Source organism: Bubalus kerabau, chromosome 4, assembly GCF_029407905.1.
Source record: "Bubalus kerabau isolate K-KA32 ecotype Philippines breed swamp buffalo chromosome 4, PCC_UOA_SB_1v2, whole genome shotgun sequence".
Taxonomy (NCBI): Eukaryota; Metazoa; Chordata; class Mammalia; order Artiodactyla; family Bovidae; genus Bubalus; species Bubalus kerabau.
The window spans coordinates 72620915-72693003 of record NC_073627.1 but is presented as its reverse complement, the minus strand read 5'-3'; the positions used below and the strand labels follow the sequence as shown (position 1 = coordinate 72693003).

Genomic DNA, 72089 nt, shown 5'->3' with positions numbered 1-72089 from the left:
TGTGATCCACACAGTCAAAGGCTTTAGCATAGTCAATAAAGCAGAAATAGATGTTTTATTACATCTATTTATCTGTTTATCACATTTCATTTTTCTACCAGTTTTGTAATGTAGACAAGACATTCTATTTGATGGATGGTTACATAATTTTCTGCAGCAGAACAGGCCTAAAAACAAGCTCAGTCACCTCCACGGCCCTATGCTCTTCTCTCCACCAAACAGGACGCTGTGCATGTTCCATCTCTTTTTAGGAATGAAACACATTCCCTGCCCCCAGTTCAATGCGCACTGCAGTTTCCTATTCAAGCAGCAAAGCATTGATGCTAACCCTGAGTTGAGAGAGTGCAGAACCTTTGTTCTCCTCCAAACTTGTGTAAGCACACTCCTCAGCAATCTAGAAACCGCTGAGTAGATGCTGTCTCTCCTGAGCAAAATCCAGAGGTAACAAGAAGGCCAGAAGACGTGCTGCTTTCTAAGAAGCTGTGGGGGAACATTTGCCTAATCTCCCTTGAAGTAATTTCCCTCCTCTATTTAGAAATGTCTGTGTTCACTATAATTAAAAAGAAGGCTAATACTAAAAAGAAAACAGTGGATCTTCTGGATATGTTTAGGTAGATATTGTTGCAGTGACTGTAAAAAAAGAGATGAGATAGCACATCGAACTGATATTCTGGCTTACTGAAAAATATTTATCACGTGAATTCAGATCAGTTCAGTTCAGTTCAGTCACTCAGTTGTGTCAGACTCTTTGCGACCCCATGGACTGCAGCACTCCAGGCTACCCTGTCCATCACCAACTCCCTGAGCTTGCTCAAACTCATGTCCATTGAGTCAGTGATGCCATCCAACCATCTCATCCTCTGTTATCCCCTTCTCCTCCTGCCTTCAATCTTTCCCAGTGTCAGGGTCTTTTCCAATGAGTCAGTTCTTCGCATCAGGTGGCCAAAATATTAGAACTTCGAAATTACCACTTTCAACAAAAAATAGACTTTGGAAACTTCCTCAGAAGTGTTTATTATAGCTCTTTAATGAGCCCAATTTAATCTTTGCTTGGTATATCCAAAGAAACCTGAGTATTTTGCTGCATACTGAAAATGCCTTCATTATACAATGTTAAGACCCAACTTCTGGCTCTCTGTATTATCTGTTTATTTGGGTTCTGGATTAACTTTAGTTTTTTTTTAACACTCGCATTTTTGTTTATGTATTCATTCCATATTTACTGCCCTATTTTCAAACAGTAGCATTTTATTACTCTGGAGAACAAATTACACCTTTTACATATAATTCTGCCTAGTTCAGGGTACATTTCAAGTAACAAGGCACACAGAGAATGCTGTCCCTGTGCAGACCACCAGCTCGGATAGTTCTCTTAAAATGCTTTCGGTGAGTACAGTTTCCAGTTTTTATCTTTGGAAAAATATGGTATTGAATATTAATAAAGATGTGAGTTCACAAAAGCTAACCCTAATCATTAGCATTCACGAGACCAAAGTTAAAATCAAGATAGAAGGAAAAATCATGACAAAAGTGACTGCTCTACCTTCTGATATTTTCAGGGAAAAAAAATCTTTCATTTTTATTTTTCAAGTATTTACTGTGTATGTTTAGTTGCTCAGTCATGTCCAACTCTTTGTGACCCCATGGACTGTAGCCTGTCAGGCTCCTCTGTCCATGGGGATTCTTCAGGTAAGAAAACTGGAGTGGGTTGCCATGTCCTCCTCCAGGGGATCTTCCCAACCCAAGGATTGAACCCAGGTCTCCTGCATTGTGGGTGGATTCTTTACCATCTGAGCCACCAGGGAAGCCCATAAGTATTTAATAGTCAGCATCAATTTAAAGTAACCTTGACTGAGATCTCAATTTAAATATTCACTTAATTGTTCTAACTGATAACAGTAAAGTTGCTAAATACATGGCTTGTAAGTTGTACTTGATCTGTAAATTGTATGAGCAGTAGGTCCATAATCGTCATTTACTTACCCTCTCCCTGACATTAGCCTGGGGTTTGGTGAGGCATACATGCTTAAAATGTTTCTTTAGTTTAATGATTAATGACATCTGATAACAGAACAATAAGAGAATCAGCCATAAAAGGACTGAGTTACATATCTAGGGGATTTAATTCTTATGAAGAGTTGCAAATAAATCTATTTAAAATTAAATCCATGTGTCTTTTCTTTCTTTTTTTTTATTTTTTAATTTTTTTTAATTTTATTTTATTTTTAAACTTTACATAATTGTATTAGTTTTGCCAAATATCAAAATGAATCCACCACAGGTATACATGTGTTCCCCATCCTGAACCCTCCTCCCTCCTCCCTCCCCATGCCATCCCTCTGGGTCATCCCAGTGCACCAGCCCCTAGCATCCAGTATCGTACATCGAACCTGGACTGGCAACTCGTTTCATACATGATATTTCACATGTTTCAATGCCATTCTCCCAAATCTTCCCACCCTCTCCCTCTCCCACAGAGTCCATAAGACTGATCTATACATCAGTGTCTCTTTTGCTGTCTTGTACACAGGGTTATTGTTACCATCTTTCTAAATTCCATATATATGCGTTAGTATACTGTATTGGTGTTTTTCTTTCTGGCTTACTTCACTCTGTATAATAGGCTCCAGTTTCATCCGCCTCATTAGAACTGATTCAAATGTATTCTTTTTAGTGGCTGAGTAATACTCCATTGTGTATATGTACCACAGCTTTCTTATCCATTCATCTGCTGATGGACATCTAGGTTGCTTCCATGTCCTGGCTATTATAAACAGTGCTGCGATGAACATTGGGGTACACATGTCTCTTTCCCTTCTGGTTTCCTCAGTGTATATGCCCAGCAGTGGGATTGCTGGATCATAAGGCAGTTCTATTTCCAGTTTTTTAAGGAATCTCCACACTGTTCTCCATAGTGGCTGTACTAGTTTGCATTCTCCCCTTTAAATAAGTTTATACAGAGTTTTCAGAGAGACAGAAAAGGGAAAAGAAAAACAGTAAAGAGTGCATAAGAGAACATGTGAAGCAATGATGAAGGGAACCACAATTGCTGTGATCAAATATAAAAGCTGGCACTAAGATTTCTGGCAGCCAAAACAAGAGGTTAAGTGCTTTGCTCTGATTATCAAAAGGGAAAAAATGTCAGTTTTCAGAGGAAAGCAAGATGTTCTTGCACTGTATGCATACTAAAAGCTGGCTATAGCTGGTATCAGTAACAGATACAGTAGAAGTGGGGAAAAAAACAAACTTCTTTAATAATTTTGTAAATGACTTTCCCACAATTTATTTTTGTGCTTTTGGGTGAAATGTTAATGATAATGGACAGCTGTGTTTTCCATCTGAAAGGAGCATCTGATGTAACTGAACGAAATAATTTTAAGTTATTTTAAGGGATTTTTGTTGTTGATTTTGCCATTGTAATGACTGGTTAAGTTCCCTGAAGAAGTCTCTTAACTACACTCTCGTTCGTGCTCAGTTGTGCCTGATTCTTTGCAACCCCACGGACTGTAGCTGTCAGGCTTCTCTGTCCATGGGATTTCCCAGGCAGGAATACTGGGGTGAGTTTCCATTCCCTCCTCCAGGGGCTTTTCCCAACCCAGGGATCAAACCTGTGTCTCCTGCCACTCCTACTCTGTCAGGCAGATTCTTTACCACCTGAGAAGCCCCTCTTAATGATATATACACCCAAATTTAGACAAACATTTTCTGCAGTGCTTAACTGTATAATACTTATATCTTGTTTTGAGATGTGAGAATAAATTAAAAAAATAAATGCACATTTTGATAAACACCGATTTTCCTGCCCACTCTTCAACAGAAATTTTTCTAGAGATACTGTAGGATTGCTTCAGCAAGAGCTACTCCACTGGGAATACCTCCCACCACACCATGAAAATCAGGGACGTCATTAAGCTGAAAAGAGGGAGAAAACGGCTGCCTGAAGGGTAGACTTAACAGAAGTGGAGCATGAATTTTTCAGTTATTTTTATTTCTGTCCAAGGTGTTATCCCTGTACAGAGCCATCATGGCTCAACTGAACATAACAAATTAAGCAATGGTGACAGCCATAGGTATAATATTGAATAAACACATTTCAACAGGAGGATAGGGCCGGTATTTTTATATTCTTTAATTAATGTTATATAAGGAAAAGCTCTATAGGATAACTTATGTACAAAATAAAAATAACTATCAATTGGGGTTTCTTTTAATAAGAAAAGTATATCCTCAAGTGTCTTTGCCTATGTTTGAATCAAGGAAGTCTTAAGTGCTGTTAAAAAAAAAAAAAAAAAAGGCCCAGCACTCTGCGTGTCCTTGGCTTAACACAGTAGTTCTTAATTTCTCATATGATAGTCCTCTAGGATGTGTAAGGTCTGCCTTTCACATGGTAGTTCAGAAAGTCAGCTTCTTTCTCTCATGATTTTGCCATCTCCTGGAACATTGCAGTCCTTTGCTCTTGGCTGGCAAAAAGAAAAACAGAGGATGGTTGAGGCAAATGCTCTTCTTAACCATGTCAGAAGTGTAACATGTAACGGGATTCACAGTTCACTGGCCAGATTTAGTTATGTGGCCACAATACAATTCCCCCAGAAGAGGAGCTGGGAAATGCAGATGGGCTGAGCAGTCACTTTGTAGACATAGCCCTACTCTGCTGAAGGAGAGTAGGGATTTGTAGTGGAAAGCTAACTGACTGACAGCTCAGAATTACCTGTTTCAGATTGACATTCTAAAGTCTTGGAGGAAGATCAGAGTGTATGAGAGGGAGGGCTCTGTCTCAGGATGCTACCATTGAAAAATACAAATCCTTTCTCTGAGATCAGGAAGTCAGTGGAAAGACAGTAAAGTTAGATATGTTAGATCCTGTAGCCCAGACACCTAAGTTACCTGTCCAGACATTGCTAAACATATACTTTATAAATTGATTTTACTTTGAAAGTGAAAGTGAAGTCACTCAGTCATGTCCGACTTTTTTCGACCCCATGGACTGTAGCCTATCAGGCTCCTCAGTTCATGGAAATTTTCAGGCAAGAGTACTGGAGCGGGTTGCCATTTCCTTCTCCACGGGATCTTCCTGACCCAGGGATCAAACCCAGGTCTCCCGCATTGTGGGCACTTTACCGTCTGAGCCACCAGGGAAGTCTAGCTATGTATAAAACCACATGTTGAATCAAGAAAGATTTATAGAATTTTCTTACAGAATTTCATAACCAGGAATCTCTCCATTTCTTTTTTTTTTTTTATTTTATTTTTAAACTTTACAATATTGTGTTAGTTTTGCCAAATATCGAAATGAATCAGCCACAGGTATACATGTGTTCCCCATCCTGAACCCTCCTCCCTCCTCCCTCCCCTTGATCTCCATGTAAATAAACAATATGTGACTAAGCCTCCAGAGTTACTTTCCCTGCTTCATTATGTAAATTGAATCATTTGCAGTGGATCAGGGTGTTCAGGCTTATTTTATATGACGTGTTTTCAGAGTGTTCAAATTGGGTTTACGTTCTTCAGTTTTCTGACTTAAAATACACTTTATTAAACTAGGAAGTTTTTTTTTCTTTCTTTTTTTTTTTTTTTTGAAAAGATACAGTCCAGTGTAACTTTCTTTACAGATAAACTAAAGTTTAGAAGAAGTGTATATTTGCCAGATATTAAACAACTAAGTAGTGCAGAGCTGACATTGATGTACACAGAATCATGCCTTCTCCTCTGGGGCTGCTTTATAATTGTTTTTCTTCCTCACTGATGAAAATATATGAATATTGACTTTGTTTTGCTTAATTAACTATCAGCTAAAAGAATAAATCTAGACACTGGCATGGTTTTTCTTCATTATGAGCACATTCTTTTGAAATGTAATCCATAAATGAATACCAGAATGAAACATTGAGATCAACATGCAATTGATTTTTCTCAGCCAACTGCTAAAAGGATTTTTAACTACCAGAGAAGAAATAATTAGAGCTATTCTTGTAGCATGGAATGGCTACAAGTAAATGTAATTTATTTCTGAAATATTTTGTATACATTTATGCAGAGTACATCATGAGAAATGCTGGCCTGGAAGAAGCACAAGCTGGAATCAAGATTGCCGGGAGAAATATCAATAACCTCAGATATGCAGATGACACAGCCCTTATGGCAGAAAGTGAAGAGGCTCTAAAAAGCCTCTTGATGAAAGTGAAAGTGGAGAGTGGAAAAGTTGGCTTAAAGCTCAACATTCAGAAAACTAAGATCATGGCATCTGGCCCCATCACTTCATGGCAAATAGATGGGGAAACAGTGGAAACAGTGACAGACTTTATTTTCTTGGGCTCCAAAATCACTGCAGATAGTGACTGCAGCCATGAAATTAAAAGACACTCCTTGGAAGAAAAGTTATGACCAACCTAGATAGCATATTTAAAAGCAGAGACATTACTTTGCCAACAAAGTTCTGTCTAGTCAAGGCTATGGTTTTTCCAGTGGTCATGTATGGATGTGAGAGTTGGACTGTGAAGAAGGCTGAGCACCGAAGAATTGATGCTTTTGAACTGTGGTGTTGGAGAAGACTCTTGAGAGTCCCTTGGACTGCAAGGAGATCCAACCAGTCCATTCTGAAGGAGATCAGCCCTGGGATTTCTTTGGAAGGAATGATGCTAAAGCTGAAACTCCAGTACTTTGGCCACCTCATGCGAAGACTTGATGCATTGGTAAAGACTGATGCTGGGAGGGATTAGGGGCAGGAGGAGAAGGGGATGACAGAGGATGAGATGGCTGGATGGCATCACCGACTTGATGGACATGAATTTGAGTGAACTCCGGGAGTTGGTGATGGACAGGGAGTCCTGGCGTGCTGCAATTCATGGGGTTGCAAAGAGTCAGACATGACTGAGCGACTGAACTGAACCGAGAAAGTCAAAACTGTGTTTAAACAAGAATGGCAAAGAACTTACCTCCAAAAGTGAAAACTCAGAGAATTTTGGGGTGAATACTTTACTATTTCTAGAACATCACACAGCAAATGGCAGTGGGAAAATTGTATTCATCTAGTTTATGCATATTTTCATTGAATACTCACTGCTAGAAAGATGTAAATGTATGTATGAACACACAATGACAACATAAGCAGCATGGTAGACTGTTTAATTTGTGAGTTTACAAGGAAACCTCAACAGGCTTAAGGTATTCAGCACGAAAATGAAAATCTTTTTAGAAATGGAGATTTTGAAGTTAGTGCTTACAATTTCTGTTCTAGGAGAAGTGTAAGAGATGTGTAAGAATTGTATAACTTCCTGAGTTTAACAGTTAGTTATATAAACAAGAGATCCACCCAGCTTGAGGGGAGCATTAGTTTCTTTAAGTAAATAGATAAAATTTTTAAATTCTGGCAAAAATTATAAAGTGGGAAAGGAATCAAAAAATGCAAATCTGTAGTAAAAATATGAAAAACAAAAAACTTGATTATATTAAAATTTTGTGTTCTGATTTGATTAAAAGGGAATTCTACCTTGGATCTACTACACTAGTTGGACAGGGGCATTTTATAGCTGTTGATCATCTTTCTACCTTTTGTAAATATTGAGAAATATAAAGATGGGATGTTATCAGGGACTAAGCAATGCTGTTTTATTATAGAAGTCATGCTTTATTCAAAAATATATGCTGTGGCAAGAGACTTCCCATATTTCTGTATTTTATAAATGTTAAGTTACCTATGTACTTACATTATGAATTGAAAATAAGAACAGAAAAATATTATACTTGAGGAGAATTCCTAGATATACCGAGACACACAGCAGTAATATTTGATCTGGGGACTTCTCTTTGTTGTCACAAACCAGAGGATTTATAAGTTTGAGTTTATGTGAATAATGGTACTTTAAAAATGAATATCATAATGATTTCTTCCTAATTGTGATCTTTGGTGATGTATTATATTCAGTCATGTCTTTTATTCTGTGTATCTCTTTACTAGGCAGAATTATCCATTTGCAACAGAAACCCAGTTATTTTGATTAGACTATGAATTCTTGCATTGAAAATCAGCGCTTGTGGACACATTGTAGGAAGGAGAAGACTTAAAGACTGAGAAATGTCTGTGCTGTTCCAGTAAAAGGATGTTAAGATAGTTTCATATTTATGCAATGTAGGTACTTAAACACCGCCAATTGATTGTAAACAAGAAGAATTTCAGTGGATGCTGATGTCCTTGACAATAGCTTTTGTCAAAAAAAAAGAAAACAAAGTTCTACAGCATGTAATTATTTCTTAAGAGTTAGCTCTGGGAAAGACACTAATTTAAAATTACAAGCACACCATGGACCTGTATTCTTATATTATTTTTTCTATTGTCAAGAGAAGTGTGGAATCTGTTTTATTAACGTACAAGTTCTTAAAATTAAATTTTTGAGAAATGTGTCCTCATTTAGTATTCCAGGTCAATTGATAAGGTCTCCCAATGCATGGGTTCTCCATGTTTGCAGGGATGGAAATCACTAGGGGGCAGAAGTAATTTCGATTAAATCATTAATTTGAAACTATACTGATCCATTTTGCTGAAAATGCATGATTTGAGCATACTTGCAAATTGTGCGTTCAGTACTAAAGAACTATAATAGAAAAGGAATTAACATTGGCTACTCTGAGAGACTGTTGTGACTAAAGATGAAAGCTCTAATCTTTGAAGTGAGTGCACTGGCAGTTAAAAAGTTTCTTTTGAAATGAACCCATCTTATTTCACCTAGTTGCTGTTTTGAATCCTAAGTCTCTCGTACCCTTTTTTTCCTATTAGAATAATGCTGGGATAGAAACAAATGTTGTTTAGCAGATACGAAAATTTGAATGGAAATCCAGCCTAGCCTCTGATATCATAGAGTTCATCTTATTTTTCCTACTTACTCTTTCTGGAATGCTGCCAGTTTGTTTACTATTTCCTGTTTCTGTGTCTGTCTACTTCTGTACTTCCTTATTGTCTACAAAAATCTCCATGTGTTTCACATTTAGAGGATTCACTTTATATTGAGTTTACCCTGGACTTTGATCCAGTTACACATGGCCAGACAACAGGACATGTGGGGCAAAATGTGGCCTCTTGATGAGGCAAGAATCTTGATCGAACCTCATAGTATATTCACAATTTGGAGACCATAGTTAAAAACTTTAAAGATTATTTTTTACCCAATTTATCCCTTTCAACCATTTTACAATAATCAGGCACATCTACTTACCATATCCCATTACATATCATGTCATTCTGAAGAGGAACAAAGGGTCATAAAGACCATTAATTCTGTTTTATTGTAGAGAGCATGAAAGATCAGAGCAATGGAAGACTTGTCCTGTGCTGCACTGTGAGATACTGTGTAGAGCTGGGGATGTAGATTGGATCTTCTTACTTTTGGCCAGCAACATGCCTAATTGCATATGGGCATTTAAACTTCTAGATTTAAAGACTTATAAAAAAATTAATGAACAGAAACCTCAATTAAATAGAGTTGGGAGACCAGAAGGGGGCTCTCTCCTGTCTTGGTACATAGCAGAGCCCAACAAGAAGAGAGACGTCTCTTTGCTGGCAAAGGCTCACTGAGAAGTCATGGGCTCTTTGTTAACTATAGCTCTCACCACTTCCTTTTCCTCTCTGTAAAAGTCTTGTCCTTCCCTTGCTGTATGGGGACTTGAATGTAGTTCACCATGGTTACAGACCCCATATTTCAATTCTCTGCTAATCCCTGATATACTCATCTTTCCTGGGGAAATATCTGGCAGTCTGTTTGTTTCAGGTAAACATTTTGGTGGCCCTTATGGTGTTGTAGCCACGCATTCTGGGAAACAAACTCACTCAGAAGGACAATGCAGATAGTGGAGTGCAGTTTATTACACTGGCGGGCCCGAGGCAGAGTCTCCTCTAAGCCAAGGACCCAGAAACCCTTATATACCCTAAATATATGTGCCCAAACACACCTCCCCAAATTCCCCGAAACTAGTCTGAACAAAGGAAAAGAAAGATACAATCAAAGTTAACCATTGATTCATATGCCTTAAGCCTAGGTAGTTAACAGAGGACAATTATCAATAGGCCTGTGGTCATACCCCAATAAGCATAATAGAATTTATAATTCTATTTGGTGCACAGATAATTAGGGTATTCTTTTAGGCTACGGAGAGTCTAGGTACGAGCCCTGGGGCTCTTCCATCTGGGGGGTCTGGTTTTCCAGTTGGTATGTCGTTTCCATAGATACTGGGCATATAGCTCAAAGTCCACAGTCCAGCCCAAGATGGAGTACTGCTTTCAAGATGGAGCCTGTTCTGTCTGTTTCCTCCTTTAATGGGATCCAGAGAAGACTCTGACAGTGAACCAACAGGTGTGGTACTCCAAGTTGAGCCCACGGTTGCTCACTGCTTTTCCTGCCATCCTGGAATTTGAAGATGTATCTTTCTCCTGGATCTGAGAGCTCACACCTTCTCTGCTTTTGATGCTGAAAGGTTGTTGCTGAACCACGAAAGACTCCGGGATTCTTGGCCTCCAGAGGAGAAGAATTCAGTCCGGGGCCAGAGACGAGGCTTGATTGCTCAGGGCTTTTGTGTAATAAAGTTTTATTAAAGTATAAAAGAGAGAGAGAAAGCTTCTGACATAGACATCACAAGGGGGCAGAAAGAGTACCCCCCTGCTAGTCATTAGCTGGATGTTATATAGCTAGTGGCAGTCTGCTAATTAAAGAAAGGAAATGTCTCAAAACTCAGAGAATGGCACCAGGCCCTTCATCCACAGCATGCATTTTGAGATAACATTGGCACCAGGTGAGTCATCCCAGGCCGTAAAACAATTGACATGAATCTTGAAGAAAGGCAGATTTCCATACAAATATAGAGTTCAATAACATAGATTAGGAGAACAGTGTATGAGTATAGCATACTGGTTTGTCAAGTCATGTCTAACTGACTTGAAGACAGAGTCTAGGGTAAATACATAGTACATTAACATAGCTTAAGACAAGCATTTCCATAAGAAAAATGCATTGGTTAGCTCACGGTTTGAGAAAAGTTAAGTTCAGGTGGAACCAGGTATCATTTTAAGAGAAACCTCTTTGTATAGAGAAGGGGAAAAAATATAATACTAGTTGTTTCCTCCTGCCGCTTAAGAGAGAGATAAAACATGTCTGACACTTGCAGCTTATTTCCTCCATTTGGGGACCCCTGGCCTTCCTGCCTGTTACTCTCTCAAAGCTCTCAGGCTTTATTCGGATTCCATTTAAAGGTTTGTCTGATGAAGACCCCTGTTCTGTATGCAAGCTCTCATTTGGCACTTAGGTCTGATTTTGAGATTAGACTGTTTCAACCGAAGCTGGCTGAAAATGCCTTGGACCCAGTTTTTTCAGGAAGAGTTTGCTTAAAATGAAACTGTACTAGCTTTTCAGCCTTTGGTTTTCCCTTTGGAAGAGCTGCCCTCTGAAGAATGGCTAAAAACAAGCATTTGACCTGACTCCTCCGGGATTAAGCCGGCTCCCTAGGCATGGCTCAGATTGGCTTGCTAAGTTATTTAAGTAGTTTGTGCTGTAAGCCGTTTGAAGATTGTTCACTACTCTAGAGCAGCAGTCTCTGATCTTTTTGGCACCAAGGATGGGTTTCGTGCAAGGTAATTTTTCCACAGACCAGGAAGAGGGGGATGGTTTCAAGATGATTCCAGTGTATTGCATTTTTTGTGCACTTTGTTTCTATTAGTACTATTACATCAGCTCTACCTCAGATCATTAGGCATTAGACTGTGGAGTTTTGGGACCCCTTTCTCTTGATGAAAGTGAAAGAGGAGAGTGAAAAAGTTGGCTTAAAGCTCAACATTCAGAAAACTAAGATCATGGTATCTGGTCCCATCACTTCATGGCAAATAGACGGAGAAACAGTGGAAACAGTGTCAGACTTTATTTTTTGGGGTTCCAAAATCACTGCAGATCAGCCATGAAATTAAAAGACGCTTACTCCTTGAAAGAAAAGTTATGACCAACCTAGATGACATATTAAAAAACAGAGACATTACTTTGCCAACAAACGTCTGTCTAGTCAAGGCTATGGTTTTTCCAATAGTCATGTATGGATGTGAGAGTTGGACTATAAAGAAAGTTGAGTGCCAAAGAATTGATGCTTTTGAACTATGCTGTTGGAGAAGACTCTTGAGAGTCCCTTGGACTGCAAGGCGATCCAACCAGTCCATCCTAAAGGAGATCAGTTCTGAATATTCACTGAAGGACTGATGTTGAAGCTGAAACTCCAATCTTTTGGCCACCTGATGTGAAGAACTGACTCATTTGAGAAGACCCTGATGCTAGGAAAGATTGAAGGTGGGAGGAGAAGGGTATGACAGAGGATGAGATGGCTGGATGGCATCACTGACTCAATGGACATGAGTTTGAGTCAACTCCAGGAGTTGGTGATGGACAGGGAGGCCTGGTGTGCTGCAGTCCATGGGGTCACAAAGAGTCAGATACGACTGAGCAACTGAACTGAACTGAACTTCCTCTACAGAAAAAAGCCTCTGGGAAAAGGGATCTCAGTTATCTGAGTATTATGAATGCCCCCACCTTTTACAGGGACAGATGCAATTATAAATGTTACTATCTGAAGATATCTAGAACTTATTCTTCATTCACCAGTGTGTGCAGACATAAAGTTAGGATAGATTTGAGCAGGTATAGAAGTATTGTTTAAATGAGTTCTTGGTATAATGAAGTTCAATAGGTTATTTGGTGTCTTGATTTAGTGAGCCAACATGCTAACTAAACACTTTGGGATTGGTTTTGACTACTTTCTCTTAGCTTGGCATCATTTATAACCTGATTATTTTGTTCAAACTAAGGTTGGACATGGAAAACTGCTTTTGTAGATGAAGAGAATCAAGAGAACATTTAAAGCTTTTATTATAGAATGTAAAGTGTTTAGTGTCTATAATCTTTGACATTGCTCACTCCTAAGGAAATTAAATTAATTTGGTTGATATTTAATAACAATTAGATGCTTATATTTTCTACCAGTTATAATATTTTAATCTGCATAAATACCTTTATGTTTAGTCTGTGCTACTGCCCATATCAGATTTTGTGTTCAAAGATAGCTCAGTGGTACACTCTTTGTAGACATGTATATAAAGAATCTCAATTAAAAAACACCCAACAAATCCACTTATCTAACATTTTCTTACTTTTCAATATTCTGCTACATGTTAAAAGTCTGATTTCCATGTTTATCTTGGCTCTGTAATTTATAGTGTTCATTAGCCAATATGATTAAATAGCATTCAGTGAGCTTTTAAATGTTTCTTAGTTTTAGCCTATTGTGGAAGGTCATCCTGTGTAAAGTCATTTGCAAATGATAGGTGACATCATTATTGTGTTTATTCTGCTGATACAAGCATCAAATTAAGCATTCCTATTGTGAGATGGCCTGTCAGAAGACAGGCTATCTCACTAAGTGCCAATGTTAATAATATTGCCTGAACAAAATGTTATAATGATATCATTTGAGAGAGCTGAATCTGAAATGAGAATATCACCATTTGAGAATATCACTGATGGTAATATTCTCATTTCAGACTTTTTCAAATTTCAGTTTAGAAAGTGATATTTCCCTTCATTTATTTTAACCTATTTGCATGTCATTAAATATTATTTGAAACTATGAATATATTTTTAGTTTGTTGACCTGAGTCTATACAAAGACAAATTATAATAGACTCCTATTGACCTAACAATAGACAAAATTAAGGCCTATCAGATAAAAGGGCTTCTCTTATACACTACAGACTGACTGAAGTCCATTTTTAAACTAATTATAACTTAAGTATGGAACATGACAAGATTAAGATACTACACAGATCATAATCTGTTTTAAGTGGTTTTGAATAGTAAATAGGACAGATTCAGAGGTGAAGAAATAAGTAATACTAGCTGTCTTGTGTGCATGCGTGATAAGTTGCTTCAGTTGTGTCTGACTCTTTGTGACCCCATGGAGAGTAGCCTGCCAGGCTCCTCTGTCCATGGAGTTCTCCAGGAAAGAGTACTGGAGTTGGTTGCCATTCCCTCCTCCAGGGGATCTTCCCAACCCAGAGAATGAACCTGTGTCTCCTGCTCTGCAGGCAGATTCTTTACCACTGGGCCACCGGGGAAGCCCATATTAGCTCTCTTAGTAAAAGCTAAATCTCAAATCAAAATATTTTATTTAAATATATATTGTTTGGAAAAAACTTCAAGTTATTTAATTTCTTATGGATATATAGTAGCCAGTTGGCAGAAAGAGGATCTGATGTACCCCTAGGACATGTGTGAAAATAAACTTTGTTATGATATTTCAACCAAATTCGTAACTAATCACTGATTTTTACATCCACAAACCCAGTTACAAATATCTATGTTTTGGTATTTTGATATATTATAATGATTTGTGCTTTAGGAGATAGAGAATGCAGTTTTGAAAATAATTTAAAAATAATGTATTTTTCAAATGATAATTTTTTAGAGTGCTGTGATATTCTTACTGAAATTAAACCTAAGAGTTGCAAGAACACTTCAGGATGATTTAATCAGGTCAGTTTCATCATGGCTAAGGTTTAAAAAAAAAACCCAAACCACATAACAACAACAATCACAAAATTTCCCAGCATTGTCTGAAGATTTAACAGATTTTTGATATTCATTCTAGATTTAGTAGTCCAGGGGAATAGGCTGACAACCTGTATTAAAAAATAAATACAGAAAGAAATGAAATTACCCCGAGTGTTTTTTTAAATTAATTTTTATTGGAGTATATAGTTGCTTTACAATGTACTAGTTTCTACCGAACAGGAAAATGAATCAGCCATACATATACATATATCCTCCCTTTTAGATTTCCCATTTAGGTCACCTTAATGCATTGAGTAGAGTTCCCTGTACTATACAATGCATTCTCATTAGTTATCTATTTTATACATAGTATCAATATTGTATATTTGTCAATCCCAGTCTCCCAATTCATCCTATCTCCCCTTTCCCCCTTGGTATCCATATATTTGTTCTGTACATCTGTCCTGATATTCTTACTGAAATTAAACCTAAGAGTTGCAAGAACACTTTCTGTCAATTTCTGTCCAAGTGTGGTTTGAAAACTAATGATATATTTTCTGTACTGCACTGTAAGAATATTGAAATGGCAAGAAAACTGTGTTACTCCTGAGGGACATTCTCTGACATTTTCTGACAGTAGCAGTTTTCCTGAAATTTATATTCCCTTAGCCTCTCATCATGTCCACATCATACTTTGTTTGTCTGTCCTTATAGATTAAGAGTTTAAGAATGTAGAACTCCCAGATCTAGCATGCTGATGCCCTATTCATTCCATCAGGCTAGAATAGCCTCGAATGCTTGCTTTATTTTCAAGGACAAATAGAAACTATCTGAAATAATCCATAAGAATTAACAGAGGTTTTTTATATCTTACAGTCCACAGCAAAAACTCTATATTACATGTGTGTTTCTCAAAGTCATTTCTCTTACATATCATAACTGGAAATTTTTATCTTACTCTTTTCCCTAAATACATTAGAATGTGTATTAACAAATTTTTCAATAATAAAAAAATGATATGTAGGGAATATCATGAATTTTAGTCATCTAGGTTATCCTGAAGTACTCCAAGAACATCATCATATTTAAAATTCTTAAAACATGTCCTTTGCATGTAGTAATAAAACTTGCCTATATTTAAGAATGTTGCTGTTTTAGTTGCTAAGTCGTGTCCAACTCTTTTGCAACCCCATGGACTATAGACCACCAGGCTCCTCTGTCCATGGGATTTCCCAGGCAAGAATACTAGAGCCGGTTGCCATTTCCTTCTCCAGAAAATCTTCCCAACCCAGGGATTGAACCTACGTCTCCTGCAGTGCAGGTAGATTCTTTACCTCTGGGCCATGAAGGAATCCATATTCAAGTATAACAATACTTAAACGGTGAATTGGAGAAGGAAATGGCAACCCATTCCAGTATTCTTGCCTGGAGAATCCCATGGGCAGAGGAGCCTACTGGACTACAGTCCATGGGGTCACAAAGAATCAGACACGACTGAGTGACTAGGCACAAATAGTGAATAAAATGTGCTATACAGTTTTCTAAGCTCTTTCCAAGTATTATCATACTGTTAATACCAGTAGGTAGGTACTATTATTATCCTGAGAGGAGGGCCTAAGAGGAGGGCCCAACAGTAGTGCTGAGGGAAAGTGTTTCAGAAAGTTTAAGTAATAGGAAACAGATCATGTAGCAAATTAGGGACAGAACAGAGTTTTAACTTGCTATTTGAACCCTTTTTTTGCATACCATTACTAATCTCCCAAATATCTGGGTTGTATACATATGACTTTCCAGAGTGAACTCTAGGTTTTTCAGCCTCCAAGCAGCCACATACAGCTGGCCATGTATAACTGTATCCTGACAATGAGACAGAAGAGGAAGCAACCTGTGATAGTTTTTGATTGACTTTCTTAAAAGATAGCTAGTATGTATGTTTGGTGTTTTACTCCTCATTTTTTCAAGGTGATGCTGAGAATAGAAATTAATAGCTGGAATTCCATATTGGATCATAATAAGTTCTAAACCATGAGCTTTACCTGGTAAGGCCAGTCTTAAAATACTTTGGGTACTTTATACTAACTCTCAATTGCTTAATCCCCAATATTTCATGAAAGAGAAATTTAACCTATGTCTTGTTTCTGTCCCTATTTTCATCTCTGTATTATTTATAGCTGAATGGAATCCTTACTGATAGATTCATTAAGTTATATTAAATAATATGAAATTAAAGTATTTGAGAACATTGGGTATATATGTTTATATTCACTATATTAAAATTAAAAGGAAGGCATTAAAAAGCATGTATTAGCTAATTTTAAATGATAGTAATAAAGCATTACATGTTAATATACTTAATGAAGAACAATTATATTTTCCAAACTAAAAATGTAAAGAGAAAAGTGACAGTTTTTAATGTCAGGTTTAATAAAAGAGATGTTGAATGGATTCTTATATCTGTTTGAATTTAATTTTTTGCCATGTGATTTACTGGTTAAAGTATATGAAGAAAATCTAGCCTCACAGAAATAAAAATGCATTTGGAAAAAAGAGGAGTATCAATATTTTTTTATAATTACGGATATTTTTGTCAAGTACTGTTTCAAAACTCAACAAATGATAGTTTCTTAAATGTTAGCTGCAGTCAATGAAACTGAAAGCATATCAATAATAATTTTATCCAGTTACATTTAAAACTTATTGGAATAGCTTACATTTTGGATGAATATTTTACCACTTTGGAAAATTACTAAGTAACGAAAAGCTTCCACATTTGATACATTTCAATAAAAAAAGAAAAAAATTTAAAAAAGTCACAGCCAATCTTATCAGGAAAGACATTGTTAGAAAATGTGGTGGTTCCAAATTTTCCAAAATTCTAATAATTGAAAGGTTAAATGTTATTAATAACAAAAATAACTGTCAGTTGCTGTTACAATAGGCTTTGTTCATTTTAAAAGAAAATACCCTCCAGATAACTAGAACTGAATAACTATTGTTAATTGGTTGTTCTGTCTAGTAAAAATTGAATTCTGTAAAAGTAGCTAGTTTAGTTCTTGTTTAAGACAACCTCCATATCTCTGTTCACCAAAATGCTTTATATGAGCTCCCCATTTTATCACTCATAATAATAAAAAGATGTGTACTGAAGTGTAACAGAGCACAGTGAACTCAGCCTTTAGCACAGCAGCTGTTGCTGAGCATCATTACTCTGCACCCTGTTACCAGGCAGTGGATCCTGTGAAGCAATTGGGCAGTGCAGCAGTGGGCCCTGCCCACAAGCAACCAACTGCTAAGAAACCACAGTTAGTGAGGGGATTCAGACAACAGTGGAGCGGTGGTCGTGAGGTGGAGAATGAGGTCAGAGGTGAATCCTGGCCTTCCCTTCCAGGCCCTTCAGGTCACCCAGCCTTGGGCCAGCAGATGAGCTGGGGCCCCAGAGAACAGGTTTAGGGCTGAGTCCTGCAGGGCTTCAGAGCCCTCACCACACTCACCCGCCAGCCTCAGCCCAGGCCTTCGGCAGCAGTGCCCCTCTCTCCCATTCTGCTCTCTGCAACCTAACAGCAGTGGCAGTGTGCTGGGCCGCAGTCTGTGGGACCTCGTCTCCCACTTTGGGTGGCCTGAGGAGCCTGAGAGCCAGCTGGGCTGGGCGCCTGGCTTCTTTAGAGATGACAGCTGGGTGGAGCCTGGGGACCCGGCCCTGAGGGAGCTGCCAACTGAGCTCTGTCTCCTCTTAGCCAGGACCAGGACCTTGCAGGGTGAAAGTTGGACCTTGGCACCTTGCCCTTTCTTGTCAAGTCAGAGAACAACATTCATTTGGTAGTGATTTACAGAAACATCGTCACCTGGCCATGACCTGACCTCAAGAACAAAGGATCTAACCAGGAGATTTGCAACAACTAACCTCATCCCTCCCTCACCTTTTTTGCTTTTCAAAGGGCTTTGATGAGAGCTTTCAGTAATTTTGGGGCTTCTTAGAGCGTGAGCCACTCATCAGTTTACATGGCCGTGCAATAAACCTGTCTTCCAAACTGCAGTGTTTTAGCATTGTTTGGCCTCACTGTGTGTCGGACACTTGGACTTCTGTTGTTCAGTAACACAGGGAGGAGCATGCAATAAAGTTAATTCTACTGTTTCATCCGGCAGAAAGTGGCTTTTTGAAAAGTTCTGAGTGAGTCACCCCATCATGTAGAGGTCCTGGCCAAAAGAGACATCAGCTGAGGGCAAAGAGAACAAGAAATGGAAACAAGGAATTTCTGTCATCCGAATACACATACATAGCATCTATTTTATATATCCTTGTATATATTATAAATTCAGCAGCATTATCATTTTTTCCTCCTTGCTTTTCTCTCTTACCTTGAGATATGGCAAATTGGTGTTGGTGAACTTTATAATTCGGTTCTTAGAACACAGACTATCAAGGCGAGATTATAAGTGACTTAGAAAAGGAATGAACAGTACTCAAAGATAGAGCCAACAGGCAGATGGGGTATTTGATATTTCTTTTTGAAGCCACCTTCCTTCCTTGTGGAACTGCCAGGTGGGTTCCCAACTGGAAGTGACCCCTGTCTACAGCTCTTCCACTTACTTTTTGGTTTTCCAGTTTGCTGACTACGGATTTTGGGGCCTCTCATCTCCATACTCCGGTGACCAATTCTGAGCTGTGTCATCAAGGGACGCGTGAAATGGAGAGCAGGAAGTGTAACTTCCAGTGGGAAACCGGTGGGCCAAGTTCTGAGGAGAGCTGCTGTTTCACTTCACCCTGAAGGTAGGCCTACCTCAAAAATAAAAAAAAGTTCAGGTATTCGACTTTTTGTCTCTGTCTCAAGAGTACCATTCATTTATTTTCTGGTTCACTCATATTTGTATCACCTCTTGGTTCTGTGTCTCAGGAGGACCCAGCTTTATGATTATGGTCTAGAGTCTTTTCAGACTCAAGCTTAGAGTCTCTTTCTCTAGCCCTTAGTGTGAACTTTGTAGTCAACCAATTCCCAGTGTTAAATCTTCCTTTTTAATGTAGTGGAGGAGTTTTTCCTAGTTTGCAGTGGAAGCCAGGCTGATGCAAATAAATTATTTTAACATCACTCCAAATTATAATTACTTCTTTGTGATGGTTTCCAGGAAACATAGTTTTATGTTGTTTATTACCCTGGTCAAATAATTACTGGAAATCTCAGTAGAATCAGTTCAGTTCAGTTCAGTTCCGTCGCTCAGTCGTGTTTGATTCTTTGCGACCCCGTGAATCAACCAGGCCAGGACTCCCTGTCCATCACCAACTCCCGAAGTTGACTCAAAATAATGTCCATCGAGTTGGTGATGCCATCCAGCCATCTCATCCTCTGTCGTCCCCTTCTCCTCCTGCCCCCAATCCCTCCCAGCATCAGGGTCTTTTCCAATGAGTCAACTCTTCACATGAGGTGGCCAAAGTATTGGAGTTTCAGCTTCAGCATCAGTCTTTCCAAAGAACACCCAGGACTGATCTCCTTTAGGATGGACTAGTTGGATGTCCTTGCAGTCTAAGGGACTCTCAAGAGTCTTCTCCAACACCACAGTTCAAAAGCATCAATTCTTTGGCGCTCAGCTTTCTTCAGAGTCCAACTCTAACATCCATACGTGATCACTGGAAAAACCATAGCCTTGACTAGATGGACCTTTGTTGGCAAAGTAATATCTCTGCTTTTGAATATGCTATCTAGGTTGGTCATAACTTTCCTTCCAAGGAGTAAGCGTCTTTTAATTTTATGGCTGCAGTCACCATCCTCAGTGATATTGGGGCCCCCCAAAATAAAGCCTGACACTGTCTCCACTGTTTCCCCATCTATTTGCCATGAAGTGTTGGGACCAGATGCCATGATCTTTGTTTTCTGAATGTTGAGCTTTGAGCCCACTTTTTCACTCTCCACCCTCACTTTCATCAAGAGGCTTTTTAGTTCCTCTTCACTTTCTGCCATAAGGGTGGTGTCATCTGCATATCTGAGGTTATTGATATTTCTCTCGGCAATCTTGATTCCAGCTTGTGCTTCTTCCAGCCCAGCGTTTCTCATGATGCTCTCTGCATATAAGTTAAACAAGCAGGGTGACAATATACAGCCTTGATGTACTCCTTTACCTATTTGGAACCAGTCTGCTGTTCCATGTCCAGTTCTAACTGTTGCTTCCTGACCTGAGTACAGGTTTCTCAAGAGGCAGGTCGGGTGGTCTGGTATTTCCATCTCTTGAAGAATTTTCCACAGTTTATTGTGATCCACACAGTCAAAGGTTTTGGCATACTCAAGAAAGCAGAAATAGATGTTTTTCTGGAACTCTCTTGCTTTTTCCGTGATCCAGCAGATGTTGGCAATTTGATCTCTGGTTCCTCTGCCTTTTCTAAAACATCTGGAACATGAACATCTGGAAGTTCATGGTTCAAGAATTGCTGAAGCCTGGCTTGGAGAATTTTGAGCATTACTTTATTAGCGTGTGAGATGAGTGCTATTGTGCGGTAGTTTGAGCATTCTTTGGCATTGCCTTTCTTTGGGACTGGAATGAAAACTGACCTCTCCCAGTCCTGTGGCCACTGCTGCGTTTTCCAAATTTGCTGGCAGATTGTGTGCAACACTTTCACAGCATCATCTTTCAGGATTTGAAATAGCTCAACTGGAATGCCATCTCCTCCACTAGCTTTGTTTGTTGTGATGCTTTCTAAGGCCCACTTGACTTCACATTCCAGGATGTCTGGCTCTAGGTGAGTGATCACAGCATCTTGGTTATCTGCATCTTAAAGTCTTTTTTATACAGTTCTTCTGTGTATTCTTGCCACCTCTTCTTAATATATTCTGCTTCTGTTAGGTCCATACCGATTCTGTCCTTTATCGAGCCCATCTTTGCATAAAATGTTCCCTTGGTATCTCGAATTTCCTTGAAGAGCTCTCTAGTTTTTCCCATTCTGTTGTTTTCCTCTGTTTCTTTGCATTGATTGCTGAGGAAGACTTTCTTATGTCTCCTTGCTATTCTTTGGAACTCTGTATTCAGATGCTTATATGTTTCCTTTGCTCCTTTGCTTTTCGCTTCTCTTCTTTTCACAGCTATTTGTAAGGCCTCCTCAGACAGTCATTTTGCTTTTTTAAATTGCTTTTCCTTGGGGATGGTCTTGATCTCTGTCTCCCGTCCAATCACGAACCTCCGTCCGTCGTTCATCAGGCACTCTGTCTATCAGATCTAGTCCCTTAAATCTATTTCTCACTTCCACTGTATAATCATAAGGGATTTGATTTAGGTCATACCTCAATGGTCTAGTGGTTTTACCTACTTTCTTGAATTGAAGTCTGAATTTGGCAATAAGGAGTTCATGATCTGAGCCACAGGCAGCTCCCGGTCTTGTTTTTGCTGACTGTATAGAGCTTCTGCATCTTTGGCTGCAAAGAATATAGTCAATGTGATTTTGGTGTTGATCATCTGGTGATGTCCATGTGTAGAGTCTTCTCTTGTGTTGTTGGAAGAGTGTGTTTGCCAAGAGAATGCCAGTGCATTCTCTTGGCAAAACTCTATGAGCCTTTGCCTTGCTTCATTCTGTACTCCTGGGCCAAATTTGCCTGGTACTCCCGGTGTTTCTTGACTTCCTACTTTTGCATTCCAGTCCTGTATAATGAAAAGGACATCTTTTTTGGGTGTTAGTTCTGAAAGGTCTTGTAGGTCTTCATAGATTCGTTCAACTCAGTAGGAATAATTCCTTTAAAAATGATGAAATTATTTCAACTTATCAGAAAATGTATACATCCTCCTATGTTTCCAGTAAAGGTTTACATTTTACCACATTGTTCGTTTCTCTACTCACTGATTTTTAATATATATGACAATTGTTATTTGTATTGACTTGTAAGAATCCTTTACTTATTGTTTAAAATATTTTGTACTTTGTAAACTTTCTTCTTAGCTTTTAGAATTTTTATAGTAGAATTTTATATGTAGAAATTCGTGTAAGCTACATTTAATGGCAGTTTTTATGTTTATTTTTCAGTTCCATAGTTTTTAATTCTGAATCTAATTGTTCTGGGTCCTGAGATAAAAAGTTAATATAAATAGTGACATTCACTTTGCTGTGCAGGTGAAACTAAAAGATTGTAAATCAACTATACTCAATAAGAATGTAAAAGTTAATGTAAGTGGTGACAAAGAAGAACACCGATTTATTCCCAGTTTCACTGGGAACTTCATTTTAAAGAATGTTCAATGATTAATTTTCAATGATATTTATTATTAGGTTAGGAAAGCTTGCTTTTATTCCTACCTGGCTATGAAGTACTTTTCATTGTCAAAAGAGTTTAAATGTTATTTAAGGCTTTTTCTGTATGTGCTGCGATGAGCATATGTTTTATGCTTTTAATATCCAGTAAGAAATTATATAAACTATGCTTGCCTTTAGAGAAATAAACCCTACTTTGTGAAAATGTTATTTTCTTCCTTCTGCTGAAGATGTTCTTTCCTCATTTTTGCTGAATTTGATATACTTGTTATTTGTGATTTTTGTTGGATCTCTGTACATGAAGTTGGTATTTCTTTCTTGTATTGCTTTTGTCCAGAGTTTTACTGGATGCATAATATTAGTTAAATACCTTATCCTTTGGTTTTATCCTGTAATGTAATTTCTGCTTGTGAATAACTGAGGTCTGTTCCTTAAGGTTTAACACTCAGCAGCTTACCTTTGAGGACTGCTGTCTGTGGGTAAAATGTAGGGAAAACAATCCATTTGTTATTAACTTCGTCGTGTTAATCAGATGTTTACTTTTTATAAATTGATACTATTCATTTATAGTTTCACTTAAAATGACACATCCCACGTAAGTGTCTTAGTAATTTTTTCATATGTTTAAATATCTGCTACGGTGGCAGAGGGTAAAGAATCTGCCTGTAATGCAGGAAATCCAGGTTCGATCCCTGAGTTAGGAAGATCCCCTGAAGTAAATGGCTACCCACTCCAGTATTCTTGCCTGGGAAATCCCATGGACAGAGCAGTGTGGCAGGCTACAGTCCATGGGGTCCCAAAGAGTCGGACATGAGTGAGCAACTGACACTGGCAACTCTCTTTCATTGTTTGAAATAGTGGAGGTGTTGGTGTCCAGCATTTGAAAGTGGACTGCCAGCTTTATGAATCTAATAGCAACAAGCATAATGGCAGTTCCCCAGCAGTGTAACAACGAGCCCAAAGAAGGGCACAGCCAAGAAAATGCCTCCTGGGACCCGAGTCATCAGCGTGTGTCTAGAAGGCTAGGCACATGTGCTAAGGTGTAACTACCCACTTAGAACAAGGAGAGTATGGTATGGGCAGACTTGAAACATTTCCAGGCCACGGTGGAATTTATTACAAAAGGGCGAAACTCTCATTCGCTACTGGGAGTCAAGCACATTTTGACCAAATACTAGATGGAGAAAAGGCCACTCTGAATATCAGTGAAGGCATAGAATGAAAATGAGTATTTCAGACCAAATGGAGAATCTTAAACTGCAGTAGAATAGCCAAAATTAAACATAAAATTAAATGCCCCTTTAAACTCAAAGGGAAGGGGTAGTGTTCTTGGAATCTTTGCAGTAGGTCCTGTGGGTCTAGTATGTGATCCCTGAGGAAAGGGTTAGCCTATCTGGTACGGGAAACTCAGGGATTTGGTGAACATTTAGACCTGGGACTCAAAACTGGGAGGCTACAATGCTTGGTAGCTGTGCCAGTATGGCTCAGACTTATAGTCTTGTTGGTTCTGAGTGTAACCAAATATGTATATAGCAGAAATTATGGGTGCTACTAAGGCGAAAGCTGTTAATGAGACAATTCTGACATGAACACAAATCAAATTTTCCCCGGGTTTCAAATCTTTCTCTAGTTCCTGCCATTGGTAGAAAGGAACAGGAGAGGATTGGCATATAAGACATGTAATCTGTAGGTAACCAGTCCTTGTGTGACAAGGCCAGAGTACAAGGAGGAAGGGCATGTGGGATAGAGGAACAGTAAATCAGACACACACACGAACACCATCCACAGACTGTCTCTGCTCCAGACACACACAGAGAATAATTCCATAAAAATTGACCACTTAAAATCGCTTAAAATAATGGAAAGTAGAAATAGGCTAGGGATTAGTAAATTTTGTTTACTGGTTGTTTATGGTCCCAAATGATTAGAAAAAGTTGGAATTTTCTGCCAATGATCTAGGACAAATGTTATAACATTGTTACTTCCAGGAGATTACAATCTAATACTTGGGAAAGATCATTAGGCTTGGGCAGTCTCTTGAAATAGGAGCTATTGGTTTTTCCTTCTTTGTTGTTTTTTCAGTAGGCACATTCTGTGTTTCTTCCTCAGGTAAAGTTAGAATATTCTGTGCTTTTATCCTAAGTGAAGCTGTAACATGTCTATTTTTTAGGTAGTTTTTGTGGAGTTTTCGCAGATTTTGGTGGAACAGAGGCTGTTGGTGGAACAGAGGCTGTTGGTGGAACAGCCTCTTCTTGTTTTTCTTTCTTTTTTGGTCTCATGAATAGCAAAAGCAAAAGCAACAGACAAGGTATTAGAAACAAAAGAAGAAACAGTAAATATAGTAGCAGGTTCCTCTTTTCCGCCCTTTCTTCTGTTTGGCGCTCAGGGGCTGGGCCACTGTCCACACTGCCTCCTGTGCCGTTTTCCTGGCAGACGGGAGGGCCCCACCCATAGTGGCAGTGGCAGTGCTGTCTGTTGTTGCAGACTCCCCTCAAAGAGCAGAGCTGAGGCGAGCAGTTACGTGGCACAGTGGAATAAGAGACACACCTCCTTCTGATGCAGATGTTTTCGGGACCACACTTTGTACCATCTTTCACTGCACCAATATCAGCTATTCTTATCCCGAGGTGGTAGTCTGTACCCCAGCAAGTGTTATTATCGAATTTAGTCCAATGCAGAGTAATATGATCACTCATTAGAGGAATTTCTTTGACGTTCTCACACTGTATCCTCCCACACAGGCTGTCTGCCATGTTGCATCTTACGTATGAGGTTTCTGTGATACCACAGTTACCAAAACGGTCACCTCGGGTATTCATTGCCATGTAGCAACTCGAGTTTGCATTTTTGGCCTCTTTGCCAAAGATTTGCCTACAATGTTCATCACGATCATTGCATCTCTTTTGATAGCAGTAACCACCGCCTGTGCAGGAGGCCCCATCCTGCACGTACACATCATCTGGACACTGATTGGATGTCCCATTGCACCACTCTGGAAGATCACATTCATTTTCTACTTTCCTGCACAAAGTGCCTGATTGGCTGAACATGCAGTTATGGCAACAAAGCCCAAAAGCACAGTTGACACCAGCTGTCATAGTGCAGTTTAACTGACAACAGGGATCAGTGTTACACATCTCCAAGGATCCACAGTCACACTCTTCTCCTTCGTCAACAAAATTGTTTCCACAGCGTGGCACCCTGATGACTGTCTGTGGCTTTGGTGTATTGTACAAACAGGATCTTCTACGACCAACGTTCCAATAATCAGCATAGCTGCAGTTGCTGAATTTAGTTGATGCCTCTACTTCTGTAAACATTACACACTTTGGTGCTCCACAATTACATGTTGCGGTATCATGATGTATACCCAAATTATGACCCAGGTCATGAGCCACAATATATGAGTAAAAAAAAATCCCTTGATCGTGGAAAGTCTCAACTGAACAGCTAAAACGAATTATACATGCTTGTGCATCATAAGCTAGGCCAAATGGTTTACCAAAATCCTTTTTTACAAAAAGATGTGCCACATCATGGGGCAAACGATTTTGTAAGCCACTTCGCTTCCATCTGCAAAAGTTCCTCAAGGTAATTAAAATGCTTTCTATTGTAATAAGGCTTCTTATAGTCCATATCTCTATTCCCTTGAAACGTAACTCAAGATCCAGTGGTTTAAACATTTCACTTACTCCATTTAAAACAAGGTATGCTTCTTTCTGCACAATCGAAAGATTACTGTCATGATGAAGATATCGACTGTAATCTATGACCACTGCCACTTCAAGAAAATAGTGGTGGGTCCACCAGCCTGTATAGTCACTTTGCATCAAAGTGGAATTAATGCTTTCTTGAATCTTCAATTGTCCTGCTATTTTTTCATCTGTTAACCCACATCGAAAGTATGAAAAATTTGTGTCCTGATTGTCTAGCTGATATATTAGATGCTCAAATGCAGTAGAAAACCTTTTGGGTTCAATTTCATAAACAATGTCATTTGTCTGTAGCATTCCTTGAAAGCCCCCGAAGCAGTTACTGAGGGAAACCAGAGACTCTGGGTCCCCCTCCACGTAACCACGGTAATAACAGTCATCCTGGACAAAAGGGTGGTCTTCCAGGAGAACGCCCTTGTCTGCGTAGGTGAACACTGGGAAGTTTTTGGACAAAAAATTCTTCTTGACCTTTATATGAACAACATGTCTCTGGCCCCCAAAATGCAGTTTGTAAGAGAACCAGCCTTGAAGCTTCATGCCTCTGCCAGTGGGTGTTACCCTCCGGGGAATCACCACTTCTGGGGGGCCAAGTCTTTGGGAGTGCCCAAGCTGGGGCCATCCAGGAAGGAAGAGGAATACTTTCAGCCAGACAAGCAGGAGAGTAACCTTCATATACACCAGGAACTCACCAACACCTATCGCGGAGCCATCGTATCTAGCCATTGGTAGAAAAAGAGGGCAGGACAGCATACATCAATGTTCAGTCTCCTCCGTCTAGCTGATGTATTCAACGTTAACCTTTAGTTTGTTGTCTGGCAAAGTCATGCAGTCAAAGCAGCAGCACTAAAAGAAAAACAAAAAAGTAGAACAGGGACTGGGTGGGAGTGATGAGCAAACCAAGATAGAGGAAAAAGGAAGGGTACAGGTTAGGACGAATGAGAGTTTGGCTTAAGACATGTCTGACGTGCTCTTAAGTAATGGTGAGGCAGAGTGAGACTGTGTGAGTACACACGAATGGTGACTGGCCTACGATGACACTTGTTGGATCTAGAGGAAGGGCACATGGTGATTCGTGATACAGTTCTTTATGTCTATTAATATGTGCAAACGTTTCCACAATGTATAACACAAAAGAGTCTTACTGGAAAGGTGAATGAGTATCATCTTCTGATAAAGGAGTCTTGTGTTACACATTTGGATGTTATGATAATAAACTATAGGTCTTCCTTTTACTTACAAGTGAGAATTCTTTCATCATAATACTCAGGAGAGATATAAATATTTTCACAGATATTATATTTTCTCATTGTCCATATAATGTATTTCCATGTAACAAGTCATTATTTGTCCTAAGTCCTCTGCATTTCTCTTCATCTAAGTCTATGAAATTGCAGGAGTCCAACATTGCTAACTTTCACAGCTTTGAGGATCTACTGTAATGCTACCTAATGCAATGATTGGTAGACCCAGGTGGTCGTGGGAGGGGGACTAAGTTGGGTTGTTGATGGATGTTACTCAAATGTATTTACATTCTATCATACTGTTAAGAAGAAGAGCATTTAAAAGCCTGTACCCTTATAAAATGGAAGGAAATCCGGGTAGCTGGGAGGGTAGCAATTGAAAATTGGAATGTACTGAATGCAAAATAACCTTCAGAAGTAAAAAGGAAATCAGTGGCTCCTTGAAGGAGGAAAGCTTGGAGTAAGGAAATATTGTCTTAGAGTGGCAAAGACATCAAAGTCTCCACATTATAGGACTTTAAGGTAATCAGTTCCCTAGTGCAACCTCACAATGTATTACTTCATAATAAAAACAGATAATACATATGCCATATGAAAATACCGTCTACAGTTATCTCCATCATACAAATGTGTTATCATCTATTTGTTAGCATGAAATCTGACAACATGCCTGGCTGGCAATACTGATGTTCTGCTTTCTTCTTTGACCAAAGCATTTAAAAAACATGTAATGTTCATACATGATGGTATACATTTAGAAAACATAAATGAACACACAGATGAAGATTATTAACTGGTCTAGAGCTCTAATTTGAACAGAGGTTTTAGGGAAACAGCACATTTGGAATTTTTAGAAGTGCTTTCAATACTTTATATTTAAAATGCTTGCTTTAACTTACCTAGTGAAATATCCACTGTCTTTATCAGATCATGAAAATAATTCTGTTGTGTACAGTCAGAAGCCTTGGCCTAGTTGAAAAAGACACAGAAAAGCTAGCTCTGAGGATGCTAATTCAGGTTGATCCAGTCTACTTCCCACACTAGGTATAAAAATGAAAGATGCGTGATTAAGGAAGGACCTGCCATCTACTAGATCCTGTAGTCATTTCTGCTTAATTAGAAAATATTTTGTGTCTATGTTCCTTGACTTCCTTTCTCTGGAATCGTTTTCCTGTCATTTATGGAATTTTCATTTCATAAAAGGAAGAAACAATGTCCTGTGAGCTCACACTTCTTCACAGAAAGCCTCTTATTCCTAGTTAGTTCTGCTAACCCTTTAAATCAAAAGGATAAGGTGACAATGTGTAGCCCAGCAGAGAAGATTTCCATTCTCAGAATCTCCATGTGCCATACAGACTAGACATTTGTTAGTAATTTGCTTTGATGATCAAACATACTTCCAGACCTCTAAACAGCTAGCCATCCCACTAAGCTGTGCTGTGCTTGGTCGTTTAGTTATGTCTGACTCTTTGTGACCCCATGGACTGTAGCTCACCTGGCCCTCTGTCCATGGAATTCTCCAGACAAGAATACTGGAGTGGGTTGCCAGGCTCTCCCTTCAGGGGATTTTTTCCAACCCAGGGATTGAACCCAGGTCTCCCGCATTGCAGGCAAATTCTTTACTGTCTGAACCACCAGGGAAGCCCCTCATTAAGCTACCATTTACATTACATTCTTACTCTTAAACCAGTTCTCAAATCAGTCCTACACAAACTTCAAAGAACTGGGCATCTGATTTACTAAGGTATTATCCACCAATAATTTCACTTACCTTCTGGGTACCAAGCGAGGGAACGTCTAGGCTAATTTCACAGCTCATTTTCAAAAATGTTTAGATGTTGACTTAAGGACATGGCCGGTATCTTAATATCACCTTGACTGCCCTAACTCCTCCGTAGTATGAAACTGTTAGCCACAACCTCACTCCTAATGAAAATTCACTCCTCGGATTTATAAAGGGTGAAGATAACTTTGCATCATTTCCCCCTTTTCAGGGCCCTTTATTTGACTCTTTACTACTGTAGTCTTGTTTTAGATCCCGTCAATTCAACCACTGTTGACTAAAATCCTGAACCCAAACTAGTGCAGATTTTTTTCACTTGCTTTCACACTCTTAACAACAACTGCAGAACTGCTCAGGAAGTAAATTACAGATTTTTTTTTTTGGTAATTAATGAGTAAAAGGCAGGCTAAAATTGGCACCAGGTACCTGGTGCGTGTGCTGTGTGTTAAGTCATGTCCAGCTCTTTGCCATTCTGTGGACGTAGCCCACCAGGCTTCTCTGTCCATGGGATTTCCCAGGCAAGAATGTTGGAGTGGGTTGCCATTGTCTACTCCAGGGGATCTTCCTGAACAGGGATTGAACCTGTATCCTCTTTCACCTCCTGCATTAGTAGGTGGATTCTTTACCACTGAGCCACCTGGGAAGCCTGAGATGCCTGATACTTTAGTCAAAATGATGAAATAATGAACTGATACTTTCTTCAACACTTTGTTTTTAATACATTCACCTTTTTTGCGAGCATATTGTAATATTGTTTAACTTGCTAGTTTTCTAAATTTTCTTTTCTGCTTGGATATAGTAATGTTGTTTCTTAACATGCTAGTTTTCTAAATTTTCTCTTCAGCACCTAGGACCCTCAGCTTAGCGATCTACTGTCTTTATTTCCACAAGTAGTTATTATTGAATTGAAAGGATGGTACTTTAAACCATAAAGCCACAAAATTTTTATTTTGTGTATGTTTAACGCAGAATTTGATACCTCTGTCCTTTATTGTTGCAGCGAGTTGGTGGGGGACTTAACTTTTTAGATTGAGTATTTTTTTTTTTTTTCACCATTTAAGTAACCTGAGATCCTGGGGTATTAGGGTACTTTTCTTGTACTAAAGAGGAGCATATTTGACAAAATATCAAGGCTCCATAATGAAGGAAGATCCTAAATGGAATCCTTAAATGGGATCTATTTTAGGACAGCAACCTCTAAATTGTGAGTAGAATCCTTGCAATTTTCACCTCTACATTCTACGTATGGGAATACATGGGATGAGAATAAGGACAATAGTCATTATATAGTCCTAGGCAGGGACTCTAGGGACACTGCTCACGAGGGAATATAACACTTTCACTAGTAATGTGGTACAGTGCCATATACTAGCACACACACTTCAACCTAGACTGACAAATGTTATCTCTAGATTCCTTTTTTCATTTTTTCCACAGCTTCGTCAAATTCAGTCATCTCGGTATCATAATTATCACAGCCTCCTCCCTTTCATTTACAGCCCAATTCAGTATTTTCCAAATTGCAAAAATGCATTTGTATACTATTTTTAAACTCTGAATCAAGTAGAATAGGGCAGAATAGGACATAATATAGGTCATAGATACCCCTCTAGTTTTGAAAAATTCACAAGGAATCATGTTGTGTTTGTATGGATGAGTGTTTGTGAATTCATGCGTGCACAAATGCTAGCACTTTTCCCTTCACAGTTAAATTCTTGAAAGACTTACCACAGGTAGAATTAAGGGTTACCATGGTATTTTCTAGTTACGACTTTGTGATAGTTTGTGCCACCAAGGTCTGTGAACAAAGATTTAAATGGAAACATCACATGACAAAGAACAATAAAAATCTCTCCCCTTTCATCTCTTCATTCTTTAAGCTCCAGATTGAAGTGCTTAGCAACAAGGCTCCTCGAGTTCTAAAGACCATGGCAATTGGATAAAGGTCTTCCACATTCTGGCTTTGCCTTCTCCATCATACTCTAATTACTCCTCAATATGAATAAACCTGAGTATAGTCCTTATTCCCATCCCATGTATTCCCTGCACGTAGTACAAGTGTTTAGTGTTTTTTATTCATACTTTAGTGCTTTGATTCATACTGTTTCACGCATCTCAGATTATTTCCTCAGCACAGAACCTCATAATGAAACAGTTGAATTGCTTCAAGTTCCAGAAATAAGTTTGATCTGGTTTAAACCATTGTTCAAGGATTGAGGCTTCAGTAACCATCTATGACTTTCACTCTAAGGTCAAGGATAACTTGGAGACACTTCACATGTGTGAATAAGTGTGCCTCATCCATTACAAGAACTGTTGTCAGTAAAGAAGTGGCACAAAGAGATTACAAAGAAGAGCGAGATTAAGCAAGTAGAGTGTGGGTGGTGATGCTAGCATCGTAGTGGCATAAGTTGTTCCTATTTTCTCTCTGCTTCATTTTACAGTTAATTTGACACCCTTGTATTAGCAAGACTGCTTGATACCAGAAGGGATTTGGGGAAACAGTCATCATTTGTGCATCAGAAAATAAACAAGAGCTTGTAAAGGCCTTGAATTCCTTGGAATTGGGTTAATAGTACCCACGGGGCTTCCCAGGAAGCTCGGTGGTAAAGAACCCGTCTGCCGATGCAGGAGATTTGGGTTGGATCCCAGGGTCAGAAGATACACTGGAGGGGGAAATGGCAACCCATGCCAGTATTCTTGCTGGAAAATCCTGTGGACAGAGGACAGTGGCGGGCTATTGTATATGGGTTCACAAAGAGTCAGACATGCTAAAGAACTGAGCACACACACATGGTCTTTTCTAGCCTTAGCCCTGCCATTGGAGAAGGCTCTAGTGACCCACTCCAGTGCTCTAGCCTGGACAAACCCATGGACGGAGGAGCCTGGAAGGCTGCAGTCCATGGGGTTGCTAAGAGTTGGACACGACTGAGAGACTTGACTTTCACTTTTCACTGTCATGCATTGGAGAAGGAAATGGCAGCCGACTCCAGTGGTCTTGCTTGGAGAATCCCAGGGACGGGAGAGCCTGGTGGGCTGCCATCTACGGGGTCGCACAGAGTCGGACACGACTGAAGTGACTTAGCATAGCATAGCATGTATGTGAACGCTAAGTTGCTTTAGGGTCTGACTCTCTGTGACCCTGTGAACTGTAGCCGGCCATCGAGTCCCTCTGTCCATGGATTCTTCAGGCAAGAATATTGAAGTGGTTGCCATACCCTCCTCCAGAGGATCTTCCCGTGTCTCTTATGTCTCCTGAATTGGTAGGTGGGTTCTTTACTGCTAGCACCACCTGGGTAGCCCAAAGCTAGAGGTATAACAGAAGTGCAGCAGAGTTATTTACAATCATAAAAGATGATGCTATTAAAGTGCTGCACTCAATATGTCAGCAACTCAGCAGTGGCCACAGGACGGGAAAAAGTCAGTTTTCATTTCAGTCTTAAAGAAGGGCAATGCCTAAGAATGTTCAAACTACGGTACAGTTGCCCTCATTTCACATCCGAGGCAAGGTAATTCTCAAACTCCTGCTGAGTCCTGCAGGGCTTCAGAGCCCTCACCACTCTCACCCCCTAGCCTCAGCCCAGGCCTTCGGCAGCGGTGCCCCTCTCTCCCATTCTGCTCTCTGCAACCTAACAGCAGTGGCAGTGTGCTGGGCCGCAGTCTGTGGGACCTCGTCTCCCACTTTGGGTGGCCTGAGGAGCCTGAGAGCCAGCTGGGCTGGGCGCCTGGCTTCTTTAGAGATGACAGCTGGGTGGAGCCTGGGGACCCGGCCCTGAGGGAGCTGCCAACTGAGCTCTGTCTCCTCTTAGCCAGGACCAGGACCTTGCAGGGTGAAAGTTGGACCTTGGCACCTTGCCCTTTCTTGTCAAGTCAGAGAACAACATTCATTTGGTAGTGATTTACAGAAACATCGTCACCTGGCCATGACCTGACCTCAAGAACAAAGGATCTAAACCAGGAGATTTGCAACAACTAACCTCATCCCTCCCTCACCTTTTTTGCTTTTCAAAGGGCTTTGATGAGAGCTTTCAGTAATTTTGGGGCTTCTTAGAGCGTGAGCCACTCATCTGTTTACATGGCTGTGCAATAAACCTTTCTGTCTTCCAAACTGCAGTGTTTTAGCATTGTTTGGCCTCACTGTGTGTCGGACACTTGGACTTCTGTTGTTCAGTAACACAGGGAGGAGCATGCAATAAAGTTAATTCTACTGTTTCATCCGGCAGAAAGTGGCTTTTTGAAAAGTTCTGAGCGAGTCACCCCATCATGTAGAGGTCCTGGCCAAAAGAGATATCAGCTGAGGGCAAAGAGAACAAGAAATGGAAACAAGGAATTTCTGTCATCCGAATACACATACATAGCATCTATTTTATATATCCTTGTATATATTATAAATTCAGCAGCATTATCATTTTTTCCTCCTTGCTTTTCTCTCTTACCTTGAGATATGGCAAATTGGTGTTGGTGAACTTTATAATTTGGTTCTTAGAACACAGACTATCAAGGCGAGATTATAAGTGACTTAGAAAAGGAATGAACAGTACTCAAAGATAGAGCCAACAGGCAGATGGGGTATTTGATATTTCTTTTTGAAGCCACCTTCTTTCCTCGTGGAACTGCCAGGTGGGTTCCCAACTGGAAGTGACCCCTGTCTACAGCTCTTCCACTTACTTTTTGGTTTTCCAGTTTGCTGACTACAGATTTTGGGGCCTCTCATCTCCATACGCCGGTGACCAATTCTGAGCTGTGTCATCAAGGGACGCGTGAAATGGAGAGCAGGAAGTGTAACTTCCAGTGGGAAACCGGTGGGCCAAGTTCTGAGGAGAGCTGCTGTTTCACTTCACTCTGAAGGTAGGCCTACCTCAAAAGTAAAAAAAAGTTCAGGTATTCGACTTTTTGTCTCTGTCTCAAGAGTACCATTCATTTCTTTTCTGGTTCACTCATATTTGTATCACCTCTTGGTTCTGTGTCTCAGGAGGACCCAGCTTTATGATTATGGTCTAGAGTCCTTTCAGACTCAAGCTTAGAGTCTCTTTCTCTAGCCCTTAGAGTGAACTTTGTAGTCAACCAATTCCCAGTGTTAAATCTTCCTTTTTAATGTAGTGGAGGAGTTTTCCTAGTTTGCAGTGGAAGCCAGGCTGATGCAAATAAATTATTTTAACATCACTCCAAATTATAATTACTTCTTTGTGATGGTTTCCAGGAAACATAATTTTATGTTGTTTATTACCCTGGTCAAATAATTACTGGAAATCTCAGTAGGAATCAGTTCAGTTCAGTTCAGTTCAGTTCCGTCGCTCAGTCGTGTCTGATTCTTTGCGACCCCGTGAATCAACCAGGCCAGGACTCCCTGTCCATCACCAACTCCCGAAGTTGACTCAAAATCATGTCCATTGAGTTGGTGATGCCATCCAGCCATCTCATCCTCTGTCGTCCCCTTCTCCTCCTGCCCCCAATCCCTCCCAGCATCAGGGTCTTTTCCAATGAGTCAACTCTTCACATGAGGTGGCCAAAGTATTGGAGTTTCAGCTTCAGCATCGGTCCTTCCAAAGAACACCCAGGACTGATCTCCTTTAGGATGGACTGGTTGGATGTCCTTGCAGTCTAAGGGACTCTCAAGAGTCTTCTCCAACACCACAGTTCAAAAGCATCAATTCTTTGGCGCTCAGCTTTCTTCACAGTCCAACTCTAACATCAATACGTGATCACTGGAAAAACCATAGCCTTGACTAGATGGACGTTTGTTGGCAAAGCAATATCTCTGCTTTTCAATATGCTGTCTAGGTTGGTCATAACTTTCCTTCCAAGGAGTAAGTGTCTTTAAATTTTATGGCTGCAGTCACTGTCTGCAGAGATTTTGGAGCCCCCTAAAATAAAGCCTGATGCTGTCTCCACAGTTTCCCCATCTATTTGCCATGAAGTGACGGGACCAGATGCCATGATCTTCATTTTCTGAATGTTGAGCTTTAAGCCCAGTTTTTCACTCTCCTCTTTCACTTTCATAAAGAGGCTTTTTAGTGCCTATTCACTTTCTGCCATAAGGGTGGTATCATCTGCATATCTGAGGTTATTGATATTTCTCCTGGAAATCTTGATTCCAGCTTGTGCTTTTTCCAGCCCAGCATTTCTCATGATGCTCTCTGCATATAAGTTAAACAAGCAGGGTGACAATATATAGCCTTGATGTAGTCCTTTTCCTATTCGGAACCAGTCTGCTGTTCCATGTCCAGTTCTAACTGTTGCTTCCTGACCTGCGTAAAGGTTTCTCAAGAGGCAGGTCGGGTGGTCTGGTATTTCCATCTCTTGAAGAATTTTCCACAGTTTATTGTGATCCACACAGTCAAAGGCTTTGGCATACTCAAGAAAGCAGAAATAGATGTTTTTCTGGAACTCACTTGCTTTTTCCGTGATCCAGCAGATGTTGGCAATTTGATCTCTGGTTCCTCTGCCTTTTCTAAAACATCTGGAAAATGAACATCTCGAAGTTCACGGTTCATGTATTGCTGAAGCCTGGCTTGGAGAATTTTGAGTATTACTTTACTAGAGTGTGAGATGAGTGCTATTGTGCGGTAGTTTGAGCATTCTTTGGCATTGCCTTTCTTTGGGACTGGAATGAAAACTGACCTCTCCCAGTCCTGTGGCCACTGCTGCGTTTTCCAAATTTGCTGGCAGATTGTGTGCAACACTTTCACGGCATCATCTTTCAGGATTTGAAATAGCTCAACTGGAATGCCATCTCCTCCACTAGCTTTGCTTGTTGTGATGCTTTCTAAGGCCCACTTGACTTCACATTCCAGGATCTCTGGCTCTAGGTGAGTGATCACAGCATCTTGATTATCTGCATCTTAAAGTCTTTTTTGTACAGTTCTTCTGTGTATTCTTGCCACCTCTTCTTAATATATTTTGCTTCTGTTAGGTCCATACCGCTTCTGTCCTTTATCGAGCCCATCTTTGCATGAAATGTTCCCTTGGTATCTCGAATTTCCTTGAAGAGCTCTCTAGTTTTTCCCATTCTGTTGTTTTCCTCTGTTTCTTTACATTGATTGCTGAGGAAGGCTTTCTTATGTTTCCTTGCTATTCTTTGGAACTCTGTATTCAGATGCTTATATGTTTCCTTTGCTCCTTTGCTTTTTGCTTCTCTTCTTTTCACAGCTATTTGTAAGGCCTCCTCAGACAGTCATTTTGCTTTTTTAAATTGCTTTTCCATGGGGATGGTCTTGATCTCTGTCTCCCATCCAATCATGAACCTCCATCCGTCATTCATCAGGCACTCTGTCTATCAGATCTAGTCCCTTAAATCTATTTCTCACTTCCACTGTATAATCATAAGGGATTTGATTTAGGTCATACCTCAATGGTCTAGTGGTTTTCCCTACTTTCTTGAATTGAAGTCTGAATTTGGCAATAAGGAGTTCATGATCTGAGCCACAGGCAGCTCCCGGTCTTGTTTTTGCTGACTGTATAGAGCTTCTGCATCTTTGGCTGCAAAGAATATAGTCAATGTGATTTTGGTGTTGATCATCTGGTGATGTCCATGTGTAGAGTCTTCTCTTGTGTTGTTGGAAGAGTGTGTTTGCCAAGAGAATGCCAGTGCATTCTCTTGGCAAAACTCTATGAGCCTTTGCCTTGCTTCATTCCCTACTCCAGGGCCAAATTTGCCTGGTACTCCCGGTGTTTCTTGACTTCCTACTTTTGCATTCCAGTCCCGTATAATGAAAAGGACATCTTTTTTGGGTGTTAGTTCTGAAAGGTCTTGTAGGTCTTCATAGATTCATTCAACTCAGTAGGAATAATTCCTTTAAAAATGATGAAATTATTTCAACTTATCAGAAAATGTATACATCCTCCTATGTTTCCAGTAAAGGTTTACATTTTACCACATTGTTCGTTTCTCTACTCACTGATTTTTAATATATATGACAATTGTTATTTGTATTGACTTGTAAGAATCCTTTACTTATTGTTTAAAATATTTTGTACTTTGTAAACTTTCTTCTTAGCTTTTAGAATTTTTATAGTAGAATTTTATATGTAGAAATTCGTGTAAGCTACATTTAATGGCAGTTTTTATGTTTATTTTTCAGTTCCATAGTTTTTAATTCTGAATCTAATTGTTCTGGGTCCTGAGATAAAAAGTTAATATAAATAGTGACATTCACTTTGCTGTGCAGGTGAAACTAATAGATTGTAAATCAACTATACTCAATAAGAATGTAAAAGTTAATGTAAGTGGTGACAAAGAAGAACACTGATTTATTCCCAGTTTCACTGGGAGCTTCATTTTAAAGAATGCTCAATGATTAGTTTTCTTTTTCTTTTAAACAGTATCTCTGTTTCTTTATTGTATTCATAGAATGTTATTTATATTTGTGGGGCATATTCTAAATGCAGTTATGTATCATCTAAATCAGGTCCAGGATTACATACATAGTAATCTAGATTTATACAGTTTTGGTTGGTTTTCTTTGAAAAAGCTGATTCTCTTTTTGAATTTTAGAAATGATTTAATGACTTTAGCGTGGGTTTCTTTTTTTTTCAAACAAATTTATCAGTTGTATTAAGGGAAATTCACTAATGTGGTCCTTGTGGCAGCACCAACAAAAGGTGTTTATTATGAACTAGTGTCTTTGGTAGGCTTTCTGGGCTCAGCAGATGTTACCTCACACAAAACAAGTCTACTGTGGTTTTATCCACTAGGATTTGTTTTCATTCTTATGCTAGTTTAATTTTTTTTTTTAGACAAAGCAATTGATTTTCCATGCAAATTTCCTGACTGTTTCCCCTTCCTTCCATTTCTCAATGTCCACAATTGACTCACATTATTTTCATTTGCCTCTGCTAGTTTTGATTGATATATTTAATTATTTTTTAATTTTTTTAAATTTTATTTTATTTTTAAATTTTACAATATTGTATTAGCTCTGCCAAACATCGAAATGAATCCGCCACAGGTACACCCGTGCCCTGCATCCTGAACCCCCCTCCCCCCCCCCCACACTCTCCCCCTGGGTCGTCCCAGTGCACCAGCCCCAAGCATCCAGTATCGTGCATCGAACCTGGACTGGCAACTCGTTTCATACATGATATTATATATGTTTCAATGCCATTCTCCCAAATCTCCCCACCCTCTCCCTCTCCCACAGAGTCCATAAGACTGTTCTATACATCAGTGTCTCTTTTGCTGTCTCGTACACAGGGTTATTGTTACCATCTTTCTAAATTCCATATATATGCGTTAGTACACTGTATTGGTGTTTTTCTTTCTGGCTTACTTCACTCTGTATAACAGGCTCCAGTTTCATCCACCTCATTAGAACTGATTCAAATGTTTTCTTTTTAATGGCTGAGTAATGCTCCATTGTGTATATGTACCACAGCTTTCTTATCCATTCATCTGCTGATGGACATCTAGGTTGCTTCCACGTCCTGGCTATTATAAACAGTGCTGCGATGAACATTGGGGTACACGTGTCTCTTTCCCTTCTGGTTTCCTCAGTGTGTATGCCCAGCAGTGGGATTGCTGGATCATAAGGCAGGTCTATTTCCAGTTTTTTAAGGAATCTCCACACTGTTCTCTGTAGTGACTGTACTAGTTTGCATTCCCACCAACAGTGTAAGAGGGTTCCCTTTTCTCCACACCCTCTCCAGCATTTATTGCTTGTAGACTTTTGGATTGCAGCCATTCTGACTGGTGTGAAATGGTACCTCATAGTGGTTTTGATTTGCATTTCTCTGATAATGAGTGATGTTGAGCATCTTTTCATGTGTTTGTTAGCCATCTGTGTGTCTTCTTTGGAGAAATGTCTATTTAGTTCTTTGGCCCATTTTTTGATTGGGTCATTTATTTTTTTGGAGTTGAGCTGTAGGAGTTGCTTGTATATTTTTGAGATTAGTTGTTTGTCAGTTGCTTCATTTGCTATTATTTTCTCCCATTCTGAAGGCTGCCCTTTCACCTTGCTAATAGTTTCCTTTGTTGTGCAGAAGCTTTTAAGTTTAATTAGGTCCCATTTGTTTATTTTGGCTTTTATTTCCAATATTCTGGGAGGTGGGTCATAGATCGTGCTGTGATGTACGTTGGAGAGTGTTTTGCCTATGTTCTCCTCTAAGAGTTTTATAGTTTCTGGTCTTACGTTGAGATCGTTAATCCATTTTGAGTTTATTTCTGTGTATGGTGTCAGAAAGTGTTCTAGTTTCATTCTTTTACAAGTGGTTGACCAGTTTTCTCAGCACCACTTGTTAAAGAGATTGTCTTTAATCCATTGTATATTCTTGCCTCCTTTGTCAAAGATAAGGTGTCCATATGTGCGTGGATTTATCTCTGGGCTTTCTATTTTGTTCCATTGATCTATATTTCTGTCTTTGTGCCAGTACCATACTGTCTTGATAACTGTGGCTTTGTAATAGAGCCTGAAGTCAGGTAGGTTGATTCCTCCAGTTCCATTCTTCTCTCTCAAGATAGCTTTGGCTATTCGAGGTTTTTTGTATTTCCATACAAATTGTGAAATTATTTGTTCTAGCTCTGTGAAGAATGCTGTTGGTAGCTTGATAGGGATTGCATTGAATCTATAGATTGCTTTGGGTAGTATACTCATTTTCACTATATTGATTCTTCCAATCCATGAACATGGTATATTTCTCCATCTGTTAGTGTCCTCTTTGATTTCTTTCACCAGTGTTTTATAGTTTTCTATATATAGGTCTTTAGTTTCTTTAGGTAGATATATTCCTAAGTGTTTTATTCTTTCCGTTGCAATGGTGAATGGAATTGTTTCCTTAATTTCTCTTTCTGTTTTCTCATTATTAGTGTATAGGAATGCAAGGGATTTCTGGGTGTTGATTTTATATCCTGCAACTTTACTATAGTCATTGATTAGTTCTAGTAATTTTCTGGTGGAGTCTTTAGGGTTTTCTATGTAGAGGATCATGTCATCTGCAAATAGTGAGAGTTTTACTTCTTCTTTTCCAATTTGGATTCCTTTTATTTCTTTTTCTGCTCTGATTGCTGCGGCCAAAACTTCCAAAACTATGTTGAATAGTAATGGTGAAAGTGGGTACCCTTGTCTTGTTCCTGACTTTAGAGGAAATGCTTTCAATTTTTCACCATTGAGGATAATGTTTGCTGTGGGTTTGTCATATATAGCTTTTATTATGCTGAGGTATGTTCCTTCTATTCCTGCTTTCTGGAGAGTTTTTATCATAAATGGATGTTGAATTTTGTCAAAGGCTTTCTCTGCATCTATTGAGATAATCATATGGTTTTTACTTTTCAATTTGTTAATGTGGTGTATTACATTGATTGATTTGCAGATATTGAAGAATCCTTGCATCCCTGGGATAAAGCCCACTTGATCCTGGTATATAATCTTTTTAATGTGTTGTTGGATTCTGATTGCTAGAATTTTGTTAAGGATTTTTGCATCTATGTTCATCAGTGATATTGGCCTGCAGTTTTATTTTTTTGTGGGATCTTTGTCATGTTTTGGTATTAGGGTGCTGGTGGCCTCATAGAATCAGTTTGGAAGTTTACCATCCTCTGCAATTTTCTGGAAGAGTTTGAGCAGGATAGGTGTTAGCCCTTCTCTAAATTTTTGGTAGAATTCAGCTGTGAAGCTGTCTGGACCTGGGCTTTTGTTTGCTGGGAGATTTTTGATTACAGTTTCAATATCCGTGCTTGTGATGGGTCTGTTAAGATTTTCTATTTCTTCTGGGTCGAGTTTTGGAAAGTTGTACTTTTCTAAGAATTTGTCCATTTCTTCCATGTTGTCCATTTTATTGGCATATAATTGTTGATAGTAGTCTCTTATGATCCTTTGTATTTCTGTGTTTTCTGTTGTAATCTCTCCATTTTCATGTCTAATTTTATTGATTTGATTTTTCTCCCTTTGTTTCTTGATGAGTCTGGCTAATGGTTTGTCAATTTTTTTTTTATCTTTTCAAAGAACCAGCTTTTGGCTTTGTTGATTTTTGCTATGGTCTCTTTTGTTTCTTTTGCATTTATTTCTGCCCTAATTTTTAAGATTTCTTTCCTTCTACTAACCCTGGGGTTCTTCATTTCTTCCTTTTCTAGTTGCTTTAGGTGTAGGGTTAGGTTATTTATTTGACTTTTTTCTTGTTTCTTGAGGTATGCCTGTATTGCTATGAACTTTCCCCTTAGGACTGCTTTTAAAGTGTCACATAGGTTTTGGGTTGTTGTGTATTCATTTTCATTCGTTTCTATGCAAATTTTGATTTCTTTTTTGATTTCTTCTGTGATTTGTTGGTTATTCAGCAGCATGTTGTTCAGCCTCCATATGTTGGAATTTTTAATAGTTTTTCTCCTGTAATTGAGATCTAATCTTACTGCATTGTGGTCAGAAAAGATGCTTGGAATGATTTCTATTGTTTTGAATTTACCAAGGCTAGCTTTATGGCCCAGGACATGATCTATCCTGGAGAAGTTTCCATGTGCGCTTGAGAAAAAGGTGAAATTCATTGTTTTGGGATGAAATGTCCTATAGATATCAATTAGGTCTAACTGGTCTATTGTATCATTTAAAGTTTGTGTTTCCTTGTTAATTTTCTGTTTAGTTGATCTATCCATAGGTGTGAGTGGGGTATTAAAGTGTCCCACTATTATTGTGTTATTGTTAATTTCTCCTTTCATACTTGTTAGCGTTTGTCTTACATATTGCGGTGCTCCCATGTTGGGTGCATATATATTTATAATTGTTATATCTTCTTCTTGGATTGATCCTTTGATCATTATGTAGTGACCATCTTTGTCTCTTTTCACAGCCTTTGTTTTAAAGTCTATTTTATCTGATATAAGTATTGCTACTCCTGCTTTCTTTTGGTCCCTATTTGCATGGAAAATCTTTTTCCAGTCCTTCACTTTCAGTCTGTATGTGTCCCCTGTTTTGAGGTGGGTCTCTTGCAGATAACATATGTAGGGGTCTTATTTTTGTATCCATTCAGCCAGTCTTTGTCTTTTGGTTGGGTCATTCAACCCATTTACGTTTAAGGTAATTACTGATAAGTATGATCCCGTTGCCATTTACTTTATTGTTTTGGGTTCGATTTTATACACTGTTTTTGTGTTTCCTGTCTAGAGAATATCCTTTAGTATTTGTTGGAGAGCTGGTTTGGTGGTGCTGAATTCTCTCAGCTTTTGCTTGTCTGAAAAGCTTTTGATTTCTCCTTCATATTTGAATGAGATCCTTGCTGGGTACAGTAATCTGGGCTGTAGGTTATTTTCTTTCATTACTTTAAGTATGTCTTGCCATTCCCTCCCGGCTTGAAGAGTTTCTATTGAAAGATCAGCTGTTATCCTTATGGGAATTCCCTTGTGTGTTATTTGTTGTTTTTCCCTTGTTGCTTTTAATATTTGTTCTTTGTGTTTGATCTTTGTTAATTTGATTAATATGTGTCTTGGGGTGTTTTGCCTTGGGTTTATCCTGTTTGGGACTCTCTGGGTTTCTTGGACTTGGGTGATTATTTTCTTCCCCATTTTAGGGAAGTTTTCAACTATTATCTCTTCAAGTATTTTCTCATGGTCTTTTTTTTTGTCTTCTTCTTCTGGGACCCCTATGATTCGAATGTTGTAGCGTTTAATATTGTCCTGGAGGTCTCTGAGATTTTCCTCATTTCTTTTAATTCGTTTTTCTTTTATCCTCTCTGATTCATTTATTTCTACCATTCTATCTTCTAATTCACTACTCCTATCTTCTGCCTCTGTTATTCTACTATTTGTTGCCTCCAGAGTGTTTTTGATTTCATTTATTGCATTATTCATTATATATTGACTCTCTTTTATTTCTTCTAGGTCCTTGTTAAACCTTTCTTGCATCTTCTCAATCTTTGTCTCCAGGCTATTTATCTGTGATTCCATTTTGATTTCAAGATTTTGGATCAATTTCACTATCATTATTCGGAATTCTTTATCAGGTAGATTCCCTATCTCTTCCTCTTTGGTTTGGTTTGGTGGGCATTTATCCTGTTCCTTTATCTGCTGGGTATTCCTCTGTCTCTTCATCTTGTTTAAATTGCTGAGTTTGGGGTGTCCTTTCTGTATTCTGGCAGTTTGTGGAGTTCTCTTTATTGTGGCATTTCCTCGCTCTGTGTGGGTTTGTACAGGTGGCTTGTCAAGGTGTCTTGGTTAGGGAAGCTTGTGTCGGTGTTCTGGTGGGTGGAGCTGTATTTCTTCTCTCTGGAGTGCAATGAAATGTCCAGTAATGAGTTATGGGATGTCTGTAGTTTTGGGGTGACTTTGGGCTGCCTGTATCTTGGAGCTCAGGGCTGTGTTCCTTGTTGCTGGAGAATTTGCTTGGTATGTCTTTCCCTGGAACTTGTTGGCCCTTGTGTGGTGCTTGGTTTCAGTGCAGGTATGGAGGCATTTGATGAGCTCCTGTCAATTAATGTTCCTTGGAGTCAGGAGCTCCCTGGAGTCAGGGTTTGGACTTAAGCCTTCTGCTTCCAGTTATCGGTCTTATTTTTACAGTAGTTTCAAAGCTTCTCCTTCTATACAGCACCATTGATAAAACATCTACGTTAAAGATGAAAAGTTTCTCTACTGTGAGGGTCACCCAGAGAGGTTCACAACGTTACATGGAGAAGAGAAGAGGGAGGAGGGAGTTAGAGGTGACCCGAATGAGATGAGGTGGGATCAATAGAGGAGAGAGTGGGCTAGCCAGTAATTTCTTCCTTATGTGCACTCCACAACTGGACCACTCAGAATTGTTCACGGAGTTATACAGAGAAGAGAAGAAGGAGGAAGGAGACAGAGGTGGCCAGGAGGATAAAAGGGGGGAATGAAAAGGAGGGAGACAGATCCAGCCAGTAATCAGTTCCCTAAGTGTTCTCCACCGTCTGGAACACACAGAAATTCACAGAGTTGGGTAGAGTAGAGGGGGGTTAGGGAGGAGACACAGGCGACCTGGTGGAGAAAAAGGAGAGTCCAAAGGGTGAGAGCAGTCAAGCCAGTAATCTCGCTCCCTAGTGAAAAATGGGTACTGAAGATTGGGTTCTTAAAGGTACAAAATTGGTAACAAATACATAAAAGCAAAAATTAAAAATCTAGAGTAGAGTGTGGAATTTCAAAAATATGATGTTAAAAAAAAGAAGAAGGAAAAGAGAGAAAAAATGAACAAACAAAAACAAACAAGGTCACGAAAATTATAAAGAAAATATAGGTACAAAATTGATAACTAATACCAAAAAGCAAAAGTTAAAAATCTAGAGTAGAGTTTAGAATTTCAAAAATACAATGTTAAAAAAAGAAGAAAATGAAAGAGAGAGAAAAAAGAACAACAAAAAAAGAAAAATAAACAAGAACAAACAAAGTCATATAAATTATAAAGAAAATACAGGTACAAAATTGATAACAAATACCAAAAAGCATAAATTAGAAATCTAGAGCAGAGTTTGGAATTTCAGATATACAATGTTATTTAAAAGAAGAAGAGAAAGAAAGAGAAAAAGAAAAAGAAAAATTAAAAAAGGGTCACAGAATTATAAACAAAAAACTATAGGTACAAAATTGATAACAAATACCAAAAAGCTAAAATTAAAAATCTAGAGTAGAGTTTGGAATTTCAAAACTACAATGTTAAAGAAAAGAAGGAAAAAAAAAAAACAAGGTCAAAAAAATTATAAAATATATATATATATATATGAAGTTTGCTTTAAAAAAAAAGAATAGGGTCTTCTCTTTCTTTTTCTTTTTTTTTTTTTTTTTGCAAAGTAATCGGTTATAAAAGTGAAAATTAAAGGGATAATAGAGGACTTAACATTTTTTTAAATTAAAAAAAATAAAAATAAAAAAAGAAAGAATGATCGTAAAAATAGTAAAAATATATCTAGGACTTTCTCTGGTTTTGTTGTGAGTGTTGTGGGTTCAGTTCATTTTTGGCTAGTTCCTTGGTCCGACTTATATTTCTCAAGATCTATAGACCCCTTCCTATGTAGTTGGTAGTAACCACAGGGTTTTAATCTATTGCCTGTAGTGTCCAAGGCGGTTCCCTCTGTTATAGCTTCTTCTGTTTGCTGGTCTCTTCAGTGTCTGGTTTCCGCCCCGATGGAGGACACTTTTTTTTTTTAGGCTCACTTGTTCAGTCGCGCTGAGGGGAGGTAGGGAGGGATGCTGCAAACAAATAACACTGGCGTGTGCTCGCAGTGCCTCAGCCACACTGGGTCTGCCCCCCGTTCATGGCACGTGTAGCCTCCCTGCTCACGCTGCTCAGGCTCTAGGTTGCTCCGCCGGGAACCATCCAAGGCCGGCCCTGGGCTGCCTGCACTTCCCAGGTCCAAGCCGCTCAGGTCCAGGCACTCCGGTAGTCCTCAGAGGCGCAGACTCTTGGTTGGGCCTGCGTTTTGTGCCCTTCCCAGATCCGAGCAGCTCAGGTGATGAGGTGTTTGGCGCGTGCGATTGCTGCGACTTATCGCCTCCCCTCCGCTCAGTTATCTAGGTATGCAACCGGCACATCTTCTCAGGCAGATGTTGACTGTCCAGACCCCCAAGAAGTTTTAGTTAGCAAAGAAGCCTGCTTACAGTTTTATAGATAACGTCTCTCTGGGGCTGCGATTGTCCCCTTCTGGCTCTGGCTGCCTGTCACCGGAGGGGGATGGTCTGCCGCCCGCTATCTCTGTTCAGTCCTTTGTTCCGTGCGCGGGTATGGCGGTGTCTTAGGTTAGGGCTGGCTTTTCGCGTGGTAGATATCCCACAGTCTAGTTTGCTAGCCCATATTATTTTGCTCAGATAGCGCTCGGGGTATTAAGGCCAGATCCTTGCGATGCAGCCCGCGCCGCGCCTCCCTGCCCAGCCCCCGCTTGCTAATGGCTGATGCAGGCATCTGCGCTGCTTCTCCGCTGGGTGAGTTACCGTAGGTCTCGCAATGTGCGGGTTTTAATTGTTTATTTATTTTTCCTCCCTGTTATGTTGCCCTCTGTGCTTCCAAGGCTCGGCACAGATTCGGCACTGAGAAGGTTTCCTGGTGTTTGGAAACTTCTCTCTTTTTAAGACTCCCTTCCTGGGACAGAACTCTGTCGCTCCCTCTTTTGTCTCTTTTTTTGTCTTTTATATTTTCTTCCTACCTCCTTTCGAAGACTTGGGTTGCTTTTCTGGGTGCCTGATGTCCTCTGCCAGCATTCAGAAGTTGTTTTGTGGAATTTACTCAGCATTTAAATGTTCTTTTGATGAATTTGTAGGGGAGAAGTGTTCTCCCCGTCTTACTCCTCCGCCATCTTAGCTCCTCCAATGATTATTTTTCAATGATATTTATTATTAGGTTAGGAAAGCTTGCTTTTATTCCTACCTGGCTATGAAGTACTTTTCATTGTCAAAAGAGTTTAAATGTTATTTAAGGCTTTTTCTGTATGTGCTGCGATGAGCATATGTTTTATGCTTTTAATATCCAGTAAGAAATTATATAAACTACGCTTGCCTTTAAAGAAATAAACCCTACTTTGTGAAAATGTTATTTTCTTCCTTCTGCTGAAGATGTTCTTTCCTCATTTTTGCTGAATTTGATATACTTGTTATTTGTGATTTTTGTTGGCTCTCTGTACATGAAGTCGGTATTTCTTTCTTGTATTGTTTTTGTCCAGAGTTTTACTGGATGCATAATATTAGTTAAATACCTTATCCTTTAGTTTTATCCTGTAAAGTAATTTCTGCTTGTGAATAACTGAGGTCTGTTCCTTAAGGTTTAACACTCAGCAGCTTACCTTTGAGGACTGCTGTCTGTGGGTAAAATGTAGGGAAAACAATCCATTTGTTATTAACTTCGTCGTGTTAATCAGATGCTTACTTTTTATAAATTGATACTATTCATTTAAAGTTTTACTTAAAATGACATATCCCACGTAAGTTTCTTAGTAATTTTTTCATATGTTTAAATATCTGCTACGGTGGCTCAGAGGGCAAAGAATCTGCCTGCAATGCAGGAAATCCAGGTTCGATCCCTGGGTCAGGAAGATCCCCTGAAGTAAATGGCTACCCACTCCAGTATTCTTGCCTGGGAAATCCCATGGACAGAGCAGTGTGGCAGGCTACAGTCCATGGGGTCCCAAAGAGTCGGACATGAGTGAGCAACTGACACCGGCAACTCTCTTTCATTGTTTGAAATAGTGGAGGTGTTGGTGTCCAGCATTTGAAAGTGGACTGCCAGCTTTATGAATCTAATAGCAACAAGCATAATGGCAGTTCCCCAGCAGTGTAACAACGAGCCCAAAGAAGGGCACAGCCAAGAAAATGCCTCCTGGGACCCGAGTCATCAGCGTGTGTCTAGAAGGCTAGGCACATGTGCTAAGGTGTAACTACCCACTTAGAACAAGGAGAGTATGGTATGGGCAGACTTGAAACATTTCCAGGCCACAGGGAAATTTATTACAAAAGGGCGAAACTCTCATTGGCTACTGGGAGTCAAGCACATTTTGACCAAATACTAGCTGGAGAAAAGGCCACTCTGAATATCAGTGAAGGCATAGAATAAAAATGAGTATTTCAGACCAAACGGAGAATCTTAAACTGTAGTAGAATAGCCAAAATTAAACATAAAATTAAATGCCCCTTTAAACTCAAAGGGAAGGGGTAGTGTTCTTGGAATCTTTGCAGTAGGTCCTGTGGGTCTAGTATGTGATCCCTGAGGAAAGGGTTAGCCCACCTGGTACAGGAAACTCAGGGATTTGGTGAACATTTAGACCTGGGACTCAAAACTGGGAGGCTACAATGCTTGGTAGCCATGCCAGTATGGCTGAGACTTATAGTCTTGTTGGTTCTGAGTGTAACCAAATATGTATATAGCAGAAATTATGGGTGCTACTAAGGCGAAAGCTGTTAATGAGACAATTCTGACATGAACACAAATCAAATTTTCCCCGGGTTTCAAATCTTTCTCTAGTTCCTGCCATTGGCAGAAAGGAACAGGAGAGGATTGGCATATAAGACATGTAATCTGTAGGTTACCAGTCCTTGTGGACAAGGCCAGAGTACAAGGAGGAAGGGCATGTGGGATAGAGAAACAGTAAATCAGACACACACACGAACACCATCCACAGACTGTCTCTGCTCCAGACACACACAGAGAATAATTCCATAAAAATTGACCACTTAAAATCGCTTAAAATAATGGAAAGTAGAAATAGGCTAGGGATTAGTAAATTTTGTTTACTGGTTGTTTATGGTCCCAAATGATTAGAAAAAGTTGGAATTTTCTGCCAATGATCTAGGACAAATGTTATAACATTGTTACTTCCAGGAGATTACAGTCTAATACTTGGGAAAGATCATTAGGCTTGGGCAGTCTCTTGAAATAGGAGCTATTGGTTTTTCCTTCTTTGTTGTTTTTTTCAGTAGGCACATTTTGTGTTTCTTCCTCAGGTGAAGTTAGAATATTCTGTGCTTACATCCTAAGTGAAGCCGTAACATGTCTAGTTTTTAGGTAGTTTTTGCGAAGTTTTCGCAGATTGTGGTGGAACAGAGGCTGTTGGTGGAACAGCCTCTTCTTTTTCATCTTTCTTTTTTGGTCTCATGAATAGGAAAAGCAAAAGAAACAGACACAGTAGTAGAAACAAAAAAGGAATCAGGAAATATGGTAGCAGGTTCCTCTTTTCCACCCTTTGTTCAGTTTGGGGCTCAGGGGCTGGGCCACTGTCCACACTGCCTCCTGTGCCGGTTTCCTGGCAGACGGGAGGGCCCCACCCATAGTGGCAGTGGCAGTGCTGTCTGTTGTTGCAGACTCCCCTCAAAGAGCAGAGCTGAGGCGAGCAGTTACGTGGCACAGTGGAATAAGAGACACACCTCCTTCTGATGCAGATGTTTTCGGGACCACACTTTGTACCATCTTTCACTGCACCAATATCAGCTATTCTTATCCCGAGGTGGTAGTCTGTACCCCAGCAAGTGTTATTATCGAATTTAGTCCAATGCAGAGTAATATGATCACTCATTAGAGGAATTTCTTTGACGTTCTCACACTGTATCCTCCCACACAGGCTGTCTGCCATGTTGCATCTTACGTATGAGGTTTCTGTGATACCACAGTTACCAAAACGGTCACCTCGGGTATTCACTGCCCTGTAGCAACTCATGTTTGCATTCTTGGCCTCTTTGCCAAAGATTTGCCTACACTGTTCATTCTGCTCATTGCATCTCTTTTGATAGCAGTAACCACCGCCTGTGCAGGAGGTCCCATCCTGCATGTACACGTCTTCTGGACACTGATAGGATGTCCCATTGCACCACTCTGGAAGATCACATTCATTTTCTACTTTCCTACACACGGTGCCTGATTGGCTGAACATGCAGTTATGGCAACAAAGCCCAAAAGCACAGTTGACACCAGCTGTCACAGTGCAGTTTAACTGACAACAGGGATCAGTGTTACACATCTCCAAGGATCCACAGTCACACTCTTCTCCTTCTTCAACCACACTGTTTCCACAGCGTGTCTCCCTGTTGACTGTATGTGGATTTGGTGAAGTGTACAAACAGCATCTTCTATGACCAAGGTTGCAATAATCAGCATAGCTGCAGTTGCTGAATTTAGTTGTTAATGCTACAGATGGCAACAATATGCACTTTGATGCTCCACATTTACATATTTTGGGATTATCATGATCCATACCCAAATTATGACCCATCTCATGAGTCACAACATATGATAAAAGAAAAATTCGTTGATCGTGGAAAGTCTCAATTCCACAACTAAATTGACTTAAACACACTGTCCCAATAAAGGCTAAGCCAAGAGTTTCACCATAATTCTTTTTTACAAAAATATGTACCACATCGTGGGGCACACGATTATGGAAGCCCTTTTGCTTCCATTTGCAAAAGTTGTCCAAGGTCTTTCCAACGCCTCCTATTGCAATAAGGCTCTCTTCAGTCCATATCTCTATTCCCTTGAAACATACCTCAAGATCCAGTGCTTTCATAAGGTCACTTACTCCATTTAAAACAAGGAACACTTCTTTCTGCACAAGCGAAGAATTACTTTGATGATGAAGATATCGACTGTGATCTACGACCACTGCCACTTCAAGAAAATAGTGGTGGGTCCACCAGCCTGTATAGGCACTTTGCATCAAAGTGGAATTAATGCTTTCTTGAATCTTCAATTGTCCTGCTATTTTTTCATCTGTTAACCCACATCGAAAGTATGAAAAATTTGTGTCCTGATTGTCTAGCTGATATATTAGATGCTCAAATGCAGTAGAAAACCTTTTGGGTTCAATTTCATAAACAATGTCATTTGTCTGTAGCATTCCTTGAAAGCCCCCGAAGCAGTTACTGAGGGAAACCAGAGACTCTGGGTCCCCCTCCACGTAACCACGGTAATAACAGTCATCCTGGACAAAAGGGTGGTCTTCCAGGAGAACGCCCTTGTCTGCGTAGGTGAACACTGGGAAGTTTTTGGACAAAAAATTCTTCTTGACCTTTATATGAACAACATGTCTCTGGCCCCCAAAATGCAGTTTGTAAGAGAACCAGCCTTGAAGCTTCATGCCTCTGCCAGTGGGTGTTACCCTCCGGGGAATCACCACTTCTGGGGGGCCAAGTCTTTGGGAGTGCCCAAGCTGGGGCCATCCAGGAAGGAAGAGGAATACTTTCAGCCAGACAAGCAGGAGAGTAACCTTCATATACACCAGGAACTCACCAACACCTATCGCGGAGCCATCGTATCTAGCCATTGGTAGAAAAAGAGGGCAGGACAGCATACATCAATGTTCAGTCTCCTCCGTCTGAGCTGATGTATTCAACGTTAACCTTTAGTTTGTTGTCTGGCAAAGTCATGCAGTCAAAGCAGCAGCACTAAAAGAAAAACAAAAAAGTAGAACAGGGACTGGGTGGGAGTGATGAGCAAACCAAGAAAGAGGAAAAAGGAAGGGTACAGGTTAGGACGAATGAGAGTTTGGCTTAAGACATGTCTGACGTGCTCTTAAGTAATGGTGAGGCAGAGTGAGACTGTGTGAGTACACACGAATGGTGACTGGCCTACGATGACACTTGTTGGATCTAGAGGAAGGGCACATGGTGATTCGTGATACAGTTCTTTATGTCTATTAATATGTGCAAACGTTTCCACAATGTATAACACAAAAGTGTCTTACTGGAAAGGTGAATGAATATCATCTTCTGATAAAGGAGTCTTGTGTTACACATTTGGATGTTATGATAATAAACTATAGGTCTTCCTTTTACTTACAAGTGAGAATTCTTTCATCATAATACTCAGGAGAGATATAAATATTTTCACAGATATTATATTTTCTCATTGTCCATATAATGTATTTCCATGTAACAAGTCATTATTTGTCCTAAGTCCTCTGCATTTCTCTTCATCTAAATCTATGAAATTGCAGGAGTCCAACATTGCTAACTTCCACAGCTTTGAGGATCTACTGTAATGCTACCTAATGCAATGATTGGTAGACCCAGGTGGTCGTGGGAGGGGGACTAAGTTGGGTTGTTGATGGATGTTACTCAAATGTATTTACATTCTATCATACTGTTAAGAAGAAGAGCATTTAAAAGCCTGTACCCTTATAAAATGGAAGGAAATCCGGGTAGCTGGGAGGGTAGCAATTGAAAATTGGAATGTACTGAATGCAAAATAACCTTCAGAAGTAAAAAGGAAACCAGTGGCTCCTTGAAGGAGGAAAGCTTGGAGTAAGGAAATATTGTCTTAGAGTGGCAAAGACATCAAAGTCTCCACATTATAGGACTTTAAGGTAATCAGTTCCCGAGTGCAACCTCACAATGTATTACTTCATAATAAAAACAGATAATACATATGCCATATGAAAATACCGTCTACAGTTATCTCCATCATACAAATGTGTTATCATCTATTTGTTAGCATAAAATCTGACAACATGCCTGGCTGGCAATACTGATGTTCTGCTTTCTTCTTTGACCAAAGCATTTAAAAAACAAGTAATGTTCATACATGATGGTATACACTTAGAAAACATAAATGAACACACAGATGAAGATTATTAACTGGTCTAGAGCTCTAATTTGAACAGAGGTTTTAGGGGAAACAGCACATTTGGAATTTTTAAAAGTGCTTTCAATACTTTATGTTTAAAATGCTTGCTTTATTCCTCTGGAATCATTCTCATGTCATTTATGGAATTTTCATTTCATAAAAAGAAGAAACAATGTCCTGTGAGCTCACACTTCTTCACAGAAAGCTTCTTATTCCTAGTTAATTCTGCTAACCCTTTAAATCAAAAGGATAAGGTGACAATGTGTAGCCCAGCAGAGAAGATTTCCATTCTCAGAATCTCCATGTGCCATACAGACTAGACATTTGTTAGTAATTTCCTTGGATGATCAAACATACTTCCAGACCTCTAAACAGCTAGCCATCCCACTAAGCTGTGCTGTGCTTGGTCGTTTAGTTATGTCTGACTCTTTGTGACCCCATGGACTGTAGCCCACTTGGCCCTCTGTCCATGGACTTCTCCAGACAAGAATACTGGAGTGGGTTGCCAGGCTCTCCCTTCAGGGGATTTTTTCCAACCCAGGGATTGAACCCAGGTCTCCCGCATTGCAGTCAAATTCTTTACTGTCTGAACTACCAGGGAAGCCCCTCATTAAGCTACCATTTACAGTACATTCTTACTCTTAAACCAGCTCTCAAATCAGTCCTACATAAGCCTCAAAGAACTGGGCATCTGATTTACTAATGTATTCTCCACCAATAATTTGACTTATCTTCTTGGTACCAAGTGAGTGCATGTCTAGGTTAATTTCACAGCTCATTTTCAAAAATGTTTAGACATTGACTTAAGGACATGGTCTGTATCTTAATATCACCTTGACTGCCCTAACCCTACACATTATGAAACTGTTAGCGACAACCTCACTCCTAATAAAAATTCACCCCTCAGATTTATAAATGATGAAGATAACTTTTCATCATATCTCCCCTTTTCAGTGCCCTTTATTTTATGTTTTACTACTGTAGTCTCTGATATTCAATATGCTATCTAGGTTGGTCATAACTTTTCTTCCAAGGAGTAAGCGTCTTTTAATTTCATGGCTGCAGTCACCATCTGCAGTGATTTTGGAGCCCCCCAATATAAAGTCTGACACTGTTTCCACTGTTTCCCTATAATTTCCCATGAATTGAAGGGACCAGATGCCATGAACTTCGTTTTCTGAATGTTGAGCTTTAAGCCCACATTTTCACTCTCCTCTTTCACTTTCATCAAGAGGATTTATAGTTCCTCTTCACTTTCTACAATAAGGGTGATGTCATCTGCATATCTGAGGTTATTGATATTTCTTCCGGCAATCCTGATTCCAGCTTGTGTTTCTTCTAGTCCAGTGTTTCTCATGATGTACTCTGCATACAAGTTAAATAAGCAGGGTGACAATATACAGTCTTGACATACACCTTTCAGACTTGATTTTTTTGGGCTCCAAAATCACTGCAGAAGGTGACTGCAGCCATGAAATTAAAAGACACATACTCTCTGAAAGAAAAGTTATGACCAACCTAGATAGCATATTGAAAAGCAGAGATATTACTTTGCCAACAAAGGTCCATCTAGTCAGGGCTCTGGTTTTTCCAGTGGTCAGGTATGGTTGAGATAGTTGGAATATGAAGAAAGCTGAGTGCCAAAGAATTGATGCTTTTGAACTGTGGTGTTGGAGAAGACTCTTGAGAGTCCCTTGGACTGCAAGGAGATCCAACCAGTCCATTCTAAAAGAGAGCAGCCCTGAGTGTTCTTTGGAAGGAATGATGCTAAAGCTGAAACTCCAGTACTTTGGCCACCTCATGTGAAGAGTTTACTCATTGGAAAAGACTCTGATGCTGGGAGGGATAGGGGGCAGGAGGAGAAGGGGACGACAGAGGATGAGATGGCTGGATGGCATCACCGACTTGATGGACATGAGTTTAAGTGAACTCTGGGGGATGGTGATGGACAGGGAGGCCTGGCGTGCTGCGATTCATGGGGTTGCAAGGAGTTGGACACAACTGAGGGACTGAGCTGAACTTAACTGTAGTCTTGTTTTAGATCCCATCAATACAACCACTGTTGACTAAAATCCTCAACCCAAACTAGTGCAGATTTTTTCACTTGCTTTCACACTCTTAACAACAACTGCAGAACTGCTCAGGAAGTAAATTACAGAGTATGTTTCCAGTAATTAATGAGTAAAAGGCAGGCTAAAATTGGCACCAGGTACCTGGTGCGTGTGCTGAGTCCTGTCCAACTCTTTGCCATTCTGTGGACTGTAGCCCACCAGGCTTCTCTGCCCATGGGATTTCCCAGGCAAGACTATTGGAGTGGGTTGCCATTGTCTACTCCAGGGGATCTTCCTGAACAGGGATTGAACCTGTATCCTCTTTCATCTCCTGCATTAGTAGGCGGATTCTTTACCACTGAGCCACCTGGGAAGCCTGAGATGCCTGATACTTTAGTCAAAATGATGAAATAATGAACTGATACTTTCTTCAACACTTTGTTTTTAATACATTCACCTTTTTTGCCTGCATATAGTAATATTGTTAACTTGCTAGTTTTCTAAATTTTCTTTTCTGCTTGGATATAGTAATGTTGTTTCTTAACATGCTAGTTTTCTAAATTTTCTCTTCAGCACCTAGGACCCTCAGCTTAGCGATCTACTGTCTTTATTTCCACAAGTAGTTATTATTGAATTGAAAGGATGGTACTTTAAACCATAAAGCCACAAAATTTTTATTTTGTGTATGTTTAATGCAGAATTTGATACTCTGTCCTTTATTGTTGCAGCGAGTTGGTGGGGGACTTAACTTTTTAGATTGAGTATTTTTTTTTTTTTTCACCATTTAAGTAACCTGAGATCCTGGGGTATTAGGGTACTTTTCTTGTACTAAAGAGGAGCATATTTGACAAAATATCAAGGCTCCATAATGAAGGAAGATCCTAAATGGAATCCTTAAATGGGATCTTTTTTAGGACAGCAACCTCTAAATTGTGAGTAGAATCCTTGCAATTTTCACCTCTACATTCTATGTATGGGAATACATGGGATGAGAATAAGGACGATAGTCATTATATAGTCCTAGGCAGGGACTCTAGGGACACTGCTCACGAGGGAATATAACACTTTCACTAGTAATGTGGTACAGTGCCATATACTAGCACACACACTTCAACCTAGACTGACACATGTTATCTCTAGATTCCTTTTTTCATCTTTTCCACAGCTTCGTCAAATTCAGTCATCTCGGTATCATAATTATCACAGCCTCCTCCCTTTCATTTACAGCCCAATTCAGTATTTTCCAAATTGCAAAAATGCATTTGTATACTATTTTTAAACTCTGAATCAAGTAGAATAGAGCAGAATAGGACATAATATAGGTTCATAGATACCCCTCTAGTTTTGAAGAATTCACAAGGAATCATGTTGTGTTTCTATGGATGTGTGTTTGTGAATTCATGCGTGCACAAATGCTAGCACTTTTCCCTTCACAGTTAAATTCTTGAAAGACTTACCACAGTAGAATTAACGGTTACCATGGTATTTTCTAGTTATGACTTTGTGATAGTTTGTGCCACCAAGGTCTGTGAACAAAGATTTAAATGGAAACATCACATGACAAAGAACAATAAAAATCTCTCCCCTTTCATCTCTTCATTCTTTAAGTTCCAGATTGAGGTGCTTAGCAACAAGGCTCCTCGAGTTCTAAAGACCATGGCAATTGGATAAAGGTCTTCCACATTCTGGCTTTGCCTTCTCCATCATACTCTAATTACTCCTCAATATGAATAAACCTGAGTATAGTCCTTATTCCCATCCCATGTATTCCCTGCACGTAGTACAAGTGTTTAGTGTTTTTTATTCATACTTTAGTGCTTTGATTCATACTGTTTCATGCATCTCAGATTATTTCCTCAGCACAGAACCTCATAATGAAACAGTTGAATTGCTTCAAGTTCCAGAAATAAGTTTGATCTGGTTTAAACCATTGTTCAAGGATTGAGGCTTCAGTAACCATCTATGACTTTCACTCTAAGGTCAAGGATAACTTAGAGACATTTCACATGTGTAAATAAGTGTGCCTCATCCATTACAAGAACTGTTGTCAGTAAAGAAGTGGCACAAAGAGATTACAAAGAAGAGCGAGATGAAGCAAGTAGAGTGTGGGTGGTGATGCTAGCATCGTAGTGGCATAAGTTGTTCCTATTTTCTCTCTGCTTCATTTTACAGTTAATTTGACACCCTTGTATTAGCAAGACTGCTTGATACCAGAAGGGATTTGGGGAAACAGTCATCATTTGTGCATCAGAAAATAAACAAGAGCTTGTTAAGGCCTTGAATTCCTTGGAATTGGATTAATAGTATCTTGGGGCTTCCCAAGAAGCTAGGTGGTAAAGAACCCTGCCGGGAGTCGGCATATTGCATATTGAGTGCGTATTGCATATTGCATATTGAGTGCAGCTCTTTCCACAGCATCATCTTTCAGGATCTGGAATAGCTCAACTGGAATTCTATCACTGCCGGGAGCCAGCGTGAGGAACTCCTTCCGTGGCAAAGGTCATGAGGAAGGAGGCTCGGCATACGCAAAGGTGGGATCGAGCCTCAGGAGTCCCCTGGAAATTCTTGAGCATCTACCCCCCAAAACCAGAGTCTGCCTACTTTCTGCTTTGTGCTTTCACCTACACCTCTGACTTTACGGGGGGCTGTCCCCCACTACCTCTCTCTGAAAAAAAAGTTAACTTACAGCTCCAGTTAATAAAGTTCCTGGGTGTGATAGTGTTTCAACCTACAAATTCCTTTGGAAGTCCTCTAGCCTGCCTGAATAGGTTTTTCCAGCCACATGTGATTGCTCAGAGCCTCCCAACTGTGAGAGGCATGAGATGTTCTAAACTGTCTAAATACAGATTCCTTTGAGCAGTTAAAAGATTGATTAGAAATTGTATTGGTGAAGGGATTTTCACTTGTTGGGCCGTTGTTTGCTGTTAAGTTTCCATATCCCTTACCTGCTGTGTCCCTGGCAGTGTACTGATTAATATAATTGGTGTAAGTAGTAGCTTTAATGTTTGTAACCTGGGACCCTTGAGTTAATTCTTTTTCTTGTTATAGCGCACCACACCTTTGCTCTGTAGGAATGCAACTTTATCTAATGCTTTTGGAGGGTGGCGCTTGACTTATCACCTTTAGAGAAAAATAAGTTTTCTGAAGAAAGGGTCTTAAAATGTTAACAGGCCTCCGGGCCAGAAGATGATGCAAATCACCTAAGCTTTTGCATATGATAAGTTTGCAGGAAGAAAGCCTGGCTTGCTGTATGACTCTACCCCTTCCCCCATTATCCTCTATGCATAACTTAAGGTATAAAAACTACTTTGGAAAATAAAGTGCGGGCCTTGTTCACCGAAACCTGGTCTCCCCATGTCGTTCTTTCTCTCACCTTCTGGTTGAATTATTTCAGCCTCTTTTCTCCACTGAATTTCCTCACTGAGCTATCCTTATTTCAGCTGCTTTTCTCCACTGAATTTCCTCACTGAGCTATCCTTATTCTATTACTCTTTATATCCTTAAAGTTTAATTAAGCAGTTGTTTCCTGATCCTCACCAATGCCGTCCCTGCTTCGAATTCCCTGGATCCACTGGGGCTTGACCCCGGCAGAACCCGTCTGCCAATGCAGGAGATTTGGGTTCGATCCCAGGGTCAGAAGATACACTGGAGGGGGAAATGGCAACCCATGCCAGTATTCTTGCTGGAAAATCCTGTGGACAGAGGACAGTGGCGGGCTACTGTACATGGGTTCACAAAGAGTCAGACATGCTAAAGAACTGAGCACACACACATGGTCTTTTCTAGCTTTAGCCCTGCCGTTGGAGAAGGCACTGGCGACCCACTCCAGTGCTCTAGCCTGGACAAACCCATGGACGGAGGAGCCTGGAAGGCTGCAGTCCATGGGGTCGCTAAGAGTTGGACACGACTGAGCGACTTGACTTTCACTTTTCACTGTCATGCATTGGAGAAGGAAATGGCAGCCGACTCCAGTGTTCTTGCCTGGAGAATCCCAAGGACGGGGGAGCCTGGTGGGCTGCCATCTACGGGGTCGCACAGAGTCGGACACGACTGAAGTGACTTAGCATAGCATAGCATGTATGTGAACGCTAAGTTGCTTTAGGGTCTGACTCTCTGTGACCCTATGGACTGTAGCCGGACATCAAGTCCCTCTGTCCATGGATTCTTCAGGCAAGAATATTGAAGTGGTTGCCATACCCTCCTCCAGAGGATCTTCCCGTGTCTCTTATGTCTCCTGAATTGGTAGGTGGGTTCTTTACTGCTAGCACCACCTGGGTAGCCCAAAGCTAGAGGTATAACAGAAGTGCAGCAGAGTTATTTACAATCATAAAAGATGATGCTATTAAAGTGCTGCACTCAATATGTCAGCAACTCAGCAGTGGCCACAGGACGGGAAAAAGTCAGTTTTCATTTCAGTCTTAAAGAAGGGCAATGCCTAAGAATGTTCAAACTACGGTACAGTTGCCCTCATTTCACATCCAAGGCAAGGTAATTCTCAAACTCCTGCTGTGTCCTGCAGGGCTTCAGAGCCCTCACCACACTCACCCGCCAGCCTCAGCCCAGGCCTTCGGCAGCAGTGCCCCTCTCTCCCATTCTGCTCTCTGCAACCTAACAGCAGTGGCAGTGTGCTGGGCCGCAGTCTGTGGGACCTCGTCTCCCACTTTGGGTGGCCTGAGGAGCCTGAGAGCCAGCTGGGCTGGGCGCCTGGCTTCTTTAGAGATGACAGCTGGGTGGAGCCTGGGGACCCGGCCCTGAGGGAGCTGCCAACTGAGCTCTGTCTCCTCTTAGCCAGGACCAGGACCAGGACCTTGCAGGGTGAAAGTTGGACCTTGGCACCTTGCCCTTTCTTGTCAAGTCAGAGAACAACATTCATTTGGTAGTGATTTACAGAAACATCGTCACCTGGCCATGACCTGACCTCAAGAACAAAGGATCTAACCAGGAGATTTGCAACAACTAACCTCATCCCTCCCTCACCTTTTTTGCTTTTCAAAGGGCTTTGATGAGAGCTTTCAGTAATTTTGGGGCTTCTTAGAGTGTGAGCCACTCATCTGTTTACATGGACGTGCAATAAACCTTTCTGTCTTCCAAACTGCAGTGTTTTAGCATTGTTTGGCCTCACTGTGTGTCGGACACTTGGACTTCTGTTGTTCAGTAACACAGGGAGGAGCATGCAATAAAGTTAATTCTACTGTTTCATCCGGCAGAAAGTGGCTTTTTGAAAAGTTCTGAGCGAGTCACCCCATCATGTAGAGGTCCTGGTCAAAAGAGACATCAGCTGAGGGCAAAGAGAACAAGAAATGGAAACAAGGAATTTCTGTCATCCGAATACACATACATAGCATCTATTTTATATATCCTTGTATATATTATAAATTCAGCAGCATTATCATTTTTTCCTCCTTGCTTTTCTCTCTTACCTTGAGATATGGCAAATTGGTGTTGGTGAACTTTATAATTTGGTTCTTAGAACACAGACTATCAAGGCGAGATTATAAGTGACTTAGAAAAGGAATGAACAGTACTCAAAGATAGAGCCAACAGGCAGATGGGGCATTTGATATTTTTTTTTGAAGCCACCTTCCTTCCTTGTGGAACTGCCAGGTGGGTTCCCAACTGGAAGTGACCCCTGTCTACAGCTCTTCCACTTACTTTTTGGTTTTCCAGTTTGCTGACTACAGATTTTGGGGCCTCTCATCTCCATACGCCGGTGACCAATTCTGAGCTGTGTCATCAAGGGACGCGTGAAATGGAGAGCAGGAAGTGTAACTTCCAGTGGGAAACCGGTGGGCCAAGTTCTGAGGAGAGCTGCTGTTTCACTTCACTCTGAAGGTAGGCCTACCTCAAAAATAAAAAAAAGTTCAGGTATTCCACTTTTTGTCTCTGTCTCAAGAGTACCATTCATTTCTTTTCTGGTTCACTCATATTTGTATCACCCCTTGGTTCTGTGTCTCAGGAGGACCCAGCTTTATGATTATGGTCTAGAGTCCTTTCAGACTCAAGCTTAGAGTCTCTTTCTCTAGCCCTTAGTGTGAACTTTGTAGTCAACCAATTCCCAGTGTTAAATCTTCCTTTTTAATGTAGTGGAGGAGTTTTCCTAGTTTGCAGTGGAAGCCAGGCTGATGCAAATAAATTATTTTAACATCACTCCAAATTATAATTACTTCTTTGTGATGGTTTCCAGGAAACATAATTTTATGTTGTTTATTACCCTGGTCAAATAATTACTGGAAATCTCAGTAGGAATCAGTTCAGTTCTGTTGCTCAGTCGTGTCTGACTCTTTCCGACCCCATGAATCTCAACATGCCAGGACACCCAGTCATCACCAACTCCCAGAGTTGACTCAAAATCATGTCCATCGAGTTGGTGATGCCATCCAGCCATCTCATCCTCTGTCGTCCCCTTCTCCTCCTGCCCCCAATCCCTCCCAGCATCAGGGTCTTTTCCAATGAGTCAACTCTTTGCATGAGGTGGCCAAAGTATTGGAGTTTCAGCTTCAGCATCAGTCTTTCCAAAGAACACCCAGGACTGATCTCCTTTAGGATGGACTGGTTGGATGTCCTTGCAGCTCAAGATTTTCTCAAGAGTCTTCTCCAACACCACAGTTCAAAAGCATCAATTCTTTGGCGCTCAGCTTTCTTCAGAGTCCAACTCTAACATCCATACGTGATCACTGGAAAAACCATAGCCTTGACTAGATGGACCTTTGTTGGCAAAGTAATATCTCTGCTTTTGAATATGCTATGTAGTTTGGTCATAACTTTCCTTCCACGGAGTAAGTGTCTTTTAATTTCATGGCTGCAGTCACCTTCTGCAGTGATTTTGGAGCCCCCCAAAATAAAGCCTGACACTGTGTCCACCGTTTATGCAACATGAACATCTGGAAGTTCACAGTTCAAGTACTGCTGAAGCCTGGCTTGGAGAATTTTGAGCATTACTTTACTAGCATGTGAGATGAATGCTATTGTGCTGTACTTTGAGCATTCTTTGGCATTGCCTTTCTTTGGGACTGGAATGAAAACTGACCTCTCCCAGTCCTGTGGCCACTGCTGCGTTTTCCAAATTTGCTGGCATATTGTGTGCAACACTTTCACAGCATCATCTTTCAGGATTTGAAATAGCTCAACTGGAATGCCATCTCCTCCACTAGCTTTGTTTGTTGTGATGCTTTCTAAGGCCCACTTGACTTCACATTCCAGGATGTCTGGCTCTAGGTGAGTGATCACAGCATCTTGATTATCTGCATCTTAAAGTCTTTTTTGTACAGTTCTGTGTATTCTTGCCACCTCTTCTTAATATCTTCGGCTTCTTTTAGGTCCATACCGCTTCTGTCCTTTATCGAGCCCATCTTTGCATGAAATGTTCCCTTGGTATCTCGAATTTCCTTGAAGAGCTCTGTAGTCTTTCCCATTCTGTTGTTTTCCTCTGTTTCTTTGCATTGATCGCTGAGGAAGGCTTTCTTATGTCTCCTTGCTATTATTTGGAACTCTGCATTCAGATGCTTATATGTTTCCTTTGCTCCTTTGCTTTTCGCTTCTCTTCTTTTCACAGCTATTTGTAAGGCATCCTCAGACAGTCATTTTGCTTTTTAAAATTGCTTTTCCATGGGGATGGTCTTGATCTCTGTCTCCCGTCCAATCACGAACCTCCATCCGTCGTTCATCAGGCACTCTGTCTATCAGATCTAGTCCCTTAAACCTACTTCTCACTTTCACTGTATAATCATAAGGGATTTTTTTAGGTCATACCTCAATGGTCTAGTGGTTTTCCCTACTTTCTTGAATTGAAGTCTGAATTTGGCAATAAGGAGTTCATGATCTGAGCCACAGGCAGCTCCCGGTCTTGTTTTTGCTGACTGTATAGAGCTTCTGCATCTTTGGCTGCAAAGAATATAGTCAATGTGATTTCGGTGTTGATCATCTGGTGATGTTTATGTGTAGAGTCTTCTCTTGTGTTGTTGGAAGAGTGTGTTTGCCAAGAGAATGCCAGTGCATTCTCTTGGCAAAACTCTATGAGCCTTTGCCTTGCTTCATTCCCTACTCCAGGGCCAAATTTGCCTGGTACTCCCGGTGTTTCTTGACTTCCTACTTTTGCATTCCAGTCCCGTATAATGAAAAGGACATCTTTTTTGGGTGTTAGTTCTGAAAGGTCTTGTAGGTCTTCATAGATTCGTTCAACTCAGTAGGAATAATTCCTTTAAAAATGATGAAATTATTTCAACTTATCAGAAAATGTATACATCCTCCTATGTTTCCAGTAAAGGTTTACATTTTACCACATTGTTCGTTTCTCTACTCACTGATTTTTAATATATATGACAATTGTTATTTGTATTGACTTGTAAGAATCCTTTACTTATTGTTTAAAATATTTTGTACTTTGTAAACTTTCTTCTTAGCTTTTAGAATTTTTATAGTAGAATTTTATATGTAGAAATTCATGTAAGCTACATTTAATGGCAGTTTTTATGTTTATTTTTCAGTTCCATAGTTTTTAATTCTGAATCTAATTGTTCTGGGTCCTGAGATAAAAAGTTAATATAAATAGTGACATTCACTTTGCTGTGCAGCTGAAACTAATAGATTGTAAGTCAACTATACTCAATAAGAATGTAAAAGGTAATGTAAGTGGTGACAAAGAAGAACACCGATTTATTCCCAGTTTCACTGGGAACGTCATTTTAAAGAATGTTCAATGATTATTTTTCAGTGATATTTATTATTAGGTTAGGAAAGCTTGCTTTTATTCCTACCTGGCTATGAAGTACTTTTCATTGTCAAAAGAGTTTAAATGTTATTTAAGGCTTTTTCTGTATGTGCTGCGATGAGCATATGTTTTATGCTTTTAATATCCAGTAAGAAATTATATAAACTACGCTTGCCTTTAAAGAAATAAACCCTACTTTGTGAAAATGTTATTTTCTTCCTTCTGCTGAAGATGTTCTTTCCTCATTTTTGCTGAATTTGATATACTTGTTATTTGTGATTTTTGTTGGCTCTCTGTACATGAAGTCTGTATTTCTTTCTTGTATTGTTTTTGTCCAGAGTTTTACTGGATGCATAATATTAGTTAAATACCTTATCCTTTAGTTTTATCCTGTAAAGTAATTTCTGCTTGTGAATAACTGAGGTCTGTTCCTTAAGGTTTAACACTCAGCAGCTTACCTTTGAGGACTGCTGTCTGTGGGTAAAATGTAGGGAAAACAATCCATTTGTTATTAACTTCGTCGTGTTAATCAGATGCTTACTTTTTATAAATTGATACTATTCATTTATAGTTTTACTTAAAATGCATATCCCATGTAAGTTTCTTAGTAATTTTTTCATATGTTTAAATATCTGCTATGGTGGCTCAGAGGGCAAAGAATCTGCCTGCAATGCAGGAAATCCAGGTTCGATCCCTGGGTCAGGAAGATCCCCTGAAGTAAATGGCTACCCACTCCAGTATTCTTGCCTGGGAAATCCCATGGACAGAGCAGTGTGGCAGGCTACAGTCCATGGGGTCCCAAAGAGTCAGACATGAGTGAGCAACTGACACTGGCAACTCTCTTTCATTGTTTGAAATAGTGGAGGTGTTGGTGTCCAGCATTTGAAAGTGGACTGCCAGCTTTATGAATCTAATAGCAACAAGCATAATGGCAGTTCCCCAGCAGTGTAACAACGAGCCCAAAGAAGGGCACAGCCAAGAAAATGCCTCCTGGGACCCGAGTCATCAGCGTGTGTCTAGAAGGCTAGGCACATGTGCTAAGGTGTAACTACCCACTTAGAACAAGGAGAGTATGGTATGGGCAGACTTGAAACATTTCCAGGCCACAGGGAAATTTATTACAAAAGGGCGAAACTCTCATTGGCTACTGGGAGTCAAGCACATTTTGACCAAATACTAGCTGGAGAAAAGGCCACTCTGAATATCAGTGAAGGCATAGAATAAAAATGAGTATTTCAGACCAAATGGAGAATCTTAAACTGCAGTAGAATAGCCAAAATTAAACATAAAATTAAATGCCCCTTTAAACTCAAAGGGAAGGGGTAGTGTTCTTGGAATCTTTGCAGTAGGTCCTGTGGGTCTAGTATGTGATCCCTGAGGAGAGGGTTAGCCCACCTGGTATGGGAAACTCAGGGATTTGGTGAACATTTAGACCTGGGACTCAAAACTGGGAGGCTACAATGCTTGGTAGCTGTGCCAGTATGGCTGAGACTTATAGTCTTGTTGGTTCTGAGTGTAACCAAATATGTATATAGCAGAAATTATGGGTGCTGCTAAGGCGAAAGCTGTTAATGAGACAATTCTGACATGAACACAAATCAAATTTTTCCCGGGTTTCAAATCTTTCTCTAGTTCCTGCCATTGGCAGAAAGGAACAGGAGAGGATTGGCATATAAGACATGTAATCTGTAGGTTACCAGTCCTTGTGGACAAGGCCAGAGTACAAGGAGGAAGGGCATGTGGGATAGAGAAACAGTAAATCAGACACACACACGAACACCATCCACAGACTGTCTCTGCTCCAGACACACACAGAGAATAATTCCATAAAAATTGACCACTTAAAATCGCTTAAAATAATGGAAAGTAGAAATAGGCTAGGGATTAGTAAATTTTGTTTACTGGTTGTTTATGGTCCCAAATGATTAGAAAAAGTTGGAATTTTCTGCCAATGATCTAGGACAAATGTTATAACATTGTTACTCCAGGAGATTACAATCTAATACTTGGGAAAGATCATTAGGCTTGGGCAGTCTCTTGAAATAGGAGCTATTGGTTTTTCCTTCTTTGTTGTTTTTTTCAGTAGGCACATTTTGTGTTTCTTCCTCAGGTGAAGTTAGAATATTCTGTGCTTACATCCTAAGTGAAGCCGTATCATGTCTAGTTTTTAGGTAGTTTTTGCGAAGTTTTCGCAGATTGTGGTGGAACAGAGGCTGTTGGTGGAACAGCCTCTTCTTTTTCATCTTTCTTTTTTGGTCTCATGAATAGGAAAAGCAAAAGAAACAGACACAGTAGTAGAAACAAAAAAGGAATCAGGAAATATGGTAGCAGGTTCCTCTTTTCCACCCTTTCTTCTGTTTGGGGCTCAGGGGCTGGGCCACTGTCCACACTGCCTCCTGTGCCGGTTTCCTGGCAGACGGGAGGGCCCCACCCATAGTGGCAGTGGCAGTGCTGTCTGTTGTTGCAGACTCCCCTCAAAGAGCAGAGCTGAGGCGAGCAGTTACGTGGCACAGTGGAATAAGAGACACACCTCCTTCTGATGCAGATGTTTTCGGGACCACACTTTGTACCGTCTTTCACTGCACCAATATCAGCTATTCTTATCCCGAGGTGGTAGTCTGTACCCCAGCAAGTGTTATTATCGAATTTAGTCCAATGCAGAGTAGTATGATCACTCATTAGAGGAATTTCTTTGACGTTCTCACACTGTATCCTCCCACACAGGCTGTCTGCCATGTTGCATCTTACGTATGAGTTTTCTGTGATACCACAGTTACCAAAACGGTCACCTCGCGTATTCATTGCCATGTAGCAACTTACGTTTGCATTTTTGGCCTCTTTGCCAAAGATTTGCCTACACTGTTCATTGGGCTCATTGCATCTCTTTTCATAGCAGTAACCACCGCCTGTGCAGGAGGCCCCATTCTGCACATACACATCATCTGGACACTGATTGGATGTCCCATTGCACCACTCTGGAAGATCACATTCATTTTCTACTTTCCTACACAGGGTGCCTGGTTTCCTGAACATGCAGTTATGGCAACAAATCCCAAAAGCACAGTTAATACCAGCTGTCACACTGCAGTTTAACTGACAACAGGGATCAGTGTTACACATCTTTAAGGATCCACAGTCACACTCTTCTCCTTCGTCAACAAAACTGTTTCCACAGCGTGCCTCCCTCACGAGTGTGTGTGGATTTGGTATATTGTACAAACAGGATCTTCTACGACCAACGTTCCAATAATCAGCATAGCTGCAGTTGCTGAATTTAGTTGTTGCTTCTACTTCTTCAAACATTATGCACATTGGTGCTCCACAATGACATGTTGCGGTATCATGACGCATACCCAAATTATGACCCACGTCATGAGCCACAATATATGAGTAAAAAAAAAACCCTTCATCGTGGAAAGTCTCAACTGAACAGCTAAAACGAACTGCACACGCCTGTGCATCATAAGCTAGGCCAAAATCCTCACCATAATCCTTTTTTACAAAAAAATGTGCCACATCATGGGGCACACGATTATGGAAGCCCTTTTGCTTCCAGGTGCAAAAGTTCACCAAGGTTCTTATAATGTCTTCTACTGAAATAAGGCTTTGTTTAGTCCATATCTCCATTCCCTTGAAAAATACTTCAAGATCCAGTGGTTTCATAAGGTCACTTACTGCATTTAAAACAAGGAACACTTCTTTCTGCACAAGTGTAGCATTACTTTTATGATGAAGATATCGACTGTGATCTACGACCACTGCCACTTCAAGAAAATAGTGGTGGGTCCACCAGCCTGTATAGGCACTTTGCATCAAAGTGGAATTAATGCTTTCTTGAATCTTCAATTGTCCTGCCATTTTTTCATCTGTTAACCCACATCGAAAGTATGAAAAATTTGTGTCCTGATTGTCTAGCTGATATATTAGATGCTCAAATGCAGTAGAAAACCTTTTGGGTTCAATTTCATAAACAATGTCATTTGTCTGTAGCATTCCTTGAAAGCCCCCGAAGCAGTTACTGAGGGAAACCAGAGACTCTGGGTCCCCCTCCACGTAACCACGGTAATAACAGTCATCCTGGACAAAAGGGTGGTCTTCCAGGAGAACGCCCTTGTCTGCGTAGGTGAACACTGGGAAGTTTTTGGACAAAAAATTCTTCTTGACCTTTATATGAACAACATGTCTCTGGCCCCCAAAATGCAGTTTGTAAGAGAACCAGCCTTGAAGCTTCATGCCTCTGCCAGTGGGTGTTACCCTCCGGGGAATCACCACTTCTGGGGGGCCAAGTCTTTGGGAGTGCCCAAGCTGGGGCCATCCAGGAAGGAAGAGGAATACTTTCAGCCAGACAAGCAGGAGAGTAACCTTCATATACACCAGGAACTCACCAACACCTATCGCGGAGCCATCGTATCTAGCCATTGGTAGAAAAAGAGGGCAGGACAGCATACATCAATGTTCAGTCTCCTCCGTCTAGCTGATGTATTCAACGTTAACCTTTAGTTTGTTGTCTGGCAAAGTCATGCAGTCAAAGCAGCAGCACTAAAAGAAAAACAAAAAAGTAGAACAGGGACTGGGTGGGAGTGATGAGCAAACCAAGATAGAGGAAAAAGGAAGGGTACAGGTTAGGACGAATGAGAGTTTGGCTTAAGACATGTCTGACGTGCTCTTAAGTAATGGTGAGGCAGAGTGAGACTGTGTGAGTACACACGAATGGTGACTGGCCTACGATGACACTTGTTGGATCTAGAGGAAGGGCACATGGTGATTCGTGATACAGTTCTTTATGTCTATTAATATGTGCAAACGTTTCCACAATGTATAACACAAAAGAGTCTTACTGGAAAGGTGAATGAGTATCATCTTCTGATAAAGGAGTCTTGTGTTACACATTTGGATGTTATGATAATAAACTATAGGTCTTCCTTTTACTTACAAGTGAGAATTCTTTCATCATAATACTCAGGAGAGATATAAATATTTTCACAGATATTATATTTTCTCATTGTCCATATAATGTATTTCCATGTAACAAGTCATTATTTGTCCTAAGTCCTCTGCATTTCTCTTCATCTAAGTCTATGAAATTGCAGGAGTCCAACATTGCTAACTTTCACAGCTTTGAGGATCTACTGTAATGCAATGATTAGGTCTACCTAATGCAATGATTGGTAGACCCAGGTGGTCGTGGGAGGGGGACTAAGTTGGGTTGTTGATGGATGTTACTCAAATGTATTTACATTCTATCATACTGTTAAGAAGAAGAGCATTTAAAAGCCTGTACCCTTATAAAATGGAAGGAAATCAGGGTAGCTGGGAGGGTAGCAATTGAAAATTGGAATGTACTGAATGCAAAATAACCTTCAGAAGTAAAAAGGAAATCAGTGGCTCCTTGAAGGAGGAAAGCTTGGAGTAAGGAAATATTGTCTTAGAGTGGCAAAGACATCAAAGTCTCCACATTATAGGACTTTAAGGTAATCAGTTCCCTAGTGCAACCTCACAATGTATTACTTCATAATAAAAACAGATAATACATATGCCATATGAAAATACCGTCTACAGTTATCTCCATCATACAAATGTGTTATCATCTATTTGTTAGCATGAAATCTGACAACATGCCTGGCTGGCAATACTGATGTTCTGCTTTCTTCTTTGACCAAAGCATTTAAAAAACATGTAATGTTCATACATGATGGTATACATTTAGAAAACATAAATGAACACACAGATGAAGATTATTAACTGGTCTAGAGCTCTAATTTGAACAGAGGTTTTAGGGGAAACAGCACATTTGGAATTTTTAGAAGTGCTTTCAATACTTTATATTTAAAATGCTTGCTTTAACTTACCTAGTGAAATATCCACTGTCTTTATCAGATCATGAAAATAATTCTGTTGTGTACAGTCAGAAGCCTTGGCCTAGTTGAAAAAGACACAGAAAAGCTAGCTCTGAGGATGCTAATTCAGGTTGATCTAGTCTACTTCCCACACTAGGTATAAAAATGAAAGATGCGTGATTAAGGAAGGACCTGCCATCTACTAGATCCTGTAGTCATTTCTGCTTAATTAGAAAATATTTTGTGTCTATGTTCCTTGACTTCCTTTCTCTGGAATCGTTTTCCTGTCATTTATGGAATTTTCATTTCATAAAAGGAAGAAACAATGTCCTGTGAGCTCACACTTCTTCACAGAAAGCCTCTTATTCCTAGTTAATTCTGCTAACCCTTTAAATCAAAAGGATAAGGTGACAATGTGTAGCCCAGCAGAGAAGATTTCCATTCTCAGAATCTCCATGTGCCATACAGACTAGACATTTGTTAGTAATTTGCTTTGATGATCAAACATACTTCCAGACCTCTAAACAGCTAGCCATCCCACTAAGCTGTGCTGTGCTTGGTCGTTTAGTTATGTCTGACTCTTTGTGACCCCATGGACTGTAGCCCACCTGGCCCTCTGTCCATGGAATTCTCCAGACAAGAATACTGGAGTGGGTTGCCAGGCTCTCCCTTCAGGGGATCTTTCCAACCCAGGGATTGAACCCAGGTCTCCCGCATTGCAGGCAAATTCTTTACTGTCTGAACCACCAGGGAAGCCCCTCATTAAGCTACCATTTACAATACATTCTTACTCTTAAACCAATTCTCAAATCAGTCCTACACAAACTTCAAAGAACTGGGCATCTGATTTACTAAGGTATTATCCACCAATAATTTCACTTACCTTCTGGGTACCAAGTGAGGGAACGTCTAGGTTAATTTCACAGCTCATTTTCAAAAATGTTTAGACGTTGACTTAAGGACATGGCCGGTATCTTAATATCACCTTGACTGCCCTAACTCCTCCGTAGTATGAAACTGTTAGCCACAACCTCACTCCTAATGAAAATTCAGTCCCCGGATTTATAAAGGATGAAGATAACTTTGCATCATTTCCCCCTTTTCAGGGCCCTTTATTTGACTCTTTACTACTGTAGTCTTGTTTTAGATCCCGTCAATTCAACCACTGTTGACTAAAATCCTGAACCCAAACTAGTGCAGATTTTTTCACTTGCTTTCACACTCTTAACAACAACTGAAGAACTGCTCAGGAAGTAAATTACCGAGTATGCGTGCGGTAATTAATGAGTAAAAGGCAGGCTAAAATTGGCACGAGGTACCTGGTGTGTGTGCTGTGTGCTGAGTCATGTCCAACTGTTTGCCATTCTGTGGACTGTAGCCCACCAGGCTTCTCTGCCCATGGGATTTCCCAGGCAAGAATACTGGAGTGGGTTGCCATTGTCTACTCCAGGGGATCTTCCTAAACAGGGATTGAACCTGTATCCTCTTTCATCTCCTGCATTAGTAGGCGGATTCTTTACCACTGAGCCACCTGGGAAGCCTGAGATGCCTGATACTTTAGTCAAAATGATGAAATAATGAACTGATACTTTCTTCAACACTTTGTTTTTAATACATTCACCTTTTTTGCCTGCATATAGTAATATTGTTTAACTTGCTAGTTTTCTAAATTTTCTTTTCTGCCTGGATATAGTAATGTTGTTTCTTAACATGCTAGTTTTCTAAATTTTCTCTTCAGCACCTAGGACCCTCAGCTTAGCGATCTACTGTCTTTATTTCCACAAGTAGTTATTATTGAATTGAAAGGATGGTACTTTAAACCATAAAGCCACAAAATTTTTATTTTGTGTATGTTTAATGCAGAATTTGATACTCTGTCCTTTATTGTTGCAGCGAGTTGGTGGGGGACTTAACTTTTTAGATTGAGTATTTTTTTTTTTTTCACCATTTAAGTAACCTGAGATCCTGGGGTATTAGGGTACTTTTCTTGTACTAAAGAGGAGCATATTTGACAAAATATCAAGGCTCCATAATGAAGGAAGATCCTAAATGGAATCCTTAAATGGGATCTTTTTTAGGACAGCAACCTCTAAATTGTGAGTAGAATCCTTGCAATTTTCACCTCTACATTCTATGTATGGGAATACATGGGATGAGAATAAGGACGATAGTCATTATATAGTCCTAGGCAGGGACTCTAGGGACACTGCTCACGAGGGAATATAACACTTTCACTAGTAATGTGGTACAGTGCCATATACTAGCACACACACTTCAACCTAGACTGACACATGTTATCTCATAGATTCCTTTTTTCATCTTTTCCACAGCTTTGTCAAATTCAGTCATCTTGGTATCATAATTAACACCTGCACCCTCCCTTTCATTTACAGCCCAATTCAGTATTTTCCAAATTGCAAAAATGCATTTGTATACTATTTTTAAACTCTGAATCAAGTAGAATAGAGCAGAATAGGACATAATATAGGTTCATAGATACCCCTCTAGTTTTGAAGAATTCACAAGGAATCATGTTGTGTTTGTATGGATGAGTGTTTGTGAATTCATGCGTGCACAAATGCTAGCACTTTTCCCTTCACAGTTAAATTCTTGAAAGACTTACCACAGGTAGAATTAACGGTTACCATGGTATTTTCTAGTTATGACTTTGTGCCACCAAGGTCTGTGAACAAAGATTTAAATTGAAACATCACATGACAAAGAATAAAAATCTCTCCCCTTTCATCTCTTCATTCTTTATGTTCCAGATTGAGGTGCTTAGCAACAAGGCTCCTTGTGTTCTAAAGACCATGGCAATTGGATAAAGGTCTTCCACATTCTGGCTTTGCCTTCTCCATCATACTCTAATTACTCCTCAATATGAATAAACCTGAATATAGTCCTTATTCCTATCCCATGTTTTCTCTGCACGTAGTATAAGTGTTTAGTGTTTTTTATTTATACTTTAGTGCTTTTATTCATACTGTGTCCCTCATCTCAGATTA

The 72089-nt window shown here is 39.9% G+C and overlaps 3 protein-coding genes across 3 annotated transcripts; all 3 read right to left on the bottom strand.

Moving 5' to 3' along the window:
* Positions 1 to 17960: 17960 nt before the first annotated feature.
* LOC129650905 (disintegrin and metalloproteinase domain-containing protein 20-like) lies at positions 17961 to 27224 on the bottom strand. Its single transcript, XM_055579684.1, has 2 exons — positions 25152 to 27224; positions 17961 to 18353 (listed from the first exon to the last, which is right to left on the bottom strand). Exons 1-2 carry the CDS (start codon positions 27222 to 27224, stop codon positions 17961 to 17963), a joined length of 2466 nt encoding a protein of 821 aa, XP_055435659.1.
* A 7050-nt stretch (positions 27225 to 34274) lies between these two features.
* Positions 34275 to 51188, bottom strand: LOC129650904 (disintegrin and metalloproteinase domain-containing protein 20-like). Its single transcript, XM_055579683.1, has 2 exons — positions 49113 to 51188; positions 34275 to 34379 (listed from the first exon to the last, which is right to left on the bottom strand). Exons 1-2 carry the CDS (start codon positions 51186 to 51188, stop codon positions 34275 to 34277), a joined length of 2181 nt encoding a protein of 726 aa, XP_055435658.1.
* A 9085-nt stretch (positions 51189 to 60273) lies between these two features.
* Positions 60274 to 67666, bottom strand: LOC129650903 (disintegrin and metalloproteinase domain-containing protein 20-like). The gene is made up of 2 exons (XM_055579682.1): positions 65594 to 67666; positions 60274 to 60378 (listed from the first exon to the last, which is right to left on the bottom strand). The coding sequence occupies exons 1-2, from the start codon at positions 67664 to 67666 to the stop codon at positions 60274 to 60276; spliced, it is 2178 nt and encodes a 725-aa protein (XP_055435657.1).
* Positions 67667 to 72089: the final 4423 nt, after the last annotated feature.

What these genes read in the sequence shown, in the direction of transcription:
- LOC129650905 (XM_055579684.1), bottom strand. Translation starts at nt 27,224, where the DNA reads ATGGCTAGATACGATGGCTCCGCGATAGGTGTTGGTGAGTTCCTGGTG. An exon ending in AGCGCCAAACAGAAGAAAGG is followed by an intron (nt 18,354 to 25,151) that starts GCGGAAAAGAGG and finishes TGACTTGACAAG; the next exon opens with AAAGGGCAAGGTGCCAAGGT.
- LOC129650904 (XM_055579683.1), bottom strand. Translation starts at nt 51,188, where the DNA reads ATGGCTAGATACGATGGCTCCGCGATAGGTGTTGGTGAGTTCCTGGTG. An exon ending in AGCCCCAAACTGAACAAAGG is followed by an intron (nt 34,380 to 49,112) that starts GTGGAAAAGAGG and finishes CTTTTGAGGTAG; the next exon opens with GCCTACCTTCAGAGTGAAGT.
- LOC129650903 (XM_055579682.1), bottom strand. Translation starts at nt 67,666, where the DNA reads ATGGCTAGATACGATGGCTCCGCGATAGGTGTTGGTGAGTTCCTGGTG. An exon ending in AGCCCCAAACAGAAGAAAGG is followed by an intron (nt 60,379 to 65,593) that starts GTGGAAAAGAGG and finishes TTTTTGAGGTAG; the next exon opens with GCCTACCTTCAGAGTGAAGT.